We start from the raw sequence: 71,400 nt of genomic DNA, 5'->3' as shown, positions 1-71,400 counted from the left end.
GATAGGCTTTCATTGACATCACTTTCCCTCTTGTAGGAACTGTCAGAGCATCTGGGGATTCGTTTGCTGAATGAACGCCTGAATGATCCATTGATGCGGGACTCTTTTGAATCAATTTTCCCTAAAGACAATCCAAAGAACACAAGGTTCTCCATCAACTTCTTCACATCCATTGGACTTGGTGGCATAACTGAGAACTTGCGTGAGTATTTGAAGAACATGCCGCGGCTCATCATGCTGCTGCAGCAGCAGCAAGCATCATCAAGCTCAGATGATGACTTCGGAAGTTCGAGCTCTTCTTCTTCTGAATCATCTGGAAGTGATAGGGTTAGAAAACGCAGTAGATAGAATACATATTAGGGGAGACTTGTTTTGCCTGAGCTACTGGTGTAAATAGATTAATGTGATTTTGTCATTAATGAGCAAACGTATGGCGATTTTCTGAAAGTAAACAGTTTCTTCTCTTAAACGTTGGCAGTGAAGACATATGGTGGCAGAATTGAGGGATATGATATGATAAAAGCTGTGCCTAGTTCTGCTATCATATATAAAAGCTCTGTCTAGTGCTGTGCTTGATGAACTTGTGCATCTCACTTAGGTGGGCACTTGCCGAATTGCAAATTATCAGATTTCCTTGCTTTTGTTGGAGGATGACAATGTGTCCCCGATGACTTTGTTGAACATGATAATGTCACAAAAAGTGAAGACCTGCCTGCTTTTGCTGATGGTCCAACCTGTAGTTTTCCTTGTTGCGATTGGTATGGGAATGTATGCTCTTCATTCTTCTCCATTGTTCTTTTAACTATGATGCCAAATAACCGGCTATTTACCACTGTGAATTTTACAGAAGAAAGAAATATGAAGCTGAAAATGTTTATTTGGGCAACCCTGTTCTAGGGTCAATAAGAGCCCGACTTTCATCTGACGGCAGAACTGTACCCCTCCCAGGTTTTTGTAGATGAAGTAAACTTCAACTCTGTTCTTCTGGGCGGGTATCTTGTCCTTAACCCTTAATCTCTGGAGGAGGTGGCAGAGCTTCCTCATCGTCCATCCCTTGGATTCCGACATCTTTCGATATTGACTTCTCACCAAGAATGTAGCTGCACAGATAAAGAAAATCTACGTGATTAGTAATCGATTCCCAAACTTCTTCAGATCTCTTCTATGTGAATAATAGTCAATTCCCAGACTCCTCCAGATCTTATAGAGAGAATGACGACATGATGACTTTTTAGAAAACTAGAATGTACCTGTTCATGTCGCTATCTGCGCTGGGAGGGTAGTTTAGCAGTCGCTGAAGCATCAGTGAAGCTGCCTTTCTATCGCGTGCAATGAGAACCGCATTTGGCCACCATCGAAGGTGTGTGCAACCTGTCATATCTTCCAGTTTCAGCCCCCATTCTCACTAGTTAAAGGCATTTGAACCACTACGTCGAGGAACAAATTCAAAACGCTGCGTATACTTGTTTTCCTGACTTTTTCAGTACAATGAATCTTATCCTAAATCAACCCAATTAATGCTGAGGCTAGAACTCTTGCTTTCTTGGTAGCACCATTGCCATCTGTACTGGAGGCAACCGGATGAAATTGAAAAGAAGAAGAAGAAAACAGGAATTATCTGATAAAGGCGAACCGTTTGTCAAATCTAAAGAGGTGCCCTCTCCTCCTAGAAGTGTGCTATTTCAGAAACTAAGATGGCACTACACAACTCAAAATACAAAATGTCATTCTGTAATATATGAGGCACCATTCAACTAGTTTCAAAAGAAAAAAAAGATCTTGATGGAGAAATATGTTGGCTTCTGGAATACTTTATGAAATTAACAAACTTGTTGAACCTCATCAGTTTTGTGTACACTCCAGAAAATATTCCTTTGCCTTCAAGTGGATACCACGATCGGTACGAGGTGCTTCTTCTGAGCTATTCCATTTCCCAACACAGCTAATAATCCCAGAATGCAGCGCCAAATATTTTTAAATGGTAAACACTGATAATCATCACAGGGAAGCATAAGTACGGACAAACCAGTAAAATCCAGTAGTATAAACTTAAGTCGTCTAAAAATGGGTATAACTTGCCAAGGATGTGTCATTCACGTAGAAAATTGGAGGACATGTATCGAGGCACCCTGCATGGAGCTGATCACTGTCTGCACAGGTTAGTCCCGCAAAAGATGGAAAGTCACGATTTTGTATGGTTTTTTCCATCTTTACAATCCAATTGGGCACCACCTACTATTTCATTAGGGGAGAATGAGTTGGTGAGTGTTTACTTCTGAAGCGTTCAGAAACTTCAACTGAAAGCTTTAAGTCAAAGGAAATGACCATAGGATGCCCAAAAAAACACTAAATTCAATCCTGAAGAAGCTCCACAGGTGGAATGGCATGAGTGTATAGATTCTTGTTATGCAGCTTATGAGATTATCCCACTATCCAACTCATGTTAAAAGATTGAGGAATTGTCCAGACATGAAAAATTGACGACAACTTTATTGAAGGAGGAGAAGAAATACGTTTGCTCTATGTTGCAAAAGCAAAACTTGTTTCGACACTCTCACGCATTCCTGTAATGCTGCTTGTTTCCTTTTGCCGGGAACTTACCTGGCATCACCCATGCAGAGGCTGCATAAAATTGAGGACGCAAAGCAACAAAACTTTTAACCGTCGTATGTAAGTGTATTGGGTGCATGAAGGTTGTAGGATCATTTGAAGTTTGGACTAACCTAACAATAGGGCGTATGATAAAGATATGATCACTAATCAGATTTTCATGCGACACACAGGGATAAGACTGTATTGAGTACTCTAATAGAAAAATCTCATCGTTGGATTGGAAAAATTTAATCAAAAGTTGTCAAGAGAGCAATAAAAATCTCCTAATGACCTTTCCATTTAAGCCAGAAAAAACTAGCTAAGATAAAGAAAGACAGCCAAATGTAACGTACAGAAAAGGTCAATTCAAACTTAAGAACCCAACATATAAGACCATGCAGAGAGCAATTGAAACCTGAAACAACAGCAATATCAAGTTGTTGAAGATAAATAACAAGCAGAAATGACAGGTTCTCAAAAAATGCAAAACTGCATAAAAGAAAAATAGAAGCAAATTAACAAGGGAAATAATCCCACCAAGGAAGATTATTTTTTGCATATACAAGGCGCTAAAGAGTTAAGAAAACATTATGTAACGTCATAGAACTGCAAGAAAACTTATACAAAAATCAATTTAGACTTGAAGGAGGAATGAAACAACAATGTTAGCTTCAACTACATCAATGCAGTAGCAACAGAGAATTCTATCTTAAATAGATAATGCTGAATCTATCAACATGCCAAGGAAGAAGAAATCCAGACCTACAGTCAAATTATAGGTGTCAAAATGGAAGGGGACTGCAAGTTCTCAATTGAAAAAACAAGGAACGACTAATAGCCTCTTTGCTGCCTCTTTTTCCCCTTTAAGTCTAAAAGCTCATTCTCTGCATCTCAAAAAATCAACTAGTAGACGCAAAACGTCACTCTTATAAAAAAGAGGAACCTATCATATCAATGACGATAACAGATTCATCCCAGTGTTTTTCGTCTGCCAGCTGAACTACGAGGCTGTCACTTCCATTCTACTCCTTAAAATCGCCAGATATAAATATCGTAGAGAAAATGGTATGGCAAGCTTTTAGGTATGGTAAGCCACGACTTCAAATGAAACTGACTTCTCTCATTATTCACTTAATGAATCCACCATATATGTTGTGTCAGGCGCCATCTAAACCTTTCTAAAATGTAGAAAGAACAACATGTAAAGGAATACGCCAAGCTAACTCCGAACCAACTAATTGAAAGATTGGAACATGCAGAAGGACACACACTACCTAGCAATAGCAGAAACTTGGCTGGAATCTTTTTTAACATTCATTAATTTTGCAAGAGCAAACACTATAAAGAGAGACAAAATTACAAATTATAGAACTGTTTATTCTTTTCCTAATAAAAGAAAAATGTCATACCATAATCTCAAGGCAAAGAAACAATGTCACCTAAATGTCACCATCTAGTTTAAACAGAAATTTTCGCCTTCTTTGAACAATCAGAACCCTCAAAAACGATATTAAAAACCCTGAACACACAATTTGGGTACAAAAAACTGCACACCATTGTTCAGATAACCAGAAAACAATATCCATCCAGAGCGTAGTTCAAAGAGAGATGAGAAGGACAATGGACTCAGCAGACATTTGAAGCGTGTTTCGCTTCAATGTCCTTAAGCCTAAGGGTAACAGCTCTCTTGTGGGCTTCCAATCCCTCGACTTCAGCCATAACGGCCACATATGGGCCAAGGTTTCTCAACCCTTCCTCTGTCAGAGACTGAACTGTCATGTACTTCTGAAAGGAGTCGAGAGACACTCCACCATACATTCGTGCATACCCATAAGTCGGAAGGACGTGATTTGTACCACTGGCATAGTCTCCAACACTCTCTGGTGTCCACTGGCCTAAAAATACAGAGCCTGCATGATAAAGGAAAGAGCTGTTCATCACAAAAGAGCTAGCACATGCTGGCAGTGAAATATGAAGCTGTTGATTCAGCACTCATTCTCAAATTCAAATATCCTCTATCTCTAGCGCTAGCACAAGAGAGGATTGGAGATTTGATCCCCCAAACCCCCTTTCCAAATACCTGAACGACCTTAAACATTGGATGGCCAGTTAATAAGCAATTGCAAGACAAAAATAAAGAACAACCTTTCTCCAAAAACGAAATAATATAATCTTAAAAATTTCTTGGCAGTCGTAGCACTATGCTTGATAGTTTTTCTTTTCTAGCAATAGCTGCATACTGAAGTTATTGAGCTCCGTCCATAGTGCTGACTGCTCTCTCAATCAGTTTACTCTTAGTCTTCCTAGCTGCTTAGTCACAATTGGTTCCATAACTTGACAGATTAAAAAAAAAAAAAAAACTGCATATCTTATTTCATTCATATTGTCAAAACCAACTAGCAGTAAAAAAATTGTGTACAGTTTTCATGATATTATGCATAGAAATGTGTCGGTAAAGTTATATAGAAATTTCTGATCCCAGGAGTAAAGGCTAGCAAGTTCTTCATTACCCAAAATAGAATAGCAACTTAGACAATGAAACACATTATATTCATGAATAAGCACAAACTGTGTGAATCAATTATTAGGAACTTGCCATTAACATATCTGCTTCACAGAAATCTAAAGAAGCTTATAATGAATTTATAGAAAGTCATCATATGAGGAAAGCTCAAGGGACTCAAATGAGGTGAGACTAGACTTGGAAGGAACTTGCCACGTGGTAAATTTATATGTAACTTGGAAGGAAAAAAGTAGATCCCGAAGTGCAACCAACCCATTGACTTTAAAATCAGGGGCTCCAGCAAAACTTGGGTGAGCTTGAAGCCATATTGGAAATATCATTTAGTTTTTATGACAGAAAGATGACCTTTTACCAGCGATTCATAGAACACAATTAGGAGCAACACATTACAAGACATGTAATTAAGGAAACGAAAGATGGCGAAGGAACAAGCTACAAACACAGCGATGTTGCAATCCACAAGTTATACCTGCATTCTCAATAAAGCTCTCCCACTTCTCAGCATCTTTTACATTGATGATAAGATGCTCAGGGGCATACAAATTTGAGAAGTAAACTGCCTGCCGATATATGTAGTACCGTTAATATCAATAGCAAGTGAATGCACAAATTGTTGCATACAAAAACACATGAAAATAGAAGAAATGCACATTTGAGATTGAACAAGAAAACAGCAATGACTCCAACTAAACTTCCATAGGCAATGAAGTTGCGAAGCAACATATGAGAACTTTTGCAGAAAGGAAGTGAAAACTCCTTGAGATAAGCCAAATGCTATCTGTTTGGGACTTTAAAGAACTATAAATAGGTCTAGCCATCACACCAAATGTGTATGTTGCATGCAACCTTATGAAGTGCCTAAATATTCGTACTTTATTTCCTCAGGAATTAGGGGATACAAATAGACTTTTATCATACTGGGGAAAACCTCTGACTTAGAGCATGGACATCATAGGTCAAATCTCAAATTCTTCTGTGCAAAGATAAAACATAAGACTCCCATATCAACAGTGAGAAGTAAGTAGCACAACCTCAACCATATCACGAGCAAACACAACGAAGCTGTGGCTTAAAGCTTTTGAAGCAAACTCTCCCCTAGGAAGACTCCCACACTGCTTGTTTATTTCTTCCTCAGTAGCCTTTATATCCACTCCATCCCCAGCTATGACAAGAACAACTTGACTGTCAGGACCATGTTCAGCCTGACGATGAATAATGTGTCAACAAATTAGACAATATGACAGGGAACACAACAGATAAAACCACGTGCCTCATGTGTGGGCAATGATCTCAGGAGTTAATGTGACCAGATGATGACTGAGCAATTGACACAGCATGCAGTGATTTTGGAAAGATCAAGCATCAAGTCAATAAATTAATGCAAAAAAAAAAAAAAAAAAAGAATACTTCATCCACTGTTGATCGCAAAAACTTGAATTTACAGCACAAAGTTCCAAAAAATTGCACGACTCCCTAATAAAAGTACATCCAACTAATCAAGGAAAAAACAGACACTTTCAAGTTGATTTTTGAGTATGCCTTGCTTCCTTTCTGATGTAAAACAACCAGACTAGAAGTAAATCGAGAGTGGAAGTACTATTTCGGGACCGTGACAAATGCCATGAAGACTGAAATAGTATTGCAGGCTGGAATTTTGGTGGATCAATTCTGAAATTTGATGTAAGTTTATAAAAAAGGATCTAATTGAAGTATTTGAATAGAATAAAAGAGTTTTCGAAAGGAATGATAATAATTCTCAAGCATTATATCTAAGGCTTCTTAAGCATCACACTAATGGGCCTACCACATGTTAAATCTTGAACTATTGCTGCAAAGACCTAAATTTTACCATGTTGTAGCAATTCAGTCCAGTCTACAAGTTAGACAGCTGTATATACCTCAGGAAACGAGCAGAGACAAATACTTAAACCAAAGGAAAATAGCAGAGCCAGAATACTTATAAAAAATGCAGCTTGTACCGCAACTCTAAACATTTCTACACACATCAAAGAAAGCAACAAAACTCTCCGGTATCTTAAGACACCCAGCACTAGGAAGAGGACATACAAGCCATTAAAATACTAGGCACAGTGCTTCTCTGTTCTCCCATTATAAGGTTTGGGAGAGAATTATGGACTGAATGATAAGACTAAGAGAAAACAACCTCTACCCTAGCACTCCAGTAAGTCCAAACTTGTAATTGCCATAGAGGTGAAACAGGAAATGTAAGCACTTTAAAAGAAAAAAGTAGAAACATGACTGAACCATGCTTGATGCCATTACAAGATGTCCAATAGCCAAAGGGTGGTCCTTCCTTTTTCTTTTTTCTTTTTTTCCAGACGAAGGGCAGCATGGAACTAAAGAAAAACGATAGTATCACATTGTGTGAACATTGAGATAGACTCCCCACCATAAACAGGTTGTGGAGGCAACCTTTTCATACCCCGCACAATGCTCAAGGTTCCAAATTAACATGCTCACAGTGATAAAGAAAGCTGAAAGTAAACTTCAAAACTTTTAACCTATAAGTAACAACCACTAAGTCCCCCAAAGAATTTCATTGCACAAATCGTGGTGCCTGACATTGTGCTAAACATTGTATTTGAAACCCATTGCTCAGCCTACATCTAGAATAGAGCCATCACATTCTTCCCAGATTTTACATCTTAAAAATCCACACAGCAAAATTTTTTATTTAAACGATGCACCTCAATTCATAAAGGTCAAATGATCAAGATAATGCCTCATGAGAAAGCCACATGGAAGAAGCAGGAAACAAGCTGATCACATAAACACAATCATGCCGCAGGCATGACAGATGAGAATCAAGGAAGCACAGATGGCCATAGAAAGTGTCCGCCAAACAAAAAGCATGGGCAAGACATTTCCTCCCTCTGTCCTCTGTATTAGCATTTTGATCTTTTACCTCCTTTTCTGGATAGATCCTGCCAAGGCAAACCATTGGAACCACTTTGCTGAATCTGTCCAATACAAGCTGTGTTTTGAATTCCATGAGGATTTAACTCGTCCCATTGAGAACATATCCTAACTCTCCTCTTGAGGAAATTTTTTATAGAGGATCATTTTTTCCAAGATGCAATATGAAACTCACTTGCCTTATTAGTCACTACTTTCTAGTGAACGCCTTAAGCTAAGTGCAATTAGATCATCTACAATTTCTGTAACTTCTAAAAAAATGATCAAAAGTGAGACAACAATATACTCAATTCTTTTCTTTCTGTTTATTTGCTCTTCTATAGGTAGTAAATTTATAGAGAAATAAACACCTATTTGATTTCCAACTAATGATTAGAAGACTTTTTTTTCCCACCCATTTCTGAACAAGAAGGCAAGGCAAACTGATTGTACCAATGCAGATGTCTACATAGTTTATCCCAATAGATGTCTACATTATATATCCCAAGACAATGTTTTAGAATCTGTGGAATACGAATCAAATGCATCACCTTTTGAAGAAGTTGTTTTATTCATTAGACATCAAATCACTTCACAAAGTAAAAGCACCTGGGATAACAGATCAGCTGCTATGTGGACTGGACTGGCATACTTGTCTGCAATGACAAGAACTTCCGAAGGACCCGCAGGCATGTCAATGGAAACCATTGCTTCACTGTTCTGTTATGGAGATGAGATTACACAAGAGGTGTTAATTGGTGATAATAAATCAGCAAATGGTATCAGGCTCCAGCCATTTATTTATGGAAAGGACAGAGAATAGTGCTCATTTATACTTGGACAATCATTTTTGCAGCAGTGACATACTGATTTCCTGGACCAAATATCTTCTCAACCTGCCAAAAATAAAAGCACACCAGTATGATGATCATTAGATGACCAGATGACATTTATTTTCACAATGACTGAACAACAGGGAACAAGTTCTATCACTTTGTATGCAATCTAAGCACAGAGCATAATTTCAATTGATACTGTTCAACCCCCCTTTTTCCCCTTCTAGTCGTTTTTCCTTATCTGAATACTTAAGCGCACAGATTTCTTTAAAAAAATTATATCGAGACCATAAACTCATTGATAACAAAGGTCAAGAAGTCCATTTAAATGCATCCACATCTACGTGTAACAAAACATTTAACCAACTATTCAGATAGCTGTTATTAGATCCCTTAGGAGGCCTGGTTATACCTCTTCCAAGCAACCGAAGAAATAGCCAATCTAATAATATTCGCCTGGTTATACCTCTTCCAAGCAACCGAAGAAATAGCCAATCTAATAATATTCTCATATTCACATATATGAGAGAACACTTTGAACCAAAAACTTCTCTCTTCAATTTTGGCTGTTCAATAAATCTTGTCCCACACTCTTATTCATCTTTGACGGAAAAGTAGGGCAAGCAATGGGTGAACCATGTCACTGCCCATAGACCTCATAGGTACAACACTAATCAGGATTTTCACCGAATAACTATGTCGCTGCACTTTGCAATCCTAAGCATTTGTTGAAGAAAAGATTCAGGCGTTTCTCTAAAAAGTGCTGATGACAAAGGATTTCATTGATACCAATTAAAAGTACCTTCGGGCAGGATTCAGTTCCCCATGCCATGGCAGCTATGGCCTGTAGAGCAGAAAATTCCACAAATCATGAAAACCTAACCATGTGAAAGAAACAGATAAAAAAAAAAATCAGTAGTCCGTGTCATGTTTCAAACCTGTGCTCCTCCAGCTTTAAGGATGTGAGTCACACCAGCTTTCTTGGCACAGTATAGTACTTCCTTCAGGCAATAAAAAAATAAAAAGGTTTAATTAGCTCATATTGCTTATCATCTAGAAAAAAACATCTTTTTGGAGGGAAATTTACCTTGCAAATGCTGCCATCCTGACTTGGGGGGGTTGCAAGAACAACAGTCCTACACCCAGCAATCTGTGCAGGCTGAAGTGTGCAACAAACCAGATGTCAAGTAAATCCAATTTTTGATATATGAAAATCAAATTATTTGTTTTAGTGGGAAAAAATAACAGGAGGCAACTTTCATCCACTTACAACTGCAAGCATAAGTGCTGTTGATGGTAGAACTGCAGTACCTCCGGGAACATAAAGGCCTACGGAGCCAATGCTCCTGGCCACCCTTTTACATCTGACACCCTGAAGGATCACAATATCTAAGAGCCAAAATGAGATTACTCAATTGAAAAGGAGAAATCAGACAACATTTCTTCTCACTTTCATATTCTCGATGCTCTTTTCAGGGGATTTTTGAGCCGAATGGAAGGCATGTATATTATTATAGGCCACATCAAAAGCTTCCCTCACTGTTGCATCAAGCTGCAAAATTGACAAATAGGTCAGGATTTTATATCCCTAAAACTGATGACCTCATAGAGAGGCGCTGGCCAACAAAGATGAGTATTTGAAAAGCACATGTTATCTTATGGCACCTCTGGGTCTGGAAGGTCAGACACGTTCTCAACTATCTTCTCCAGCTCAACTTTGTCAAATCTTGCAGTGTACCTATGAAGCATACAGGCTGGACATTATCATCCAAGCAGCGTTGGCATCATCACAAAGTACTCCTAACTTCATAAATCCTGCATTGTTGAAAGAATGCCAAACGGAATTCAAAGAATATCGTTTTAAACAAGAACACAAACTCTTTGACTGCAGCATCGCCTCTACTGTGGATGCCATCGACAATCGGAGTGACCTAAAGGAGAAAATGCCGCAAAGCAATCAATGCAGCTGTCAAAAGTGAATGGATGAACATAATTAAAGCTAGCCAACAATTAGTGTCGTGTGAACTAAAACAGTCTCAAGACTCACCACACTAAAGATTTTCGAGAAATCAATACGCGGTCGGGCCTTCAGACTATTGAGCTCGCTATGTGTAAGCTCTGACAGCTTGTAAGACTTCATGGAACAACTTATTTTCGATCCTATTAAAACAGCAAAATGCATTGCAAGCATTTAAAGGCCAAAATTATGAGAATCCTGAATGAACTAACTGGAGCCCATTCAAACAGCAGAAAATGAACAAAATAACAAATTGCTGAATAATGGCGTGCAAAAGAACCAGGAATAGCCCGGATCGCTCAAAACCGGTCCGGTTCCCAGTTCTAAGTGTGGAACTGCCCATACACTCACTCAGACCACACTGATAATAAATAAATATATATTTAATTTCTACAAAAAATTTCCGACCAAAAAACTTTAAGAACAAAGCAAACCCTAAAATCCATAATCTGAAACTCAATACCCACTAATTGAGTGTTCGTCTTGTCTCACTCTCACCTGGTATGAGTTGTCTTTCTATCTCTCACTCATGGCCTCGACTCTCGACCTCAACGTCCATCAACTCACGACGTCAACTCTTAACTTTCAATATGAATCCAATCTTTGTACTGATCTTGCAACTAAGAATAGGAAAGTTATTTTTTTTTGCTTGATGGAACTGGTTCCATGGACCCGCCCGGAACCAGATCCATGAAACCAACGGGTGAAACCCAGTAGCAGTCCTAGTGAGCAATTTTTCGATTCCATTGGAACCGTCCACCCGGACTATGCTCGCTCCTATTGCTGAAGACAGCACCAATTAAGACAGAAGCATAAATAAAACTAGAATTACTGATAAAAGTACCGGTTATGGAGCAATTTCGCCTACTACCCTTGACGACTGGCGAAGAGAATGCTCGAAGTCGAGGAGTGGGCAGTAGCTCGGCTATGGAGCAATTTTTCCGACGACCCTCGATGACTGGCGAAGAGAATGCGCGAAATTGAGGAGCGGGCAACAGTTCGGCCAAAGCACCGCTCCGGTTACAGCAAAGAAACTGTCTGTCCATCACCACCTTCAATCAGGAGCGTGACTAAGAACGATGAATTTAGTTCACAGAGTAAATTGAGGGTTGAGGGTTGCTTCAAAGGCCGTACCTGACGAGGGAGGCGGCGGAGGAGATTGGGCGGCCGCTCGAGTCCAAAGGCGGCGGAGCTGAAGTCGCAGTGTGCGCTGGGGAAAGAGGGAAACGACCATAAATTTTCTTCAACGTTTTTACCTTTATAATTTAGCCCTAGTTTGAAATCAATTGCCATATATACCCTTGACGTCAATACCCTTCCAATTTTATTCGGAGTTAAACATATCGATACTGAAAGAAAATAATTGGTCTTATAATTATCAAATTAATTAATTAAAGAACCACAGCTTAGAGTGAAAATTGAGAATGAAAATAATTAATTTCAAATTGTCACCAAATATATATATATATATATATATATATATATATATATATCGATTTTCACTTTTGCTCTTTGTTTCTTCTCCTCCTTTCTGTTACTTTTCTTAATCAATTTTCTTCTACTTTATTCTTCCAGCTGTGTTTTATAATTCTCTCTCTTTCGTAAAATATTGGCAAGATCATGATGCACATAATATATTGTGTAGGTATGAATTAGGACGTTAACAATTTATAAGTGTCAAAATTTCTATTTAAGTTCCTAAGTGAAATAAGTTCACTCTATTAATATACAACTTCAAAATTTTAATGATAGTTGAACAAGAAACATGATTTATTAAATGACTTTTTTTATTAATTGAATCATTGAAATATTTACGGTTGACATGGATATCACTCAAAATATTATCTTTTTAATTTTATTGCGAAAAAACATGAATGGCCTAGAATTAATCATTTTAATAACTCTTATTATATCTAAATTTGACATGTACGAAGGTAACTCTTGAATTTAAATTTTCATCGATTTAGAAATTTCTTCAAGTATCTAAATTACGCATATAAAATTGTCTGAACATTCTTCAAAAATGTATTTACTTAAATTGAGATTTATCGAGAGTACCACGAATGTTGAAAATTACAAAATGATTGAACAAGTTATGATATCATATTTTTTACGAAAAATTGATAATTTTTTTATTGTTAAATCTTTTTAGTCCAGAGACCCCATTGGGGTTATTATTCTAGTAAGTTTATTATTCTTGGCTACCAGCCCACAAGGCATATGTGGACATATATTTCAAGTTTCGAATCATGTCAAAATTAAATTTTGGAGGGCATCAAAAGGCAAGAAAGTCCACCGCAAGTTCCAAATTAGACACCCTCCTAGGATACATTATGTAGCAGCAATTGGAGTGAGAATATTTTAGGTGATGTTGGTTAGGGGGTGTCGACGGAACCGAACCTAACTGTTAGAAAAATCTTTCAAACCGAACCGAATAAGACCTGAACCAATCAGTTCAGTTCAGTTCAGTTTTTCAGTTTTTGGTTTTTAGTTTTTGGTTTTCGGTTTTTTTTTTTTTCAAAATTGAGGGAGAACAGGCTCTAGAGAATAGAAGGGGGAAATCGGGGGCTTCTCTTCGTTCTTCTAAAAAAAAAAAAAAAAACGAAAGAGAAAAGAAAGCTTTAGAGGGAAAAGTCAAAAGGAAAAAGCTGTACAGGAGCAACTGCAGAGAAGAGACAGAGAGGTACCCCTGCAGCTCCCCCCTCCGAGCGACGGCACCACAGCAGCTTCCCCTCCGCCGCACCTGAGTGATCTGCAGCTGCTCGAACCTTCCTCGCCGGGCCCCCTACTGCCAGAGGAGGACTCAGAGCCAGAGGAGACGGGAGTCGGGAGAGATAAAAACAGTTTGTGGATTTTATCGGTTCGTGTTTCGGTTCGGTTAACCAATAAAAATCGAACCAATAAAAAAATATTGGTTTTTAATGGGAACCGAACCAAAAAATCCCTAATGTTGGTTAGAGAACAAAAATCAACATTTGAGTTCTCTTCCTATAAACTGCTTTTTGTTTAAATTGTAGACATGATTTTCTTATGGACTTAACAAAATTCTACATTAATGACAAAACAAGACAGGAAAATGGATAAGGCGCAAAGAAAAAGGCCGATCTATTAAACTTCAAGCTAAATTGTTGTTGGTGAGCCAACACAGAGGAGAGAGCAAAGCAACATCAGCTCATCCACAGGCAGAGGAAGTGATTTCCGTACCAAGAGAAATTGGATATAAGATCAAAATCTTGGCCACTCAATCTGGTGTAGAACTCCTTTGAAACCACCTCATCTTGTGAATCGACATCCCTTAGTCATATGGAATCTGGATATATGCGGCATCGCACACAAAGGGGATGTCGGCGTACATGCCCGCAAGGGCACATCTTATGGACTCCAACACGGTAAACAGGTACGCGAATGCCACAGCCGTCCAGAAATGCATCCCCACTTTTCCCCAGTAGACCGCGAGCGGCATCCAACGGCTCACCATCCCTACCACCTGCAGGGCTATCTCCAACAGCATGCCCATCACCACATGAAACCTGAAGAAGTGAGGCCACTCCTTCCGTCTCACTACCCCCAAGTAGGCGACAAAGAAGTAAGCCATTAGAAACCAACTCGGCAGCTTCCCGATGGCCCCGAGGAAGGGGTACGTCAAAAACTCAAAGTCTTCTAAGAAGGGGTGAAGATGATAAGCTGTCTCGGCATACATCCAGGTCTCGTGGAGAGGCATCAAGTAAGGGAGACACGCTAAGGTTCTCCACCACCACCTCGGCTTCTTGGTCATAGGAGGGAATCTAAAACTGTATGGTACGTCCTTGGATGCTCGTGGGGCCCTGCAAGGCCTCCGTCTGCTGGGGATAATTGGAAGTGAGAATGACAGGCCATCATTGTCTCCTCTTACAAGAGTGGTGGATGCTGAGGATATGTTCTGGTGCAGCAAACCTAAGCATAGGGAAAAAGGATCAAACTTCCATATCTTCAACATATTTCAGCATGATTCAAAAAGCAAGAAACTGCCATATGCATATTAAATGACAGCAGTATTCACATACATTTGTTGGACCATTGCTTAAACTCTATATGAGGTCTCCATGAACTCCGGATGCTCAACAAAGTGGCCTTGGTATGTACGGCATGACTACGAGCAATAACCGAGTTACTAGGCACTGTGGGCTTAGAAGCGGGATTTGTGACCCACACCCCAAGAATGAGGTGCATCCACTTAACAACATAGTTGGATACCTGTAAAGAAGCTGGTATTACTGAGAACAGTTTACAGAGAAAGTGCAGGCAGAATAAGGGTTACTATAAGAGAACAGAACATAGTTATCATGATAGAATTATAGAACAACTTCGTTGGTAAGTAATACAATCAATCAGGAAAAGTAATCTGTGTAGATGTCAGGAGATAAGTGCAAAACATCAGTATTCTACACAACATATCAGTACTCTATGTGCAACATGACATTAATCGGCAAAATGTAGCTACCCCAAGCGACTCCATCACAGTCGAAGCAGGGGACGAGAAATTTTCCAGGGGATTTATCGAAAGTTTCTAGACATGAAATCTTTTCCACACCATAAGATCGCACATCGAGAGCCAACTCCAAAGTATTTAACAATTCCAACGACTAGCTAGCCTTCGAAATGCAAATGAAAAGACAACTCCCCAACAAACGCCTAAAGCACTTCCACCCTCTCAACCATGATAATTACCAGTGTTGGGTACAACTAGCTGACAGCACGCTTGAGCTTGACTCAATTCACAAGCTCGTTGCTCGAAACTCGATAAGAGATGGATGAAAAGCATTGTCTTTTGAGCTCAAGCTGGAGCTGAAATACTAATCAAGATACTTGACCCGGTGCCCACATTTCCTGCCAATGACCCAAAAGCGAATCCTTTGCCGGAACTCCAAAACTGAAACTTCCCAAGTCGCCATAGATTCAAAGAAAACTCGACCCATAAAAACGCGAAGAACCAAAAGAACAACACAACGTACCACAAACAAATTGGCATCCACGCCTTTTCCGACGAATACCTCAGTTACCCAGAAATGGTCAGCCGACGAAGGCTCAATAAACTCAATCAGCGGTTCCACTTCGAAACCCAAGAACTAATTCGAAAAACGCTTTGAAGAAAGCCCATCTTCAAGAATCAAACGAAGATAAACCCACACGAACACGAACGGCACCGGTCGAAAGCGATTCTTCGGCGACATCGGAAGATACGGAAATCCGAAAAAGAGGGGAAATCACCTTCGAGATTGCGAGACGTCGAGCCCGCCACGATCAGGGAATTAGGGTTCTTCCAGCTTCCATCGCCCTCGTTCAAATAGCGCTGCGGACTCTGAACTGAAAAAGCTCATTATCATCATCCGTACTCCTCTGCGAAGTGCAGGCGCTGTCGGCCGTCGGATCATCGCGGCATCAACGGCCGAAAGCCCTCCTCCCCCTTCTCTTCCCCCGCGCCTGCGTTCGTTCTCTCTTACCGTTTCGTTTGATGAAATTACAGAAAACCCCCCTCGACGGCGTAGTTTCATCCTTAATTGTCGAGTGACGACAATGATTTGCAAGGGTAAAAGTTAGATTTTCGTCCGTTTTTCTACAAGAAATTATCGACTATACAAAATCCGTGAAAGTTCGAAAGTGGAATATATTGGTTCGTTTCTATTGATAAAATTACATAAAACCCTCTTAACATTATAATTCTACTCTTGATTTTTTGACTGTTACAACACCCCCTAAACTTATGTTGTGTCGCGATGGCTGACACTGTATCCATTTTCTGTCTGAATGTGCAATGAGGACATGGTTTAGGAAGGTGTAAAATGGCTGAACATAAACCTTTAAATCCTTTTTTTTTTTAATTTTTTTTAAGTAAGTATACATAATATGTTCTCAACTTTGATATGAGTTCGGGAGTAACCAGATTTGAATTTAAGAACAATATAAGAGCGTGTTTGGTGAGGCTCTTATTCCTCCCTAGAAACATGAATAGAACAAAAACAATTTGTATACTTTTTATTCTCATGAATAGATTTGGAATAAAATAAAAAGTATAAAAAATTGCTTCATTATTCCTAAGAATAAATCAAGAATTAAGTTTCTTCTTTTTTTTCTTTTATTTCTTTTTCTCTTTCTCCTCCTCTTCCCCTAGCTAGTTGCCAGCCTCGCAATGGCCAACAATCGGCGAGGCAAGGTTTGGCGACCTCACCGACCCCAGTGAGGTTGCCTTGGCACCATCGGCTAGAGGAAGAAGAAGAAAGGAAAAAAGAAAATAAAAATGTAATAAAAAATTATTTTAAAAAAACACTAAGTAAAAAAAAAAAAAATTGGGATTGTACCAAATACATTTTATTTTGAGAATATAAATTTTGTACGGTTATCAAATGCATTCTCCTACTGAGAAACTTGTCTAGAGAACAAAAATAGAAAAAATTGTTTCTAAATAGAAATTGTTCCTAGGAACGGAAACATTATCATATATGCCTTAAGTTATCTCAAATTAGTTCCAATGTCATCCTCCCTCTACCCATCCGCTAGCGTACTTCAACTAAACAGGTACTTGTTAGCTTCACATCTCTCTTTCTTTTTCTCTCCCTTTCTTCATATTACTCCATATAAAAGAATTGAACTATACAATTTGGTGGATTGATGTATTCCATTTTCTAAATTTCAAAGAAATTTTTCGTCAAATTATCTTTTTGTATTAAAAAAAAAGTAATTCTCTCCTTAGAAACTCATGCGCATTGCACATGTGAAGGGTAAACAACAATGAAAGTTCATCAAGGCGGTGTGCTATAACGATTGAAAATTCAAGATACACATGTACTACCACAAAGTTCATTGACATTAATCTAATCTCTCGATCATAAAAGTAACTATCTTATTCAACAATAAATAAATGCATTTCATTAGAAGTAAACGAAACATGCAAACTATTAATGTTTTAGTAAGGTGTAAAATGGGTTAAGAAACATATAAATTCCCTGTTATTGTTATTTAAGTAATATACTTAATATGCTCCCAACTTTGAGATGAGTTTGACTTCCGTTTAAGACAATGTTGGCTATCTCAAATTAGTTCCAATTTCATTCTTACTCCACCTTCCCACCAAAATCATCATCATGCCACTTAAAAAATCAACAATTCTTATGAAAGCAAAGTTTATACACTCGAAATCTTGGGACAAAAAAAAAAAAAAAGGTGAGAACTCTGATTGTTACTATCAAAAATTTTAAAATTCCCCCAATCTAATAATATTTTTTTTTTTTTTAATTTTATTTTTTATTTTAGTTTTCTTTCTTCTTTTCTTCCTCCTTTTGCTTTTTTTCTCCATAGCGGTGAGGCTTGTCAACCTTAAATAGGGGCCAAAGCCCTCGCCCATATTTGGATGAGACCTAGGGGCCGCAGGCAAGCCCACCCTCCTCGTAGCCCCCAAGGCCATGGCAAGGCTAGCCTTGCACAAATCTAGGCAAAGTCATCTCACCAGCAATTGTGGGGGAAAAAGCAAGGAGGGAAGAAAAAAAAAAAAAGAAAGGAAAAAAATTAATTAGTCAAAAAATTCCAAGAAAATATAAATTTATTGAAAATTGTCCACATTAGCGCTAGTTGGTCAAAATTTGCTGAATGAACATAATTGGCACAATTGCAAAAAGTTTAACACTAAATTAGTAAAAAATAAATGTTTAAGATTGATTGGCATAATTGTAATATATTTAGGATTTTATTCATAATTCTTCCGTGAAATATGTAATATGCCTTGATTGAATGTGGCGATGGACAAACAGCTTCTCTATGGTAAGTGGAGTAGCTTTTTGGCCAAATTACCATCGATTCGTCAACTTCAAGCATTTTCTTCGCCAATTATCAAGCACCGCTATCGAAATTGCTTCATAGCTGGTACTTTCTTTAGTAATTCAAGTTTTTTTTTTTTTTTTGTTTATCCTTATGTGTCAATTGGTTTGATTCTATGTGTTCTAGAGTTGGCTACTTTATTCATTTTCTGCTATTCGAAACATCAGTTAGTCCATTCACGTGTCTATGAACTTTAGCCTTTAGATGCATTGTATATTGAGGCATTTATTTTGTAACAGGATTGAGAATAAGTTGTTCCATAAAGTCTTACAACTTGTCAAGCTTTCTCATGTTGAGGTCAATAGTCTAAAAGCTCGACTGTGTATTGATTTCTTGAAGATGAGCACTCCTCATTTTGATGCGCCTTCACACTTGAGAACCAGCTCAAGTAAGGGAGATACTACTTGGTAGGGCAGTTGCTATCAATCCCAAATGACATATTGGAAGGCATGAATTGGTGACACAGGAGAACTTGGCCAAGCAAGGTTAACCCTTTGAAATAGTCTCTCCAATGAACCGATATGATATTTATCTAGAGAATATTCGTGCATTAAAAAACAATATAATGCAAGGTTGTTTATTACTATTAATGTGGATGCCTTTCTATGTATATTCTACAATCCTAGATATTTATTGTCACTGGCAATTTTCGCATTCATTATCTATAAGATTTTAAAAAACTCCCCCTAAGTCAGCGTTACTTGTAATAATACAAGAAATTCTAGAGAGAAATTTGTCAAGAGAGAAGTTCTAAATTTGGTTTGTATTGGTATTTATACTTTTGGAATCAAAAGGGACCATATTTATACAAGAACTCTTCTTATTACAACCATAGATCTACAACACTATCTAATGGTGGCCAACAAACACCAGCATCCCGTGTGCTATCTTTAAGGCCGATCCTCCCATATGGCTCTAGGAATACTCAGGAAGACATATTGTTCATATTTCCCTCAAGAATATTTTAAAGTAATAAAGAAGTTTCAAGACTTTTTGGTTATCTCAACCCACTTCCTCAGCTTATTGGGCCTTAAAACCACTGGTCCATGACGCTATTCTCTTGCTCGTAAAAGACTGGTGCCTTGAATAGATTCGGAAATTGACTTATTCAAACTTAGTTGAAGTAATATAGTACTCATATAATACAAGGCAAACGAAACTTTTGCGCAAATTCATACCAATTTTATATTAATCAACAATCAAAAAAAAATTATTATCAATATAAACAGTTGCAATACTATTTCATCTTAAGATTCGTGATATACTTGAATGTTCATATTATAAAACATTAATAAAATAATTAAATAAAAGTATTGAACTTTAATTCCACTAGACGAACAAAAGGATGGTTTTATTTTTAAGGGATCTCTTACCTGGATAATACCTTAATATTACTAAACTTTATCCCAATGAATGATTTTTTAAAATTTTTTTACTTTGTTCAATGTGACACTTGAACTATTTTAGTGCAATCTCTAAATTTTCCATTTGTTCAATTTAACTCTTCAACTTTCCAAGTATTCCTATTAAATTAATATTTTTGCTATTTTATGTCTAAGTCTTTTCATAAGGATATCTAGAAACGATATCCATTTATCTATAGATATACGTATATATATATATATTAATCTAAATCTTGTTCTTTATATTTTAGATTGATAAAATTTTAATAAGAGTCAATATTACGAAAAACCTCAAAATGATACATCTATGATAAATTTATCTCAAACTAATTTTTAACTATAAAAAATCATAAACCGGTACATTTATGAAAAATTTCTCTCCATTAGTTTTCGTCAAATTTCAATGTCAAATTGCTAGTTGGATAACATATGGCAGTTGAATTGAATGACACGTAACAGTTGATAGTGTACCAATTTAAGATTTTACCCTCTATTTGTCAAAGATGAACCAATTGGTGAAATTCCATGATAGTAATCCAATTTAACTTAGGGTTAATTAGTCATACATTTATCAGTTTGGAATTTTTTGTGGTTAAAAAACTAGTTTGGGATAAATTTGTCACAATTATACTAATTTAAGGTTTTTCGTGATCAAAAAATTAATTTAGATAAATTTGTTACGAACATACTGGTTTGAGATTCTTTGTGGGTCTACCCTATAGCTAAATCATGTTCCTAATTTATTAATTGATAAAATCTCAATCTTACACTTGACTTAAAATAGCAAGAAAATAAACCCAATATAACTCTAAATGAGTTTCTACTTTTACTATTCTAGTTTTACTTAAATGGAACTATCGTAATATCGCATGGCTATCAAGGATAGAGCCTTTACCTTTCGAAGGTCCCGAATACGACTCGTAGCGAAGACTACAACTCAGTTGGGGAATCCATCATTCGATCTTTGACTAAGGCGTTTCATTTTGAGTAATGAGGCGTCCAGTCTCTTCAGCTTTGGATGCATCCATGGTGTCCCTTCTTCGCTATCTTTCAATTTCCTGGTTGTATTCCTTCTCCCCCGCGGGTGCCTTCGTCTTTCCCCTTCTCTTCCTTTTTGGCTGTTGTTTAGCCTGCGCCTAGCTGCTATTTCTTTCGTTCCTCTCTATGAAGCTCCTTCCCCCACCCCCCTCCCCCTCCCCCTCCCCCTTCCCCCTTCCTCGGCACCCTTCCACTCGCTTGGCTGATTGTCTTTTGAGTGCAAGCCTTGGTGCCGGGTCTGTTGCTATATAGGTGTGTAGCTCATTGGTTCTTTAGGTGTGAATGGTAACGTTTCTGTTCTTTTTTGTTCCAGAAACAGAAACAAAAAAAAGTGTTTTTGTTCAGGGGAATAATTTTTGAACAAAAGAACGCGTTTGGTAACGTTTGTTTCAGGAATAAAAAATGAATAAAAACACGTTTGGTAAATTTTATTCTTTTTTATTTCTTTTAATTTTTTAAACATTTTTATTTTATTTTTCATTTTTTCCTTTCTTTTTATTTTTTTTTTTTCGGCTGTCCCCGGCCTCCGGCGACCGGCCGACGGGGCCGGCGGCCTCGCCCGGCCACGGCGAGGCTCGCCGGCCCCCGGCGATGCTCGGGCTCGCCCGGGGCCGGCGATGCTCCGGCGAGGTCGCCGACCCTCGAGGGCGTCGCCAACCCTCGACGGCCGGTCGCCGGCCATGGCCGAGGCCGGCGACCGGCAAAAGAAAAAAGAAGAAAAAAAGAAGAAGAAAAGAAGAAGAGAAGAAGAAGAGAGAGAAGAGAAAAACGTTTCTTCATTTTTGTTTCTGGAACAAGAAACAACAATTTGTTGTTTCTTTTTTTTGTTCTTATTTTGTTCCGGAAACAAAAAAAAAAAAGAGAAACGCAACCAAACGCGTTTATGTTCTTTTTTTTGTTCCCGGGAACAAAATCCGTACAGAAGTGTTCCGTAAACGTTTCTTTGGAACGTTTCCATGCACGCCCTTAGCTAATATATATTTACCCTTTACAAAAAAAAAAAAAAAAACTATCGTAATATCTATAAAGAAAAAAAAAAAAGGTAGAGATAAAAAAAATCCTATCTTTTGTTTATTTAGAAAAATGATTGAAATGAAAAGATATTAAAAAATCTAAGTATTAGTGTAACTGCAAAAACTTGTGAATCGTAAGGAAGGACTATAATTTGAGGATTCAATTGAATGAATTAAAAATTTAAGGATGATATTGTACATTAAGCCAAAACTTAAGGAAAATTAGCTTCGATGGGAAAACTTGAAGAACTTTCATTGTTGTTTGCACTATACATGTGCAATGCGCATGAGTTTTCAAGGAGAGAATTACTTTTTATTTTTATTTTTCTTTATTATAGAAAAAAGATAATTTAACAAAAAATTCCTTCGAAATTAAGAAATGGAATACATCAATCCACCAAATTGTATAGTTCAATTCTTTTATATGAAGTAATATGGAGGGAGAGAGAGAGAGAGAGAGAGAGAGAGAGAGAGAGAGAGAGAGAGAGAGGGAGCCATGGAACTAATGAGTGCCTATTTAGGCAAAGTACATTGGCCTATGGGTAGAGGGGAGATGACATTGGAACTGGTTTGAGATGACATTGTTCTTAATCACAAACCCAGTTACTCCAGAACTTGTCTCAAAGTTCAGAGCATATTACGAATACTCTCTTAAAATAAAATTAATAAAGGATTTATATACTTCTGTTCAGCCCTTTTTACACCTTCTTGAAGCATTATGAGTTTATACGTTTTGTTTACTCCTCATGACTACATACATTAATTTGTAGATGAATAGAGTTACTTCAATAATGTTGTAGGTTTTAGAAGAAAACATATCTGTTTTGGTGAATAAGTAGTTGGGTTTGTGTTTCGAGATATTCATCGATGAAATCCAAATGTATTTCAACCCCATTATACGATTCAACATCTCAATTATAATTAGATGGCCTGAGTTAGAAATCCAATGTAACATTACTCTTAACCATTTATGCGGTAGAGATGATCATGAAATCTCTCTTTCTCATATTGAAGTTTTTCCTTCTTATTTTATGAAAATGCAAAGAAAAAAGTGATCTAAAGGAAGATCTATAATATTGAAAAGATTAGGGATTAATGTGTACTTCCAAACTTTAGCAGATTCCTTTTGGTTTGGAGGTGGTGACGGGTGGGCCAGCGTAATTGAACGGGGTTCATGAGCCATTTCATTGCTTTCCTCTTTGAGATCGTATACCACTCCAAACAATGGTTTGACGGAAAATGCACAAAATTTTTAGCGATAAGAGCATTGGAAGTTCTAAAATTTGTTATGATAGTACAATTGACTCCTAAATTTTTTAAAAAGTACAATTAAGTCCTAAAACTTATTACAAATTACAATTGAATCCTAGAACTTTTAAAAATGTAATCAAGTTCTAAAACTTATCAAATTGGTTCGATCTAAATTCTTCCATTGATAGCACTTTTTAAAATTTAGGACTTATATGAACTTTTGTGATAAGTTTTAAAATTAATTGGACCTTTTAAAAGTTTTAGAATTTAATTGAACTTTCGTGACAACTTTTAGGACTTGATTATTTTTTTTTTGAAAATTTTAGAATTTAATTGTACTTTCGTGATAAGTTTTAAGATTTCAAATGGACTTATCCCAAATTTTTATATCCATGTGGTGCAAAATCCACTACCACCCCAAAATTTTTGCTTTTGTGGCAAATTGTCCCTATAACATGTCAATTTTACAATTAGCACCTTAACATTTCTATAAAAGCTAACAGCCACTTAAGGGAAACACATGAAATAAAATGGTAGATGATGAATAAGACAGCCGCTAATTCATGGAGAGTCTTTCAAGAATCAATAAAAAGAGGCCTTCCAAATAAGCTATTACATAATAAAAATAGGTAGATGAAGAAAATATTTTTAAATTTTAAATTGAAAAATGATTAAAATATGGTAATAAAAAATGATTGGGCATGGCAAAGTGGGGGTATGTTGTTGGTGAAATGATAGGGGTGATTAGTTCCTGGTTTGGTCATTTTTTTCCCTACTTGATGCTTTCTATTAAAAAAAAAAAAAAAAAGCCAATCACTTTTATTTTTTTTAAAGAAATTAAAAAAAGTATATGTAATCGGTCCAATCCCAGAAACCGGGCTGCCCTTACACCGGTTCCACTTCTAAGAACTAGGAACCAAACCAAATTGGTTGGTTTTGTTAGGTTCGTGCGATTCTTGATTTGAGTGCATTCACAACTCTTTTTTCATTGCCCACTTTTGACTCATTTTATCTGTTTTTAATTTTTTTTTTTGTTCTTTTTCTTTGCCTTTTCTATTACCATTTGACAAAAAAAAAAAAAAAAATACTAATACATCTTTTGGTGAAAAAAAAAAATCAGACATATGCATCTATTTACCTATTCTATAAATTAAAGTAGATTTTTCGAAGATGTCACTTATGTCACTTTTTCCCTTCTTTCTTCATTCCTGTTTTCCTATTAACTTTCATTTCACTAATTTTATATCAATCATACCAATACATATTTTGGTGAAAAAAATAAATTAGAAATATGCATCTATTTAACTATTCTGTAAACTAAAGTAGATTTTTAGAAGATATCACTTATGTCACTTTCTCCCTTCTTACTTCTTTCCTGTTTTCCTTTTAACTTTCACTTCACTAATTTTATATCAACTTTTATTTTGCATTGCATTCTCTGGATAAACATAGTAACTTTCCAGGGGTGATTCATCGGAGAGGTGATCCTAGAAAGAGTCCACTGAATTGGTAACAAAGTAAACCCTAACTTACAAACACGCATTGTATTATAACCATTAATCAGCACAAAGTAAATTGGAAACAAACAACGTAGGAATGCAGATTTGTAACCCCAAACAATTCTTAAAGACAACAGCTAGATCCACTGTTCCTCCAATGCACATGATGAGCATTAATCTTGATCCTAACTTGCCAGGATCACGGCAATAAAATAAAAAATAAAAAATAAAAAATGAAATTCCTAATAAAGCACTAAGAAAACTGAAGACCGTTGCATTCCTCCACCTAAATAGATGCGTAGAAGAGGTGCCTTGGTAGCATGGCTCCATTAGCTTTTCACCAGTTGAAAGAAGGCTTCTTTTCGGAGGAGAGGCCATGGCAATATCCAGTGAGTCTCCTCTACACGTTTTTGGATGGAGAACTTGGACTTCTAGACACAGGAGCGTAAGGCCTTCAAATGAAGAACATCGTGTTCTCCACATCAGCGTGTAGCTTGTAAAATCGCTCTTCATTTGAACCAACTGATGAGAGTGATGAGGACGCCGTTGAGGAGGATGAAGAGGCCACTGAATTAGGAGAGTGCTCCATCACTGCTTCATGATACAACCTTCCTCTATAGGCGACAAGATCAGCATAGTACACAGGCGTGACCAGAGATACTGATTTGGTGCATCGAGCAAAGGTAAAACATAAGCTGTAAATCAACTTCTGCAAGTGATCAGAGCTGAACTTGTGCTCGTCCCAGAGGACATTGTAATGGGTCGGCTTGCTTGTCCCGAGGCTGCCATAGTGGCTGCACAGATAGAAGTCGAATTCGAAAGGATGCACAACTATTGTGTCCACGACTGTCCCTGGTGGCACGTTGCCTCTGGGACCGCCATCAACATCTCTTTCCGGGAAAAGACGAGTTTGGTGGCGCTTCCGTGCCACAATGATCGTGATGGTTGGCCTGTAATCTTTCTCGGAGAAAGCCTTCTTCAGGTCTTGCAATTCTTCATTCAAAACCATATCAGATTGGCTTTCACTCACTCCATCGCGGAACAATATGAGTTTCCTGGGCTTAACCCATTCAGACAGGCATATGTCTCGACAAGCTCTAGACACATCTCCCCGATATTGGCAATTTTCTCTTGCCGGTGGAGCTGAGGTCGCATCCTTGCAGCATAGCGATTGGCAGCAGGCCAGTTGATGGTACCAACGACTGCAGCAAATGATGGACTGATTGTGTCCCGTGATGCGGGATGGTTGACATCAGCACCGAGGAACATCACATTGTTAAGTATAAAAGTAACGAAGATGCTCAAATGCAGAAGCAAAAACAGAGGACCAAAACAGAGGACCTGAATCCAGAAACGAAGATGACTGGATCAATGATCAATGAACGAGAATGCTCGAGGGCTTAATAACTCGGATAGCCAGATGATCAATGAACGAAGATGCTCGAGGGCTTAATGACTCGGATTGCCAAAGTCTTAAGGCTTAGTCAAATAGATTCTTTCTGTTAAAGTAGTTACTGTATTCTGTTTTCCTTTGTAACTAAGTGCTGTTACATATTCTGGTATAAGTACTCGCTTTGCTTTACATAAGAAGTAAGGAAGAACAGATAGAAAGATAGAGAGAGAGAGAGGTTGCAAGATTTGAGAGAACAATGTATCGAGATCATCAATAAGTGCAGAAGGAATCTTGATACAGAAGAGAAGAAACTTTCGGAGAATGAAGAACAGCTCAAATCCGAAACTCAAGCAAGTTAAGTACATTTGATCTAAGAAGAATAGAACAACAGAAGTTTCTTCACATTCTCGTTGTTTCAATTGTACTGAAATACAATGATATGATCATCATTTGGAAATACAAATTGTCTTCAGATTCGTGCACTTGATCTTGTTTGAAGTTCTTCATCTTTCTCATGGTATCAGAGCTGTAGGTTGTTTGTATAACTTGGTTTGATCTGAAAAGTTTGAAGAAATGGCAGTAAGATCACCAAAATATCCATTTCCAATACATGTAAACATCTCGAACTTTGTTACAATCAAGCTCGCCGAAGACAATTTTCTGTTGTGGCAAGCTCAAATTCAAAGGTTCCTGAAGAGTCAAGACCTCTTCGGTTTTGTTAATGGTGATGTTGTAGCTCCTTCACGAATGTTGCACAACAATGATGAAGGATGTGATTCAGAACTTGTTAATCCTGATTACATTGATTGGACAAGAACAGATCAGTTGATCTCATCATGGATTAGTGGGGCCGTCACTGAGAATATTCTAAGTCTAATCATCGGTTTAGAAACATCCTTTGATGTATGGCAATCTCTTCTAAAACGATTTACACAAAAATCAATAGCAAAGGAGTTCGAGCTTAGAGGAAAATTACAGTCTTGCCGAAACTTGATCAAAACCTCTCGACTTATCTCGAGAGAATACAAAAATATATGTGATCGTTGAATGCTATTGGTAAACCAAGTAGATGAAATAACCAAGATCTTTGGTATACTAGAAGGACTAGGTCCGAATATGAACAACTTCGAACCACCATATATTGTTTGAAGCCTCAACCCGACTATGATGAAGTTATAGCTCAACTAGAGAGATTTGAATCTAGAATGAAGACTTACTCTTAAGTCAGTTCAATCCTAATCTGGCTTATTTTGGCCAAAGGAAGATTCAAATGTATCCTAAAGAAAGTACTTGATGAAGAATATCTTTCACAATCTACTGGTTTTCTAGCTCAGAGAGGAAGTTATAGGGGTGGTCGTAGTTTTGGCCGAGGCAGAATGGCTGGTAATAGAGGAAGAATGATTGGTTACACTGAAAGAAATCAGAATTACAGAGAAAATGCAGCAGTTCAAAGACCAGGAGATCAATATCTGCGACCAAAGAATGTCTTTCCTTCAACAACACAGGGATTTCGACCTTATGCCACACAACCTCAAAGGTATCAAAACAACAAATCTTATCCTCCTCTGTTAAACTCAAAAGAAAGTTTGCGGGATGGGAAAACACAGAGGTCGCTAGACTAGAATGTCAAATATGTAAGCGACCAGGCATGATGCTCTCATTTGTTGGTACCGGTTTGACAATTCCTATCAAGTAGAAGAGATTCCAGCAGCTCTGACAGCAATTCATATTGAAGATCCTAAAGGAAGTGAATGGTACCCTGACACAGGAGCCACTGCTCATATCAGTTCGAATTCTGGTATTCTTCATACTTCTTCTAAATATCAAGGTCTCGATACAGTAATGGTTGGAAATGGATCTTGTTTACCTGTTACACACATTGGTAACACTTACCTGAAAACAGAAGTAAACACATTACCTCTTAATGATGTTCTTATAGTACCTGAAATAAAGAAGAATCTTCTTTCGTATCTAAGCTTACATCGATGACTACCCTTGCACTTTCATCTTTGATAAACTTGGTGTTTATGTAAAGGACAACAATACCAAGGCAACAATTCAGCTCGGAAAGAAGACTAAGGGCCTTTATCAAGTCAATACACAGACTGCAACAGCCTTTTTCACTCAAAGACAGAAAGCAGTCAATGCAGAAGTATGGCACCAAAGATTGGCCCATGCGAATACTCAAGTAGTGGATTATCTACATCATCAGAAACTAATTCATGTCACTTCAGTTACTTCAGTTTCTTCAAAAATTTGCAGCAGCTGTCAGATAGCTAAAAGTACAGCTCTATCATTTCCTCTGTCGAATTCCATATCAACTTCATCATTAGAAAAGGTCCACTGTGACATCTGGGGACCATCACCAGTAGACTCCTTACAAAAGTTTAGATACTATGTGATTTTTGTTGACGATTTCTCACGATACAGCTTGGTTATATCCAATGAAATTGAAATCTGAATTCTTTGATATCTTTAGTCGATTCCAGACATTAGTCGAAACACAATACAATCACAAGATTAAAATCTTTCAAAGTGATGGAGGGGGAGAGTTTGTAAGTAGAAGGTTTCAAGACCATCGCAAAGTTGTGGAATAAAACAACAGCTATCTTGTCCTCACACTCGAACAGAATGGAGTTTCGAAAGAAAACATAGACATATTGTTGAATTGGGATTGGCTATGCTATATCATTCCAAGATCCCACTGAAGTTTTGGGTCGATGCCTTTGTTACAGCAAACTACCTTATAAACAGGCTTCCAACACCAAAGCTAAACATGGATACACCATATAGAAAGATTCATAATACTCAGCCACAGTATGATCATTTACGGGTATTTGGTTGTGCATGTTATCCATGCTTAAGGTCTTATTCAAGACACAAGTTCGATCCTAGATCACTTCCTTGTATTTTTCTAGGATACAGTGATCTGCATAAAGGCTATAGATGCCTTGTACCTACCGATAATCGTATATATATCGTAGACATGTTGCTTTCGATGAAACATCATTTCCTTTCACAAAGATAGTGATCAATGAATATGGTCAATATACTTCTTTGTATAGACAGTGGATTGAAGGAGTCAAATTGCTCGAATCCTCAAACAAGGATATAGCAAAGCAAAGTATTTCCCATCAGCAGGAAAGGGAGAAGTCAATATCATCCTACTATGGATTATTATGAAAATCAGCAGATGCACCAACGAGACTTCCTCAAAGCATCAATACGGCTCCAAGATATTCCTCTAACATCAAGGCAAAATGATGTTATCACAGAAACTCAATCTGGTCAGAACTCTTCATCTTTCTCGGATATTCTGCATAGCAATATTAGTTCGACACGTAACAACACACTTGTGATCTATCTTCTTCTCAAAGAAATGTTAATAGTCATCCCATGCAGACCCGACTCAGATCAGGTATTATCAAGCCAAATCCAAGGTATGCTTGCTTGGCTGAGTATCATGTTCCTATGGAACCAAGATCCATTAAGTCTGCATTAGCTAATACAGGATGGTACAATGCTATGCAAGAAGAGATGAGTGCCCTCCATAATAATCATACTTGGACATTAGTTCCAAGAACAGACCAGATGAATGTTGTAAATTTGTAAGTGGGTGTTCAAGACTAAACTCACACCAGATGGTAGTCTAGAAAGACTCAAGGCTCGTCTGGTAGCCAAAGGATTCCATCAAGAAGCAGGACTGGATTTTACTGAAACATTCAGTCCAGTTGTGAAACATGCTACAATACGTATAGTACTTTCTATAGCTCTCACAAGAAAATGGACAATACACCAACTAGATGTAAAGAATGCATTTCTTCATGGAGATTTACATGAAACTGTTTACATGGAACAGCCACCTGGCTTCATTGATTCTCAAAAATCAAGCCATGTCTGTCTTCTTCACAAGTCATTATATGGACTTCGACAAGCACCAAGAGCATGGTTTGAAAAATTCAGCAACTTTCTTCTTGAAATTGGCTTTGTCTGCAGTACAGCTGACCCATCTCTGTTTGTGCTTCATACTTGAATCGATACAATCTTATTACTTCTCTATGTTGATGATATCATTCTTACAGAAGCTCCACTCAATTCTTAAATGCATTAATACAGAATCTCGGTCTTCACTTCCGGATGAAAGATCTTGGCGATATTCATTACTTCCTAGGTATTGAAGTGAAACATACAATACGAGACCTTGTTCTTATGTCAAACAAAATATGCGGTTGATCTACTCGTAAGAGCACGAATGATAGACTGCAAACCAATTTCGACACCTCTACCATTACGGCCAAATATTATGACAAATGCTGAAGTTCCTTTCTTTGGATCCTACCGAATATAGAAGCTTAGTAGGAGGTCTTCAATACTTAACTATCACTCGACCAGATCTAGCATTTGCAACAAATCTCCTTTGTCAGAAGATGCAACACCCCACAATGGCTGATCTTCATCAATTAAAACGAGTGTTAAGATATGTCAAAGGAACTATTCATCTTGGCTATTATCTTCACTCTAATAGTTTAGCAAACCTCTATGGTTTTTCGAGATGCCGATTGGGCAGGGTGTCCTATTACTCGCCGATCTACTACAGGATTTTGCACCTTCTTAGGTTCAAACTTGATCTCATGGTCAGCCAAGAAACAAGCTACTGTTTCAAAGTCCTCCACAGAAGCTGAATATCGAGCATTAGCATCTACAACAGCTGAGTTAACTTGGATTGGTTTTGTTCTACGCGATATTGGAATTCCTCTCACAAAAGCTACATCACTATTCTGTGACAATAAATCAGCTATTTCTCTCACAGCCAATCCTGTCTTACATGCTCGAACAAAGCACATAGAAGTTGATTTTCACTTTGTTCGAGAAAAGTATCATCTGGTTCCATTTCGTTCAACATGTTCCAAGTCATCTTCAAATAGCTGACATATTTACTAAGTCTCTTTCTCACTCAGCTCATCTGTCTCTTCGCACCAAATTAGGAATGGGATTCAATCCCCTTCCCAATTTGCGGGGGGATGTTAAGTATAAAAGTAACGAAGATGCTCAAATGCAGAAGCAAAAACAGAGGACCAAAACAGAGGACCTGAATCCAGAAACGAAGATGACTGGATCAATGATCAATGAACGAGAATGCTCGAGGGCTTAATAACTCGGATAGCCAGATGATCAATGAACGAAGATGCTCGAGGGCTTAATGACTCGGATTGCCAAAGTCTTAAGGCTTAGTCAAATAGATTCTTTCTGTTAAAGTAGTTACTGTATTCTGTTTTCCTTTGTAACTAAGTGCTGTTACATATTCTGGTATAAGTACTCTGCTTTGCTTTACATAAGAAGTAAGGAAGAACAGATAGAAAGATAGAGAGAGAGAGAGGTTGCAAGATTTGAGAGAACAATGTATCGAGATCATCAATAAGTGCAGAAGGAATCTTGATACAGAAGAGAAGAAACTTTCGGAGAATGAAGAACAGCTCAAATCCGAAACTCTGAAGCAAGTTAAGTACATTTGATCTAAGAAGAATAGAACAACAGAAGTTTCTTCACATTCTGTTGTTTCAATTGTACTGAAATACAATGATATGATCATCATTTGGAAATACAAATTGTCTTCAGATTCGTGCACTTGATCTTGTTTGAAGTTCTTCATCTTTCTCACACATGCCCCTCATCGTTGATGTGTGGGAATGGATTGAATAGCTCCACGTTGCTGCCTCCAAGCTTGGCATTGATCTTGAGGGCAAGATTTGTTAGATACTGATCGTTCTTATCCTCGTTCGCTTTATTGAAAAGACAACACTGAGTGATTAACCCAACTCGAGTTTCGCAAATCCATTTGAGGCGCCTGTAGCCGTCGTCTTTCCTAGACATGACACAAAGAAGGAATTGAGGACGGCAATTGTTGACATCCTCTAGCAGCTCAGTCAATCTAGTCATACTGGAGAAAACGCTCATTGTGGCATCTTGATAAAAGAGCGGTTCTTCCATCCAAATCCCCATGTTTCTGTATCGGCTGATAAGCTTTTGGATGAATTGCTTGTTGAGCCGATTCCGGTCTGACGCGCTAAAATCAACGATGACCCATCTTTCGATCGGCTTCCCATCCACGACCGATTTCCCCATTAGATTCCAATGGCATTTGTCTTTATCAACCTCCATCTTGATCACCTTGCCATTTGGAGTCGCCAGTTTCAACTCGGGAGGTTCAATGACACGTCCCATCACTTTCGTCATGTTTTTGTCGACTTCAATTCCGAAGTTCATGCTGACATCTCTGCAGCAATGAAAGAGACATTTCAAATAAAGAGAACAATATCGAAGACAAAAAAAATATAGTGCTAGTCCGGTGCTTACTGTGCTATAAATTTATACTTTCTTCATCGGTCGAATGCCATTTTTGTTCTATATAGTATATGCTGTTTTGCGCAACCATTTCACCCAAAGAATATAAAATCCAAGTATTTTGTCTATTTGAACATGAACATATTCATTTACATAGTATAATTGTTACCGATTATCACTTACCCAACAGAACGTGTGATATAAATAACTCAAAAGAAGAGCATATATAAAACAGATTATAAATTGACCACACTAAAACATGATGGCAAAGCTTCATGTAACAAACACATTGATTTTTTGATCCGCACATCAAGTTCCAGCAAAACCAATGATAATGATATACAATTTTAGCAAAGAACAAGTGTTGCATACCCGCAAGGCCCGGTGTTCGACCTCATCCTGTCGCAAATGGACTTCTTTCTGATATGTGGGGCAGGCAAGCAGAGTTTCTTCAGCAAGGTGGAGGCATGTCTCTCCAAATTCTCTTTTGGGTACCTTTGCCCCTCGACCAACATGCACAACTCCATCGGCACAAACTGCTTACTGTTGTTCTTGCTCAAATCTAAGCAAGGAATGTCCCTGTACCTTATCTCGATTTTGTACTTCTCTAAGAAATAGTTTGCTAGATTGATCGTATTCATCTTGCCCTCGGGGCTCTCGCAGCCGAAAGATATCGAACTTGTGGTCTTGTCGGTCAGTCCAACGATCGTATACTTTTGTTTGGCCTTTCGGTGGGTCACTGTGACCTTCACTCCCTTTAGGGCTTGCTCGACTTCCCTCCTATACCTTGCAAACTGACCAATGTTGAATCCACGTATGTTCTCTTCGAGGAAATCAATGACCGACATCCTCTTTCGGAAGGCCATGACCGAGCAATCGAGAGACAGCGCAAGGCCCTGGTAGGTCGGCTTCAAGCTGTGTTGGAACCCTCTAAATACCGCAACGCCGCACTTCAGGTCGTCCGTCTCCTGATACTCGTGGGGATAGAAATGCCGCCCGACTGAGATCATGTTCCTCGCAGGGTTCTCCTTCATCACCAGATCCATGCTCTGCAATATATCCCGGGGGATCGACAGCAAGTTTCCAGCCAAGTAGTCTTTCAACTTAAGGAGGTTGAACTCGTTCACAAGCTTTGATTGTGCATTGGAAAGAGGAGTCCTCACTGTCTTCGCCGCAAAATATCTTCAAATCGTGCGTCCCACAAGGCAACGGAGTCACACTAAAAATGTTCCTCTCGCCATCATAAGCAGTCATGGATAATGGAAACTGTGTGCGGTTGTCAGAGAATAGCTTCTCCTTGATCTGATAAAGAGTGGCTTTTGATAGTCTCACAGGATAGCGGTGCCTCATCGGTGCCATGGGCTTGATGTCAACATCATAGTGGCTTATAATGGTTTCGGGATTGAAGGTGACGGGAAAGTGGTTGACGAGAAGCCTGACATGCCGAGCAAACAATGAGCCACCTTTGTCGGGGCGTCTAATGGGACAAATCTTATCCCCATTTCCTGAGGAAACCTGATTAAACTCCGACGCGGAGTTAAACTCCGGCTGGACAGCAACAGTCTGGAGATCTGTCGAGAGAATATAAACCACATCAGTAAACATTCGCTTCAGTCAAGAAGATCTCTTGTGGCTCACTTTTCATTTGTTTGTGCTTTTTCTTTTCAGTAGTTATGGTTGTAAAACTAATGAAACGTGAAAATCAAATATCAGCAGCCATGCCACCAATGTGCATATTACTATCCAGAAAAATAACAATGAAAGCAGTGACTTCTTTTTTTATCGCAACAACGTCTGTCCATTTAACCAATATAGAACATGGCTGCAAATTAAATGCAGCAGTTATGCACTTGATCAGGAAAAAACAGTGAAATCAATATCGAATGTGTTGAAACGTTATATTTATTATATATGTGAATAGAATGGAAAATTGACGTGATTCACATGCAAAGATCCTACTGGTAGAGCCAAATTGAAAGAAAAATGCAAAATGAAGCCGTTGCTAATGTTACTCTACAAATGCAACCGAAAGAACGTGAGTTTCAGGCCATTTATACCACTTTCTTATTCCAAAGCAAGTCTAGCAATATCCAATCAGTACCCGACAGTAGGGCAAGGTCCAAGAGACCAGCTTATACGTACCAGCGATAGGCTCAGGCTCCGGACCCGGTGAGGCATCATGACCAAAATGACGAGCGTCGGTCTTGGCAAGCCACCGACTCCCATCTCTACGGTGAGAATCTCGGAAAGCATTTCTCTCCTTTCCATGACCGCCCCGTGCACGCCGGTGGCCTCGTTCATAGCCGCGGTGGTGACAATCCCTATTGTGGTATCTCTCATCATCCTTCTCACGATATGTATCGCGTTCACTCCGTTGGTTCCCACGTCTGTCCATGACGTCTCTCTTTTAAGAACGGAATTCTTTTACGACCGGAAAGCCGCACGACTGTATAAAGAGAGAGATGAAGAAAGGCAAGCAGATGCAGGACGAGAATGGTTAAACCAGAACGGAGGATAAAAGAGAGGTGGTCTGGGATGATATAAATATAATTAACAAAATATAACTTTCACTATTTAGTGCATACATAGCACACTCTGCTCAACACACTCTCAAGACCCCTACACACACACCCACACACCCCCTTGGACTTCTTGCTCACACTCTCTTAGTTTGGAGACTTTCTTAACTTTCTACACTATTCTAGAAGTATTATTTTATTATTGCCTAACAACTAGATTTCTATGGAGAAGTCTGAAAGTGGTGCAACTTATGGGAGGATAAGTTATTGGAGAACAAGGACTTGTGTGATATAGTAGCCGTGCTGAAATTGTTTTTATTCTTTAATTGTCTCCCTCCATTCAAAGGCTAGGATGGATGGCTTCATCTTCAATTGCTTCTCTTCTCGGGATCGTGATGGAACCTGTCGAATTATCCAACTCAACTATACAAACTGTTGCAAGCTCTTCTCGTTCCTTCATTGCAATAGGCACTTGAAAGTCCCATTCTTCTTTGCTTTCAATCTCCTTCTTACAAGTAGTGACGACATTTCCTTCTTCTCGCCTATACCAACAAAATCTGGCAATATGTCCTACCTTGCCACAAACGTAGCACCGTTTGCTACGCCTTTTGTTGCTCTTATCTTCGTCGTTGTCGTCATCACAATCTTGACGAGCTCCCACGGCTGATAACCCTTCTTTTCGGGTTGCCTCCACCAATCTCCATGATTTTTCCATGGTTTGCCATCTCTTGCACCTGCTCTATTTCTATTCGGCCCTTGAACCCTCTTTTATTACTGAAGAGGGCACTTTCATCCTCCTTAATTGAGACCTTAGGCATTTGTTTATCTAAGGCCTCTTGATTGGCCAATATATTTTCCAACTCAGTTAGAGTTGGCTCATTTGCCCATCCACGGGTGGCCGTAACAATACCATTATATTCTGGCCTTAACCCGTGAATTATTATTTTTCTCATTCTTGTCTCGAGAGATGGCATTCTCGGGATCTAATTTTGAAATTTCTTCGCAAATAGATTTAACTTTAGAAAAGTATTGACTTACCGTCATACTTTGTTGCGAGATTGAGAGGAGCTCGTTCTCTAGGTATTGTAACTTGGCATCGTTTGTCCTCGCAAATAGCGTCGCCAAGTTATCCCAGGCCTCCTTTGGGGTCTTCGCACTCTTTATGTGTTGCAATAATTCATCATCAACAGTCACAGCAAGAACGTAAAGAGCCTTACGACTTGACGTTCCACTTTCTTAAATCACTATCATTTGTGGGTGGTGTGGTGTTGTTGCCGCCAACAATATCCCATAAATCTTGTCCAAGCAAATAATACCGCATGCGGGTACTCCAATTATTATAATTAAAGTCATTGAGCTTCTCCATCCCGTTCTTGGACTCGAGAAATCCACCATGGTGACTTGAGTATAATGCCCCGCACTATACCAAGTAAGCCTGGTCCCGGACCAACCAACTTCACAATCCCAGATTGTGCACTGGCAGAACTTCGACGTCCTTCGCTCCTTCGCTCGACGATCCCTGATCACCTTGCTCACTTACAATGGTCCCCGACCACTGTCTTCGCACGGCCTCCGACGACCTGCTCTGATACCACTTGTTGAACCTTGCGGAAACGTGGTACAAATATAATTAACAAAATATAACTTTCACTATTAGAATATTTTCTCACACCACATACAATACTCAGACAACTCAACACAATTTCTCTCACTCCCGTGCATACATAGCACACTCTTCAAGTACACACACACCCACACACCCCTTGACTTCTTGTCTCGCTCTATTTATAGGAGAGTTCCCGACTTTCAACATCATTCGAAGAATTTTCCTAACAACTAGATTTCTATAGTCAATGATGGATTTTGCTAGAAGAATCTAGAGAAGGGAGAGTTCTAGGAAACGGAGGAGAGAGATTGACAAGTTCCAAGAACTCCTAGACAATTCCTTGGTTTGTCTCGCCTATTTATAGGAGAGCCGACGGAAGTTTTCACGCAGCTTCATCAATTCCTTTGTAAGACTTTAGGTAAGTGGGTGTCAATGGTTCGGTTGGATTTATAGGAAACCGAACCGAACCATTTTGATGTGTGTTTGCTCCGAACCAAAACACAACACGACCGGACCGAACCGAACCGAATTGAAAACGCAGCTATCGGTTTGGTTTTCGATTTTCCTCTTCTTTTTTTTTTTTTTTGCGCTTCTTCTTCCATTCGCACCGTCCCCTTCCCATTGGACAGAGGCATCGTCTTTCACCCTGCGGATTCACCATTTACAAGACCCCGAATCCTGTCAGCCTGATCGGACCTCTCCAGTTCCTCTCTCCCTCACTCATGGGGTAACCATAGTCCCGAAATCAAGCACTCGGCAAAACGCGATGCTCGAGCCGGTAGAGTAGAAAGATGACGCGCTCAATGTGCCGAAGATGGAGAAATCGAGGGCTGGATTGGGTGGATCGACGGAGGGAGAAGGGCAGATAGAGAAGAGAGGGATCGATTTCTAGGGCTTTACAGAGGGGAGGATGGAGTGAAGTTATAACTGGTAATAATGAGATTGCGAAAGAGATGAAAATGTATTGAAATTTATGTTGTCACTTTTTTTGAGATGAAAATGCTGTGAGGGTGGAGGAAGAGAGAGAATAAAGGAAAAAAGGAAAAGCGAGAGAGAGTGAGGTAGATGAGAGCAGGATAGTTATGGTGCGAAGACAGAGGGAGAGGGAGAATAAAGCCAAAAAGCTTGAAAAGAGAGAAGTGAGCGGGAGGAGAGCAGGAATGAATTAGTTCAGTGAGTGGAGGAGAAAAAAGAAAAAACCGAAATTTGATTTGAATCGAACGATCGACTAACCAAATTCTTTTACTTATTATCCGAACCAAAAATGCACAAATTTTTTCTTCGGTTTGTTTCGGTTTCGATTTTGGTTTGAACGCCTTTACGAACAAGTCTTTAACTTGAATGTGTTGATTCGGATTTGGTTCGGTTCTAAACGCCCTTACCAACAAGTCTCCAACTTGAATGTGTTGATGCTTTTCACTGCCTAAACTTTCTTTTTCTTCTTCGATAAGTTATCAACTCTTTTGCCTTACAGCAGGAGTATGATAAAGCAAAATGCTTGCGAACGAAGAAATCGTGTTTCCCACACGTTGACTTCCCTAGATTATTCTAAGATTTTACAAAGATCGATCAAAATTTAACAATAAAAAAATTTCAAGAAAAGACATGGGCAGTTTTTTGATAAAATCAGTTTCGGGTGTGACATTTTTGTTCCTCAGATTAATTCTATTCAAAAATAGTTTTTATATTTATGTTCCCTAGACGAGTTTCTAAATAGAAAAACACATTTTGTAACTATAAAAAATTTTTATATTCAAAATAAAAAAGAAAAAAATGTATTTAGTATGACCCTTAAAATTTTTATTTCCATTTTTTTTCATTTAATTATAAAAGTGTCAATGGAGACTTAACAATTAATGTTTGGATAACATTGGACTCTTGTAAATATTTAACTAATTGAGATATTCTATTATGGTTTAAGAAAATCCAACATAATAGTTGGTCAAAGATAAATGGTTGGAAATGATAGCAGAGGTTCCCACTAGTTTATAACTTAGAATATGAGGAGGTTGGCAGTAAATCTTTGGGCATTACAATAAATAGGTATATTAACCTTTTGAACTTTTCTAGTTGCAAGAAGAAGAGCAAACGACACTTTGTGGAATGGGGAAGGACAAAACAAGTAAGGATGGACACAATCTTAAAGTTGGTGTGCTTATTTGCACAAAGTCATAAAACCTTCAAACAAATGACATCGGAAATCCATGGTGCACAAGCTTATTTGAGTGCTATAAATACAAGATAAATGGTAATGCAAAAGACTTGTTTAAAGCCATCTAATATTCATTTAAACAAAATTGTAAAAGGAAGAAGATATCTTCTCTAATTGAAGTCGCCAAGCTGTCATGACCTAGCATTATCTTTAAAAGAAAACGATATTAAAAAATTCATATAATAAAGCAAACTTATTCAATTTTGATCCAATTTTTATCAAAAGCTTTTCACATTTTTTATGCTAAACTTATTCTAAACTAGAAATAAGATTAAAATTTAGTAAAACTACTCAAAATCTAATTTGTAAATTTTTTCCTAAATTTTCAATATTTTTATTTTTTATTTGGGAAAAATAGGGATTCGAATCGGGTTAGGAGATCCCATATTTGGGTCTCATTCCAACCTTGTGTCGAATATGTAAAGGCAAGCATTAGGTTACACTGAGTTTGTTTCTCTAAAATTGTCTCGTTTCTCCTTTTGTTCTTGTGAACAAAAATTAAATTTTCTTTTTTTACTTATTTTTTCTATTCTAAATCTATTCTCTGATCACTATTTATTTTAGGGAATAAAAAATCAACATACGTATACAAATAAATTTTATTATTTTTGTTTTGAAAATAAAAAGAATGAAAAAATAAAAAATAAAAACGCTACCAAATGCATCCTTTTGGACTTTCTTTTTCTTCTTCAATAAGTTTTTGAATCTTTTGCTTTACAGAGGGAGTTTGATGAAGCGAAATGCTTGCTAATGAAGGAATCGTGTTTACTTTCTTTTGAGAAAACCACCCACGTCTTCCCACTCTCTTCCACCACGCCTTTGTTCATTCTCTTTTTCCGTTCCTTTTGATTAATTTATACAAAATCCCCTAAATAAGAATTTACACCTTAACTTTTACCGATCGCTGTCCGTCCATTCCGTAAAATTGCAATGAACACGATTTTCAAGAGTAGAAAATGGATGTTTTATTCGTTTCTTCATGAGAAATAATTAATTACAAAGTCCCCTGAAATTTAAGTAGCACAAATTGGCTCCCTAATCTTTCCAATACGACATATCTTCCCAAACTTTTTTTTCCATTGTTTTTATAAAAGCAAGTTTAACAAGTTCAAACCCGGGGGCGGTAGTTATAGTTTGAAAAGTTCAAACCTAGGCATATGGTTTTCAAATTTCAAGATGGGTCTGAAATTGTTTTTTAGCAAATCAAATAGGTTTGATTTAGATTTCGTTGACAAATATCCTGGAATGCAATCCCAACTAGTTATATTACCGAAAAGAATCAATTTTCTTCTAAATCACACGATATCATTTAAGTAACTATCTTACTCATCTAGGAATTAATGTTTTCTGTCACTAAAAGTAAACAAAAACGTACAAAATTCATTATGTTTTAGGAAGGTGCACAACAGCTTAAAAAGAAACATATAAATTCCTTATTATTTTATTAAAGAAAGAGTATTTAATATGTTCTCAAGTTTGAGATGAGTTCGACTTTCATTCAAAAGTAATTAGAGTCGAGTTTAGACAGTGTAGGCTATCTCAAACTAATTCCAATGTCATCTCCACTCCACCCATCCACCAAAATCACCGTCATGTTGCCTGAAGAAGGGACTGTCCTATTGAAAACAAAATTTATATACTCGAAATCTGAAGAAAAAAAAAAAAAAATATATATATATATATATATATATATATATATATTCTATTTGGTTGTTACAATTGACAAATCTAAATATCCACTACTTTTTGAAGATGTTTCTTCTCAGAATTTAATCTCCATACTTCGACTCAATAGTCACTAGTTAGCTTTGCAGCTCTAATTTCCATCTCTCTTTTTACTTTTTCTTATATGACAAGAAATTGAAGAAACATGCATTTCTCTAAATTTGGTTGAATAATGAATACCACCTCTAAAGTTCAAAGGGATGTTGTGTCAATTTATCTTTTCCTAAAAAAAGACATCCAAAAAAAAGAGAGTAGTTTTCTCCTTGAAAAATCACATGCCAATAGTAAAATGGGATAAAGCTCCCTTAAAAAATCAAATGTCAATGGTAAAATTGGATAAAGGGTAAACAACTGTATAACAAAACAAAAGTTCAGTTTCGTTTCACCCCGTAACTCACAATCTCCTGAGGAACGGGCAAGGGCGGGGCGACGGATGGGGATCTTCGCCGAGCAAAGCAGGGTTAGTCACATTTTGAATTTTTAATTCTTTTGTTCCTCGACAAATTCGTTAATCATTTTTTTTAAATTTTCCGTCTTATTCTGTTAAAATTATTGAGATGCTTTTGCAAGAGAAAAATTGATTAGGGCTACTATGTCGCTCATAGTTATGAACCAAATAGACACTGTGAAAGAGAGATGCTCATACTCATTTAAAAAATACTAAATACCAAAAAAACCCCAAAATAGTGCATCTATAACAAATTTACTTCAAACTAATTTTTTTACCACAAAAAACCTTAATATGTTAAATTTATAATAAATTTACATCAAACTATTTTTTCCAAAAAAAAAATTCAAAATTGATATACATTTATAATCAATTTTTACCATATATTAGTTTTCATTAAATTGATCATCAAATTAGACACATGAATGATAGTTGTGGATATAATAATTTGGGGTTTTATCTTTTATCACAAGTTTACTATTTTATGATTTTTTGTGATATTAATCCAATTTAATAAAATTATAAAATGTAAATTTGTCACAAATATATTAATTTATGGTTTTTGGTATTTAAAAAATTAATTTGAGATAAATTTATCATAAAGTATCATTTTGGAATTTTTCATGAGTTAAAAAAATCTAAGTAAAATCATGAAATTTCTCTCCAATGGTGCCCATCCCCACCACAAAATGTGGGACTCATCATTGCGCCTCGCGACACTGTCACTACTACCATCGAACCGGAGCAAGCACGGAGGTCGCTGCCAATGAACTTCCTCTCTCTTACGACTCGGCGGAGGTTGGTCATGGAGGTTGTGGTCTTTCTTAATTCACTTGCACCGGAGGTCGCTGGACTCGCGTGACCAGAGATCTAGAGTTGTCGACAGACACTAACGACCTTCACGTGAGCAAATCGACATGGGCGGCGACCTCTTGGCTGGACGGACAAGAGAAGAAGGGGGGCGGGGGAGTGCACATGGGAGTCGAAGTCACATTATCGAGCATGGCAACAAGGATAGTAGGAGAGGTATGTAACTTTCTTTATAGGATTAATACCACCAAAAATCTTAAATTTGTACACTTATGATAATTTCCACCAAAAATCTTATTTGTGACAAATTGACCTTCTATTAGCTTCCCTTAAGTTGGATTAATACCTCGGGGAAACTACATTATCGGTGCCAAAAGTTGTTTACGGCGCTCACTTTGGTGTCAAAAGTTTTTGTCGGATTATTTAAGTGCCAAAAAATTTGAAAAATGATCATTTTAGTGCTAACTCCGATCAGATTGACCGGAAATCCGACGTGGTATTTTTTTTTATTAATTTTTGAAGCTGATGTGACTCGCCGAAGAGTACAGTCAGTATCTAAACCACAAAACGACGTTGTTCGGCTTCTTTCCCCGAATCGAAACCCTAAATCCCCAAATTGAGAGAGAGAGAGAGAGAGAGAGAGGGCGGGGGCATCTCGTCTTCTTCACAACACCAGCAGCGAATGGCACCAGCAACAGTAGTAGCAGCACTAGCAACAGCACTAGCAGCGGCGCACCAGTAATGGCACCTTTGACCCCTCTTCCTCCTCCTCCTCCTCCTCCACCCTCGCCTCCTATTCTTCCTGCCACTTCTTGCTTGAGCAACAATCTCATTCTCTCCTCGCTCACCTCGTCAAGCAGCTACAATGGTGGCTGAGCGACGGTGGCAAAGTGGTGAAGAAGAAACCCTAACCCTAATTTCAATCCACGTATGAGCTGTACAGTGTTTTTTTTTTTTTTTTTTTTTTTGCGAGGATGTCCACGTATAACGGCAAAATGACGTCGTTTCTTGAAGAGGATGGAAAATGACGTCGTTTAAAAGTTGAGCAATTTCTTTTTTAAATATAAAAGCCACGTAATTAATCTAACTGGAATCTCTTGTCGGTGGCACCAAAGTGATTGTTTTTTCTCCGATTTGGCACTTAAGTGACCCGACGGAAATTTTTGGCACCAAAGTGAGCGCCGTACATAACTTTTGGCACTGATAGTATGCTTATCCCCTCAAAAAAGTATAAAACAGTATCTATGATAAGTGAAAAGTAAAACCTCAAATTAATACACTCATCAACTACCACATGTCTTATAACTCCATAACTTGACGGTAAAATTTAATGAAAACTAATGAGAGTAAATTTATCACAGGTATACCAATTTGAAGTTTTTCGTAGTATTAACCATTCTTTATGAATGTAAGGACATGTCTGATAATTCTATTAAGTGCCGAAAACTGAAAATGCATCACCGCATGTCGACTCATCATTGCTCCATCCTCTGGAAAAACCTCCTGGAACCATATTTGTATTTGCCGTGCATGTATGATGTATCCGATCAGTGCCCCATCTTCCCATGCGAGCATATTTATTTATGAAATCTAAAAAGTTATCAACAGGCTAGATCTGCTCATGGTTTTACTTTGGTCTAGATGGAACTGATGACTCCTCTTTAGTCATTCACCATCTATTCATCAGTACACTCTTAGATGATCAACAACAGGACCTTTCAGGCATCGCATAAACTGGTGCTGGATGTTTTGCCTTTGGCTAAGTCTAAATGCTACATGAAGATATTATCTCTAGTATGCACAACCATGTCAAGAACATTTGAGGGACAGAACTCATTTGATTTTATGCAATGTGTAGCTCACAATTATCCATATCTCAACAACTATTTCATTGAGTGACAGATCTTATTCCATGTAGAAGATCTTAGTACTTTCCTCGAGTAACAAAAGCAGCAATGCTCACATAGCTTTATCTGGTCACATCAGCTTGCATTTTGCATCGTATGATAATGCTTCTGGTTGAAACTTTAATATAACATCTTACTTCCAAGTGTGCTTCATTTTCCTCTCCTCGTGAATCATCCTCCAAAGTGTACTCCTCGCTCTGCAACACAATCCATTCCAGAACAAGCGACCAATAATGAGTAGACAGGGGTTCTGATGTATCTTAATGCACTTTCTTCAACAAAAAAATCAATAACACGGTGAAGAAGGAAAATTTTATCTTCCATACCTCCTTTTTGTCCTATGTTTGACGTCATCATCTGCATCAGAGCATCGAGGTGAGAGATATCCCCATAGCATCCAGTTTTAGGTTACATAGTCCAGACTAATGTTTCCATTGCCAGGTTCTGTCTAACCAAGTGCAACCCCGTTATCAACTAAGAGGTACTCCATTCATATATGCTAATCTAAAATTTCTTCTCTCACTGGATTTTGGCACATGTACATGTCTTTAGCTTTTGATCTATTCGAGTTCCATATCGATCTTAATTTATGCACTTTTAGTGATTGAATCACTAGATCCTCTAAAAGCTATCCTAAGTTCTTGAAAGGCTGCCATTCTTCTGAAGAGTCTATCTAAGGAGCACGGAGCATAACACCAAAAGTAAACAAAAAACCAAGAAAAAGAAAAGCCCTAACCAAGATCAAGTAAAAACTGCAAAATGAGAAACTAGTGATCCAGCTGAAATGCACCAAAGGAAAATATGTAAGCATACAATACGAGAAGGATGCATGCACCGCTCTTCTAATGGATGATCGGTCATTGTTCGCGTTTGTTCTTCTCTTCTGGTTCAAGAGAAAAATCAAATTTGAACTGTGAGCAGCCGGACATTTCTTTAACTTGGCAAAGTTAAAAAATACTAGCAGGTCCTATCAATATGTTAGGCTCAAGTGGGTCTAGCACACGACACATTAAGATTATTGAGCAACCTCAACGGCATTCTAGTCACTGCATCAATTGAAACAAACAAGTGCAGGATTTGAATCAGGAGACACATTTCTCTGTCGGAACAATTCTTTGTCGGGAAAATACACTGAACTCTGCATTTCGAAGGGCTTGGCGTCAAGTATGTGGGAATCGTGGAGCATGAACTTTAGAGGCTTTTGAAATTTTCTATAAATTAATGCATTTAATGATTTAAACGAAACATATAAACTAGTAATATTTTAGGAAGGTGTAAAACAGGTTAAATAGAAACGTATAAATCACTTATTATTGTTATTCAAGTAAGTATACTTAATATGCTCTCAACTTTGAGAAGAGTTCCACTTTCATTTGGGAGTAATCGGGTTAGAATTTGTTTATGCCAAAAAATGACCAACCTTTGGTTATTATTGATTAGTGATAGACTTAGTCGATGAGAGTAGAGTTTGTTGAACAACAAAAGTAATCCATGAAAAGAACATTCGACAACCTGATGTAACTATTTATTAGCAATATTTTTGAATATGAAAGCTCTTTTAGATAAGTGTCCACAATTTGAAGAGCATTATCGATAACCAAAAAAGTTATTGATAGCAAATATCACTTATTGGGATGAAGTCATCGATTTCGACGTGTAACTGTTTGATAGCGATATTTTTAGATATTTAAGCTCTTTTAGATAATTAAGAAGTTTTTTTTTTCTTTTGAAGATATGATTGTGAAGTTATCTTTTTAAATTCAATGATTGTTTATACATGGATTGTATGCTTTATATAGACAATCTATGTAAAACGACCATGACCATCCAACAAAAAACCTCTTATCTTTCAATTCTTGTACCTTTTAATTATCTTTCAATTTTTGTACCTTACCTGTGGTTTTAAATATCTCATTGTTGATTAAATTCTGATGTGTATCTTAGTTGTAGTTTTCAAATTGTCATCGTCGAATAACTTTTGGCATTCTATCTTTATGTCATCACATTTTGCCGTCGATTAAATTTTGGCAAAACTTTTTATGTCATCAGCTTCAGCATTGATTAAATTTCATTAGAGCATACATGTTCCTTGTGTTCCATTGATACAGTGTCCGGTATCGCCACAAAACTCGTCTCCTCAAAATATAAACCTAAAAATCATTCGGTGAAAAGTATTTGGTTGCGGATCCCATTTCGGCGAAACAGAGTTTCAAGAACAATGTTCAAACGTGTTCCCATGTCATTTCACTCCACCCGTCCACCTATATCACTATGATGTCGCCAAAAGAAGCGATAATTTTTATAAAAGCAAAGTCTTATAAAAAAAAAAGCTCCGGTTGCTACAATCGACAAATTTAATGTCAACTGCTTTTGAAGATGCTTCTTTTTGGATATCTATCTTATACTTCGACAATGTAGGCAGCAATAATGTCCCTAGTACCCTAAATCTCTATCTCTCTCTTTTCATTTTATTCGATATAAAAGAATTGAAGAAACATACACTTCTATAGAATTTGGGGGATTGATATATTCCATTTCTAAAGTTTAAAGGAATTTTATATAATTTATCCTTTTCAATAAAATAATAAAAAAAAGTAGTCTCCTCCTTCAAAAATCACGTGCATTTCACTGTCAATGAAGAATGACAAAGGATAAACAACGGTAACAAAATGTAGGTTCATCAAGGCGGTGCCATAGCGATTGAAAATTTAATCATATACTACTACTAAAGTTTGAGGGGACTTTGTGCAATTCTTACCATTTTCTTTATTTTTTTTTGGAAGGCAAATTGACACTAATAGTACCTAAAATTTGATGCATTGTGCAATGTTGTTATTGGACTTGTAATTCATTCAATGTGGTCCTTAAATTATTTCTAAATGTTCAGTGTGGTTCCTAAATTTTCAATCTGTTCAATCTAATCCCATAACTTTTTATGACAAAGTCAAATTAGATTTTTAGTATTCTTCACAACTTTTCATAACTACACTAATGCCCAAATTTTAGAATATATTTTCATTTCAATTCTTTTCCTAAATAAAGAAAAAATAAGATATCTTTTTGTTACCTTTTTAACTTTTTGGTCTTTATAAATATTATAATAGTTCAATTTAAGTAAATTTTAGATCATAAAACTCATCTAGAGTTGTATGCGCCAACATTCCTACTATTTTAAGCCTAATTGTACAATTACAATTTTTATCAGTCTCAAATTTATTAATATGATTTAGATTATTGAACTTGAAAAATTAGGAACGTGAGTTAGATTAAAATATAGAACGAGATTTAAATTGATATGCATAAATATATCTAAAAGTATATTAATATTATTTGTAAATATCCTTATTAAATCACTTAGTTACAAAATAGTAGAAATATCAACTTAATAAGAGTAGTTGGAAATTTGAAGGATTAGATTGAACAAATTAAAAGGTTAGGGATGCAACTGAAAAATTAAAAATAGGTTAGGGAGTAATTGGACGAATTAAAAGTTTAAGGACGGCATTACACATTAAGCCAAATTTTAGGGATTATTACTATAGTTTCCTCACGAAGAGACCCTTAAGAACTCATTAATCCTTTAGAATAGTGTAGTCGAATGTGAATTTTAAAACTTTTAGTTGTTTATTCAATAAATATTTAATTAGTATTAACATTCAAATAAATACCAAAAATCTTAAGATCGATTTATATTACTAATAAAGCTTTTTGTTTGTTGATTTAGTAAACTTCTGAATCTAAGCAAAGCACCATCTTTAACTAGTAAGAGAATAGTCTCTTTGTAGGATTTAACAGATTTGGCATTTAGAAGAGTAGTTCAGAAAATACTAGAGTATAGAAAGGCATCCACATTAATAGCAGGAACACCTCTGCATCATAGCATTTCATATCAATTTTTTTGAAATGCATGAGTATTCACTAGATAACTATTCTAACTTTCCATGTTTAATTCATTGGAGAGATAATCCTTGAGTTAACTGAATTGTAAAAAAGTAATCTCTAGTTTATAAACACGCACTGTATTGTAACCATGAACTAGCACAAAGTAAATTGGAGACAAAGTAACCTAGGAACGCAGATTTGTAACCAACAAACAATTCATAAAGACAATAACTCGACCCACTGTTCCTCCAATGCACATGATGAGCATTAATCATTTCAGGATCACAAACATGAAAAAAAAAAAAACCAAAATTCCTAATAAAGCACGACAAATAATGAACGCCGTTTCATCTCCTCCACCTAAATAGATGCATAGAAGAGACGCCTGCATAACATGGCTTCATTAGCCTTTCACAGGCTTCTTTTCTGGAGGAGAGGCAATGGCAATATCCAGCATGTCTCCTCTACGTTTTTTGGAGGGAGAATTTGAACTTTTCTAAACACGGGAGCGTAACTTCAAATGAAGAACATCATGTTCTCCACATCAGCATGCAGCTTGTAGAATCTCTTTTCATTTGAACAAACCAATGAGGACGATGAGGACGCCATTGAGAAGAATGAAGAGACCATCGACTTGGGAGAACACTCCATTACTGACTCGTGATACAACCTTCCTCTATAGGCAGCAAGATCAGCATAGTACACAGGCGTGACCAGAGATACTGATTTGGTGCATCGAGCAAAGGTAAAACATAAGCTGTAAATCAACTTCTGCAAGTGATCAGAGCTAAACTTGTGCTCGTCCCAGAGCACATGGTAATGGGTCAGCTTGCTTGTCCCGAGGCCGCCATAGTGGCTGCACAGATAGAAGTCGAATTCAAAAGGATGCACAACTATTGTGTCCAGGATTGTCCCTGGTGGCACGTTGCTTGTGGGATCCCCATCGACATCTCCCTCCATGAAAAGACGAGTTTGGTTGCGCTTCTGTGCCACAACGATCGTGATGGTTGGCCTGTAATCTTTCTCGGAGAAAGCCTTCTTCAAGTCCCGCAATTCTTCATTCAAAACCATATCGAATTGGCTTTCGCTCACCCCATCGCGGAACAAAACAAGTTTCCCAGGCCTAACTCGATTCAGACGGGCATATGTCTCAACGAGCTCCAGACACATCTCCCCGATGTTGGCAATTTTCTCCTGCCGGTGGAGCTGAGGTCGCACCCTTGCAGCATAGCGATTGGCAGCAGGCCAGTTGATGGTACCGACGACTGCAGCAAATGATGGACTGATTGTGTTGCGGGAGGCAGGATGGTTGACGTCAGCACCAAGGAACATCACATGCCCCTTGTCGTTGATGTGTGGGAATGGATTGAATAGCTCCACGTTGCTGCCTCCAAGCTTGGCATTGATCTTGAGGGCAAGATATGCTAGATATTGATCGTTCTTATCCATGTTTGCTTTATTCGAAAGGCAACACTGAGTGATTAACCCAACTTTAATCTCGCAAATCCATTTGAGGTGCTTGTAGCCGATGTCTCTCCTAGACATGACGCAAAGAAGGAATTGAGGACGGCATCTCCCAACTTTACAAGCGCGATCATTGACATCCTCTAGCAGCTCTGTCAATCTAGCCACATTGGAGAAAACGCTCATTGTGGCATCTTGATAAAAAGTGGTTCTTCCATCCGAATACCCAAGTTTCTGCATCGGCTGATAAGCTTTTGGATGAACGGCTTACAGTTGAGCCAATTCTGGTCCGACGCGCTGAAATCGACGATGACCCATCTTTGGATCGTCTTCCCCTTCACGGCCGATTTTCCCCTTAGATTCCAATGACATTTGTCTTTATCAACCTTTATCCTGATCACCTTGCCATTTGGAATCGCCAGTTTCAACTCAGGAGGTCCAATGACACGTCCCACCACTTTCGTCATGTTCGAGTCGACTTCCATTCCAAAGTTCCGGCTGACGTCTCTGCAGCAACGAAAGTAGCATTTTAAAGAAAGTAACAACATCAAAAGACATTAAAAAAAAAACATAGTTATGTTAGTCTGGTTCTTACTATGATATATATTTATACTTTTTTTATCGGTCAAATGCCATTTTTGTTCTATAGCCTATGCCGTTTTGTGCAACCATTTCACCCAAAAGAATATAGAATCCAAGTAGTTTGTCTATCGAATGTCAAGTTTTAACAAAATCAATGATAGGGATATATAATTTTAGCAAAGAACAAGTATTGCATACCCGCACCGTCCAGAGTTCGACCTCATCGTGTCGCAAATGGAACTTTTCCTGATATTTGGGGGAGGCAAATAGAGGTTCTTCAGCAAGGTGGAGGCATATCTCTCCAAATTCTCTTTTGGGTACCTCTGCCCCTCGACCAACATGCACAACTCCATCGGTACAAACTGCTTGTTGTTGTTCTTGCTCAAATCTAGGCAAGGAATGTCCCTATACCTTATCTCTATTTTGTACTTCTCTAAGAAATAGTTTGCTAGATTGATCGTATTCATCTTGCCCTCAGGGCTCTCGTAGCTGAAAGATATCGAACTTGTGGTCTCGTCAGTCAGTCCCATGATCGTATACTTTTGTTTGGTCTTGCGGTGGGTCACTGTGACCGTCAACCCCTTTAGCGCCTGCTCGACTTCCCTCCTGTACCTCGCAAACTGACCAATGTTGAATCCACGTATATTCTCCTCGAGGAAATCGATGACCGGCATCCTCTTTCGAAAGGCCATGGCTGAGCAATCGAGAGACAGTGCAAGGCCTTGGTAGGTCGGCTTCAAGCTGTGTTGGAACCCTCTAAATGCCACGACACCGCACTTCAGGTCGTCTGTCTCTTGATACTCGAGGGGATACAAATGCCGTCCGACTGAGATCATGTGCCTAGTGGGGCTTTTCCTTCATCACTAGATTCACGCTCCGCAATATGTCCTGCGGGAACGACAAGAAGGTTCCAGCCAAGTAGTCTTTCAACTTAAGGAGGTTGAACTCGTGCACAAGCTTGATGGTGCATTGGAATGATGAGTCCTCCCTGTCTTCACCGGAAAATATCTTCACCTTGTACGTTCCGCAAGGCAGTGGAATTGCACTAAAAATGTTCCTCTCGCCATCATTAGCAATCACCGATAATGGAAACTGCATGTGGTTGTCAAAGAATAGCTTTTCCTTGATCTGATAAAGAGTGGCTTTTGATAGCCTCACAGGATGGCGGTGCCTCATCGGTGCCTCGGGCTTGATGTCGACATTGTAGCGGCTTATGATGGTTTCGGGATTAAAGGTAACAAGAAAGTGATTGACAAGAAGCCTGACATGCAGAGCAAGCAACGAGCCACTTTTGTCAAGGCATCTGATGGGACAAATCTTATCCCTATTTCCTGAGGAAACCTGATTATACTCCAGCACGGGGTTAAACTCCAGCCGGGCAGCAATAGTCTGGATATCTGTCAAGAAAACATAAACCACATCAATAAACATTGGCTTCAGTCAAGAAGTTCCCTGTGTGGCTCACTTAAAAGTTGTTTATACTTCTTTTTTTCAAGTACTTACGGTTGTGAAACTGATGAAACGTGAAAATGAAACATCAGTAGTCATGCCATCATTGTGCATATTAGTATCCAGAATAAAACAATGAAAACAATGACATCTTCTTTTTTTTTTTTTTTTTTAATTGCAAGATGTCCATCCATTTAACTTAAAAGTATGCAAAACGGATCGCCCGAACCTGGAACCGCTTGAACTAGATCGAACTGGCCACTTGGTTTGGTTCTCTAAAATGTCGGTCCAATTCTCAGTTCTTAAAAATGAAACTGATGTCTGGATGGGTCTAGTTCCTAATTCCAAGGAGGAACCAGACCGGATCAACTACATATACAATTTAATTATTTCTTCAAGAAAATTAGTAAAATGTAAACTAAAACACTATCTTGGTCCGATTCCAAGTAGTAAGAAAAAAAAAAAGACCGTGTTAGAGATATGATTTGTGCAATTGATTTATCAATTGGTGATTCAAAATGATTTCATATCTTTGTATTTTCCTTTTATTGTTTACATTTTGGAATATAAATGCATGTAAAGTATATATATTCAAATCAGAGTGAATACAAAGAAATTCTTCAAGCTCCTTTCTCTTTCACTTTGTGTTAGACCGTTCCATTGGACCAAGTTCCCATTTCTAGGACCAATCGATCCAGTTCACGGTTCCCAAAAAACTGGGAACCATGAACCGATCACTACTAATTTAACCAATAGAACACGGCTAAAAATTAAATGCAGCAGTCATGCACTTGATCAGGAGCAAACAATGAAATCAATATCGAATGTGTTGAAACATTATAATTATATCTGTGAATAGAATGGAAAATCGACATGATTCACATGCAAAGATCCTACTGGTAGAACGAAATTGAAAGCAAAATGCGAAAAGGAAGCGTTGCTAATGACTCTACAAAAGCAACCAAAAGAACCAGAGTTTCAGGCCATTTAAACCACTTTCTTATTCCAAAGCAAGCCCATCGATATCCAATCACGCATCCGACAGTAGGGCAACGTCGAAGAGACGAGCTTGAACGTACCAGGATGACGTGCGTCGGTCTCGGTACACGACCAGCTCCCATCTCTAAGGTGAGATTCTCGGAGAGTGTTTCTCTCCTCTCTGTGACCACACCTTCCATGCCGGTGGCCTCGTCCATAGCCGCGGTGGCGGTGATCTCTATTGCGGTATCTCTCATCATCCTTCTCGCGATTCGTATCGGGTTCACTCCATCGGTTCCCACGTCTGTCCATGCCTTCTCTCTTTAAGGACAGAATGCTTTCACGACCGGAGAGGCGCGCGACGGTATAAATAGAGAGATGGAGAAAGGCGAGCAGATGCAGGATGTGAATGGTTGAACCAGAACGAAAGGGAGAGGTCTCGGATAGTATTTTGGAAAAATTTCAAGGAAAGACGGGGGCGGTTTTTTGATAAAAGTTTTTTTTTCTTCCCACTCGCCCGCCACGCCTTTGTTCATTCTCTTTTCCCCTTTCTTTCAATTAAATTATATAAAATCCCCTAAATACAAATTTACACCTTAACTTTTACTGATCACTAGCCCTCCATTCTGTCAAAATGTGCAATGAACACGATTTTCAAGAGTAGAAAATGGATGTTTTATTCGTTTTTAAGAGAAATAAATGATCACAAAGTCCCCTGAAATTTGGAAGTAGCACAAATTGGCTCCCTAATCTTTCCAATATGACACACCTTCCTAAAGCTTTTGTTTTATTTTATTTTTTCATTTTTACAAAGGCAAGTAAAAATAAAACTTCAAATCAAGAAAGAGAGATTCCATTGATCATCTCTGCCATAGGAATTATAAAGATTGGGTTAAATTGGATTTCTAACCTGGGCATATAATTGTAATCTATATTTCAAATTGTATGATGGGTCTGAAATTCCTTTTGGAAGATCATATAGATTTGATTTAGATTTCATTCATAAATATCCCGAAACATGAACCCAATTAGTTGTATTACCAAAATGAATCAAATTTCTTCTAAAACACACAATATCATATAAGCAACTATTTGACTCATCTATTAATTAATGTATTTAGTCATTAAAAGTAAACAAAAACATATGAGCTCGTTATGTTTTAAGCAGTTCTAAAATGGGTTATAAACGGAAACATATAAATTCCTAATTGTTCTTGTTCAAGTAATTGTGTTTAATATGCTCACAACTTTGAGATGAGTTGACTTTCATTCGTAACTAATCGAGTTTGAGTTTAGGACTATATGTTAGCTATATCTCAAACTAGTTCCAATGCCATCCTTACTCCATCCATCCACCAATATCACCATTTTTAGGAGAAACCAAAAAAATCTTAAATCTATTGCAATTGTGTCAATTCAATCTTAAAACTTTTTTTTGGTCAATTCAATCCTAAACCTTTAGTATCCAACCAATTTTGGTCAACTGTTTGGTTGATGTTGATATGAATAATTTTTAATAATATTTATTCTTTTCGAATTTTTTTATTTTACTGGAGCCTTGGTATCCACTATAGGAAAAAAAAAAAGGAAAAGAAGAGAAAGAAAAGAGAAAAGAAAAAATAAAGAAAATAATACAAATAAAAAAATTGAAAAATATATTATTAAAAATTATCCATATCGGTTAACCAAAATTGGTCGAATAAAAATTGACACAAATATAAAATTTTTATGATTGAATTAACAAAAAAAAATATTTAAAATTGAATTGACATAGTAATAATAAGTTTAAGAGCTTTTTGGTAATTTTTCCTACCATTTTATTGAAAGTGAATCTTATGCACGGAAATTCATAAAAACACTCTTGTCAGTGTAAAACGGATAATTTGAAGATGCTTCATTTTATTTCTATCTCATACTTTAACTCAATAGTCACTACTCAGCTCCGCGGCTCTAGTTTCTATGTCTTTCTTTTCACTATTTCCACATAAAAGAATTGAAGAAACGTAAAATTGGGAGGATTAGTTTATACCATTTTAAAGTGCAAGAGGAGTTCGTGAAATTTATCCTTTTCCTATGAAAAAAATGAAAAAAAGTAGTTTTCCCTTTGACAAGTGGTGTGCATTTTCATTTTGGTTTCTCATTTGGGAACCATAAATCAGGCCTCCAGGAAATAGGAAAATGGTCGATTGTAGCAAAATGAAAATTCATCAAGAGTGTGTGATTTATATCTACATAAATTCCCGGTTATCGTCCTCGAGAAGGATAGCCTGTAATAGCCTCTAGCTTCAACTTCCTTTCAAGGGTCCTAAATGACACTTAAAATTAAGGATAGGCGCAAGCAGCTAATTCCCCGTGCCTCATGACACTCCGCTGTATTCGACGGAAGTTAGCCTTGGGGCGACGGATTGTGGATATTCACTAGCGAGGCGAGGTTTGTACTAGCCTTGTCCGTCATTCGAAGGATTTTGAAAGATGATGGCATGTGAAATACTTAAGCTCGGCCTGCTAGTCCCTTCCTCTTTGCCCCTTTATTATTTAATTAAAATTTCTAACAAAACATAAAGTTAAAAAAAAAAAAAGAACAGGTTGAAATCCGGACGAAATCCGATTTGATTTGATGTGTCGTACGGATGCTCGAAAGTGGAAAAAGGAAAAGAAAAGAGGGGCACATTTTAGGCCCCGTTTGTTTGCGTTTCTTTTTTTGTTTTTAAACAGTTTTTCTATTTTTTGTTCGGGAACAAAAAAGGAACAGAAAACGCGTTTGTGTGCGTTTCGTTCCTTTTGTTCTTTTGTTCCCGAAACAAAAAAACGAAACAACAAAACACAAATTTTGTGTTTCTTGTTTACGGAACACAAATCGGGAACACTTTTTTTTTTCTTTTTTTCTTTTATTTTCTTGTTCTTCTTTCATGGCCGAGGCCGGTCGCCGAGCCTCGGCCACGGCCCGGCGACCGCCGACGAGGGCCGGCGGCCTCGCCCGGCCACGCGAGGCTCATGGGCCCCGAGGCCGAGGCTCGCCGTAGCCGGGCGAGGGTCGGCTCGCCATGGCCGGGCGAGCTCGAGCTCGCCCGGCCATGGCGAGGCCGACTCCGCGCCGGCTGGGCGAGCCTCGGCCTCGCTCGGGCGGTGGCCCGGCGAGGCCGCGCCGCCCGCCCGGGCGAGCTCAGCCCTTCCGGCCGGTCAGCCAGAGCCAAGGCCTTGGCGGCGACCATCGGCCAAAAGAAGAAAAAAATGAAAAAGAAAAAAGAAAAAAAGGAAAAATAAGAAAAAAATAGAAAAAATAAAAGAAATAAAAAAATTATCCAAATTTACCAAACATGTTCTGTTTTTTTTATTCTGGAACAAGTTTACCAAACGCATTTTTTGTTCGAAATTGTTCCCAGGAATGTAAACACTTTTTCTATTTTGTTTCCTAGAACAATTTTTAAACGAAATGCAAACAAACGCACCCTTAGGCCCCGTTTGCTTTTCTTTTTTTTTTTTTTTTTTAAACAGTTTTTTCTATTTTTTTGTTCACGGGAACAAAAAGAATGTAAACGCGTTTGTGTGCGTTTCGTTCCTTTTTGTTCTTTTGTTCCAAGGGAACAAAAGAAACGAAACAAGAAACACAAAGAAACACAAATTTTGTGTTTCTTTTTGGAACACAAATCGAAAACACTTTTTTTTTTTTTTTTTTCTTTTATTTTCTTGTTCTTCTTTCATGGCCGAGGCCGGCCGCGGCCTCGGCCACGGCCGGCGACCGGCCGACGAGGGCCGGCGGCCTCGCCCGCCCACGGCGAGGCTCGCCGGCCCCGCGAGGCCGACGCCCGGCTCCCGGCGAGGCCGACGCTCGTCGTAGCCGGGCGAGGGTCGGCCTCGCCATGGCCGGGCGAGCTCGAGCTCGCCCGAATCCCGGCGAGGCCGACCTCGCCCGGCGGCCGGCGAGCCGGGCCCGCCGAGCCACCGCCAAGCGACGTCGACCGGGCGGTGGCTCGGCGAGGCCGAGGCTCGCCGGTCGGGCGAGGTCGGCTGCCGGGATCCGGGCGAGCTCGAGCTCGCCCAACCATGGCGAGGCCGACTCCAGCCGGCCGGGCGAGCCTCGGCCTCGCCCGGCGGTGGCTGGCCGCGAGGCCGCGGCTCGCCGGCCGGGCGAGCTCGCTCGCCGGATCAAGCGAGGCCGACCAAGGCCTCGGGCGAGCTCGATCCGCCAGATCCGACCTCGAGCTCGCCCGGCGGCGGCGAGCCTCGCCTCGCCCGCGGTGGCCGCGCAGGCCGCGCCCGCCGCCGGGCGAGCTCGCCCGCGCCGGTCGCCGGCCAAGGCCTTGGCCGCGACCGGCCAAAAGAAGAAAAAAAAAAATGAAAAAAAAAAGAAAAAAAGGAAAAAAAAGAAAAAATAGAAAAATAAAAGAAATAAAAAAATTATCCAAATTTACCAAACATGTTTCGTTTATTTTTTATTCCGGAACAAGTTTACCAAACGCGTTTTTGTTGTAATTGTTAAAAGTGAATGTAAAACACTTTTTCTATTTCATTTCTTAACAATTTTAAGCAAATGCAAACAAACGCACCCTTAGCCCCGTTTGTTTGCGTTTTTTTTTGTTTTTAAATGATTTTTCTGTTTTTTTGTTCCCAGGAACAAAAAGGAATGTAAACGCGTTTGTGTGCGTTTTGTTCCTTTTTTGTTCTTTTGTTCCAGGGAACAAAAAAGACAGAAACAGTTAAAACACAAATTTTGTGTTTCTTTTTCGGAACACAAATCGAAAAACACTTTTTTTTTTCTTTTATTTTCTTGTTCTTCTTTCATGGCCGAGGCCGGTCGCCACGGCCTCGGCCACGGCGGCGACCGCCGACGGGCCGCGGCGGCCTCGCCCGACCCTGCGAGGCTCGCCGGCCCGGCGAGGCCGACGCTCGCCGGGCCGGGCGAGGTCGCTCGCCATGGCCGGGCGAGCTCGAGCTCGCCTGCATCCGCGAGGCCGACCTCGCCTGGGGCGCGCGCGAGCCTCGGCCTCGCCGAGCCACCGTTGGCGACGCCGACACAGCGGTGGCTCGGCGAGGCCGAGGCTCGCCGGCTGGGCCGGGCGAGCCTCGGCCTCGGGCGGTGGCCGGCGAGGCCGCGGCTCGCCGGCCGGCCGGGCGAGCTCGGGCCTCGCCGGATCAAGGCGAGGCCGACCTCGCGCCCGGCCGGGCGAGCTCGATCTCGCCGCGATCCGCCTCGAGCTTCCAGGCGGCGAGGCCGAGCTCGCCAATGGCCGTCGAGCCTCGGCCTCGCGCCCAGCGGTGGCCGCGAGGCCGCGCCTCGCCCCGCATGGCGAAGCCAGACCTCGGCGCGGCCGTCGGCCAAGGCCTTGGCTTTTGGCGACCGCCAAAAGAAGAAAAAAATGAAAAGAAAAAGAAAAATGAAAATAAGAAAAAAATAGAAAAAATAAAAGAAATAAAAAAATTATCCAAATTTACCAAACATGTTTCGTTTATTTTTATTCCGGAACAAGTTTACTAAACGCGTTTTTTTTTTGTTGGTAAATTGTTCTGTGAACAGAAACACTTTTTTCTATTTTTTTCGGAACAATTTTTAAACAAATGCAAACAAACGTTAATCTTAAATGAAGATGGATAAATTTTCCGCACATGGATTTAGATGCATGTCTCCACGTCCATTTTTCTTCTGCCTCATTAATGCATGTACGGCAACGTGCATGCATCGTGCGCGCCTTAGGTCTCTTCTCTACTTTTGGTCATAGATATATTTGTAGGGGTGAGCGCGGTTCTGGGTAGAACAGAAGGAGAACCGAACCGGAGGTCCGGGTTCGCCCCGGTTCCCAGGGACAGGCCGGTTCCGGTTCCTTTTCTGGGAACCAAAGATTTCCGGTTCCTATTCCGGTTCCAAGCGGAACCGGAACCAGAACTGCCCCTCGGAACCGGTTATGGAACCTGTTATGGAACCGGTTAGAACTCAGACCTAGGGCTCCAAACCAAAAGCCCCAAATCTCTCGACGCTTTCAGCCTTTCTCAGTTTCACTCTCGATTTCACACTCACTGATGCCGCCGCCGGACGCCGCTCGCCCTCAACGCCGCGCCAGACGCCGCTCGCCCTCGACGCCGCCGCCGGACACCGCTCGCCCTCGCCAAACGCCGCTGGACGCTAGTCGCTGACGCTGCTCGCCCTAACCCTCAGGTCCCTCACCACTCGACGCCAGTCAAAGTCTCTCTCGTTCTCTGCCTGTGCCCGTCGGCGACGCCGCTTGCCCTCGACGCCACCGCCGGACGCCGCTCGCCCTCGCCGGACGCCGCTGAACACCAGTCGCCGACGCCGCTCGCCCTAACCCTCGCCACTCGACGCCAATCAGACTCTTATTAGTTCTCTGCCTCTACCCGTTGCCGACGCCGCTCGCCTTCGACGCCGCCGCCGCCGGACGCCGCTCGCCGGCCCAGTCTCGTTTGAATCTTCTCCGCTAGTCATATCTTCGCTTGTGAACAATTGTAAAAGCTTTCAATCACCAGCTCGTATGCTCGTTGCAGTCCCGGCGTAGCTTAAAAAATCTAGGTAACCTGTTCTCTTTGTGCTGCCCTGTTTCACTCGAAGTCTAAGCTGAAGCTCGATTTCTTCAGATCAGAGGACTATCAGGGAAGAGACGGCAACTGATAACCTGGTTCAGAGGACTATCAGGGAAGAGACGGCAACTGATAACCTGGTTCAGAGGACTATCAGGGAAGAGACGGTAATTGCACTGTCATAACCGTTGCTCACTGGATTCCCACTGTCATGAGTATTCATTTTTAGGTCCTTAAAAGTAGCACTACCAATTGTGTTCACAGAAAGCTGAAAATTATGAGTATTCATTTTTCCCCTCTAGTCTCTTATAAGATCTGTTTGAAGGACTCGCAATATGGGAAAAATAGGAATACTCTTTCTTGCATTTGAACAGCGTCATTATGAACAGTTTATTTTGAACAAGCTATGCATTCAACATCTGCTACTTTTATCCTACAAGTATTCTAATTTCATGGTTAGCTCAGCTTTGAGGTTTCTGTCCAGCAACTTTTAGTGGTGTTGGCTTTTCTTTGTCTTGTTTTCAATGCTAAATCTCATGAATGCTGGGTTTCCCCTTGCACTTCTTTTGACTTGGCTAGTGTTTTCAGTGTAGCCTGGAAAATTTACATGTCAGTCAAAACTGTTTGCTAAAGGCAGTTTCTTGCATGGTGCCAGCTAATCAACCATTTTATGGCCCTGGAGAACTTTAATCTGTTACCACAAATTGCAATTTCCTAGGTGTGCTGTGTGGACTGTTGGCTAGCAGTCATTGCTGAAAATTGATTTTAAATCGTTTGCTGTGAACTATTGTCGTTCAAACCATTTCATTTTCTATGGACTGTTTGCATTGACAGGTTCATTCATGATATTCCTTCAGGGAATTGTATCTGTATACAATGGTTTGGCTAGATATAGTTGTGACCTGTATCTCTTGCAGGTGTAAAAAGATTCGTATACATCTCTGCAGCTGACTTTGGTGTTGTGAATTGTTTACTCCAGGGATATTATGAGGGAAAGGTATTGTCTATAAAATTTACATCTTGTCAAGTGTACAGAATTTGGTAGTTAAAGCTTCGATTATTGGGCGGCCTTATTTATTATCCATAAATTGCTCTAATGCTTTTTGATGAAGCTTTTTTCAAGTGCAAGTTTAGTCAGATATGAGTAAATGCTTCCTGAGTGCAATGCCAAATCTATAAGTTGGATTCAACTGCTTAATATATAGATGACATATGCTTCACATCAGCTTGAAGAATAATGAGCACTATGTTAGATTTCGATCTTACTGATTTCTCTTTCATTTATTTTGGCTACAGAGAGCTGCTGAAACAGAGCTGCTGACAAAGTTCCCTTGTGGAGGTGATATAACTGTTTTTCCTTTACTTGTAAATAGGCCGTGTTAGGAATCTGCACACTAAAAAGGGCTAGTGATTTACTAAAGTGCCTTGCAACCTGTACCTGGATGAATTTGTATAGAATTGGGGTCAATAACTCTTGAGCGATTATCTTATTGTTGGATTAAGATTGATGTGCTTATGCAGGCCCTATGGTTTTTAAGTGCATGAACGGTATAAGTCTTGTAAGACCGACTGTTGATGATGGATGTTGTCACGCTGTTCTAATCCTATGAGCCTTGCGGGTATCAACCTAGAGTTTTCTGAACAGTGCTTGATGATGCATGTTGTCGCGATGTTCTAATCCTTTGAGCTTAACTGTCAATTGTTTGACTTTTCAAATCTGAAAATGAAAAAAAAAAAAAAAAAAAAAAAGAACCTGTTGGAACCAGGAACCGACCCCCGGAACCCGTGATGAGGGGTAGGTTCCAAGGTTCTTGCTCTAACGGAGTTCCAGTTCCAAAAAATGAAGAACTCCGTACCCGGGGTAGGTTCCAGTTCCGCACGGAACCGAACCGAACCTGAACCGCTCACCCTAATATTGTGGGCTTCGTTTGTCCTCTTTCACGGAAGCCTCATTAATTTTGCCGCAGAAGGAGTTTTTTTTTTTTTTTTTTTTTTTGGTAAAAGTAAGATAACCGCAGAAGGAGTTGATAGAGATAGAGAAGAAAAGAATGGTCCTAAGCAAAATCTTAAAAGGCTTCCTCCTGAATAGGACATTTCGGGAGGATTCCTCTCACAAGTCGTTTACAGGCAAGTGAAAAGGAATAGTATGGGATAAAGTCCCCATGAGAAACCCCCGGCCAACCCTTTAAGGGAAGGGGTTCCCTCCTGATCCCCATGAAGCCTTCCTTAGGTAACCAATTCTGGGCGTGGTTCAGGGATAAGACGGAGCTTCTCCACGAGCAATCATGGAGGAGGCGGCCGGAGAGGAAAGAAGGTCCTACGTCCATTTACTTCCATCCTTTAATGCATGCTAGGGCATGCATGCCCAAAAATTTTGGTGGGCCTCCTTCGTCTTTTCCTTCATCTGAAGAAGATTCCCTCGTGCTACAATAAATGCTGGAGACTCTCTTTTTTATTATAAGGGAGAACGGAGAAAACGGGCGTGCCAAGTCCTTGGTAGCCGAGAGAAGAGAGAACTCTAAGGCTGCATATAAGAGTGTGCAAAGAGCTCTTCTCGTGAGGGCTTGCTCGTTGTAATTACATCCGAATGATTTAGCTAATTAAATTCTTATTAGTAGAATTTATGTAATTTCTTGAGTGAGATTTCATTAGGAATTGGGAGGGCTAAATACTATGTGAGTTATTGAGTGTAATTGAGGACTCAAAAATATCAAGAGAGTTTCAGTGCTTGAGTAGTTATAATCTCCATCGTATAACTTATTTTTATAATGTAATTCCGTGCTACTCTCTCTATAAATATATGTTTCAATATTTGGACCAAATCACATAAATATGATGTCCAGCTCCCTTTCCTTCCTTCCGACTAATTTTATTGATTCGCTTGGACCTCCATATTCCATAACAAAACAAAATCTGGAAACGTAAGATTTGGCCAAATGCCATCTCGCTCTAGTGGAATTGGGAGTGCTCTACCTCTGCTCCACACACAGTCGGTGTAGAGGCATTGAATCCTAAAGTTCATGTTTAAGAAAGTTCTGGAGTGGAAAAATTATCCAATTTTTTTTCAAACTATTATATAATAGCCAATTCAATTCTAAACTCTTTAATAGTATTAAGTCAGTTTTAAAATTTTTGATGATTTTTCAATTTAATCTTGCACCTTTCAATTGTGTTGATTAACCAACATAGTCATTGCAAACAATTATTCAAATGATAGGTTTATGACTAAATTAACAAATTTTTAAAAGATTTATGATTAAATTGGTACAATTGAAAGGTTTGATAGTAAATTAGTAAATTGTTAAAATGTTTGATATTAAATTGGCATAATTGAAAAGTTTATAACTGAATTAGCCACTGTACGATAGGTTAAAACTTTTAAACAATTATCTCGGTTTGGAGAACTGTCTAGTCCATTGTGATTTTCCCTACTTTCGTTTCTCCAATTTTTAGTCACATTTTGAATTTGGGACTCTTTTTGTTAAGTGATAAATTCGTTTACTCTTTTGTTAAGTGATAAATTCGTTTACCCTTTTGTTACTGACCGTCTTATTCGGGAAAAGAGAAATGCTCCTACTCTGTGACAAATCTATATAACACCATGAGATCTCCATCTCTCCACCTTTCCGCCTCCAACTATGCACGTCCCTTCCATCGCACGTCGACTTGTCATCGCACCTCCTTGCTCATTGCTTCCTCCCCACCACAATTGAACCATAACAAGTGTTAAAATATATTTCGAGTTTGAATTTGTGAACGAAACTCGACTTGAAAAAGGAAAGTCAAAATTTTGGATATTTCGCGGATGTCCGAAATTGAATAAAGCAAGATGCCGTAACTTCCTTTGGCAAGTTGAAGTTGGCGAAGAAAAGAATGTACGTCCGAATTGGTTTCAAGATTGTCGCCCAAATAAAGAAAATAGAAGAGGAAATAACAGAAGTTGCCAACTTCTGTCAGGATTCGGCAAAGGACTTGAAGACGGTGCAAGAAAGAAATAAAAATGCAATCTTTTGATTCTGTTGAAGTCACGGCCAAAGAAAGGACAGAATAGGAAAGTCTAAAATCTTGGATTTTTTTACCGAAACTCACTGGAATTTTATTTCTTTCTCCAATACGTGGTGGCCGTTGTTAGAAATTGCATGAAGCGTCGCCTTTACCTGAATTGTGATAAGATTTATGTCTAATCCCTCGGTGAGATTGAGAGATTATTTAGCAATGAATTGTAGGGCTAAATACTGCATACAATATTGGGTGTTATTAAGGCTTGGGACTCTAATGTGGCTGTAATGAAATTTGTTGCTTCTCTTGCCGTGGATGTAGGTCACTACAATGGAACCACGTAAATCTTGTATCCAATTTATTTTCTTGTTTTGTCTATTTTATTGTCCGATCACTCACTTTCTGCAACAACGGGCATGGAGGTTGCTGCCAATGGGCTCTCTCTCTCTCTCTCTCTCTCTAGGAGTTGAAGTTGCGTTATCGAGGGTAGTGGCGGTTGTGCTAGGGAGATGGAGCCGCGTTGGTGAGGGCTAATGACAGTTATGGGTGGCGGTGAGGACAACAGCACGCGATCGTGCAAGGATGAAGAAGAGAGGAGAAAGAGGAAACATCTCACTCATTGAACATATGCTTATATGCCTCTCATTGCAAAAACAAGGGCCTGTTTGATATCTTTATTTAAGTGCTCATATATGAAAATTCAGCATTTGTTCGATAATCTTAAGATATTGACTTAATGGATTTAATTAAGTAAAAAATAAATATATCCACATGTAAGTAAGGAAGGTGTTTGCATGATTCATCAATAGCAAAAATTATCGATGACAAGTAGAATCTTGCCAAATGCATTGTTAGAACGTATTAATAATTGTCATTGCTATGTATTTAGTGATGAATTAACCAAATTTAGCTATTACTTTATCATCAAACAACTTTTTATTTCAGCACTTATGGTTTCTAATTTTCGACACTTAATTTTTAGCTTTGTCAGACAAGTCCTAGGTTTGAATAAAGAAATCTTCCTTATTAAGTCTAAGAAAAATACCGAAAAATCTCCTAATTATTCACTTCAATACCATCTAATGTCCTTTACTTTTCAATATAGCAATTTGAATTCTAAGATAAAACCTCATGGCCAACGAGAAAAAAATTAGTCTACCCTAAAAAAACGCCACTAAAATTTTCAAATCACCATTTACAAACCCTACCCTCTTACAACACGATTGATTATAGGAGTATAGGTATTACATTACAGGTCCATTCCAACTAAACTATTGCATAATCTCCTCTGTATAAAAGCTATTATAGCTATTAAAAATATGGGGGTATTACACTCATAATTTGCGGTTAAAGCGGTAATCACTATGGTATAATAGTTATTTGAGTATAATCACATGTTATACGCTTAAACTTATTGACGATAGATATAAAGTATTAAACCCATTAATCATGATTGACTATTAAAGTAATAACTAATATGCTCCTTCTAATTTTGATTTTAGGGATACTTTGAGAAATTTGATTCCTTTCCCCCCCGTTTATTACGCAGCATTATGAAACCAAAAAATGAAGTAGACATCACATCATTTATCCCAGATCACACAAAATAACACAATAGTATATAATTCTATTAAATTACATTGTAATTGATGTTATATTGCCGCCATCTATTATAGCAATTAAACGGGATGTTAATCTCCATGCTCTAGATGATACCCTCAAAGTTTAAAACTCCTCACCCACCACCATACGACACCGTGAGACGCCACCTGACCGCCTTCAGCTGCCACAACCTTCCTCCCTGCGCCCGGCGATCTCCACATCTAGAGGCTCGTTCTCCATGGCTTGTTGCCTCCAAATCTTGAATAACTCACACGGTAATTTGCTATTATGAAATTTTCTCTAGAATGGCACCAGGGGCGTGGGGTCCAAACATGTCTCATCACATAGTTGCTCCTAAATCTTGTCCAAGTGTTCAGGATATCATATTCGATGTGGAAAAAACATTGGTTCGTGATCCATTTGAATCACAAGTGACAGTCTGAAGAATTTGTTTTGTCAAAAATATGTAAATTATAACTTGCATTTTCGTCTAACAACTTAACACTTAGCACTAGTCACATAAAATTTCAGATAATATTAAAACATAATGTCGTGATTAAAACTTTTCATGCTGCTATTTGCCTATATGAGTTCATATGTGTGCTTCAATCTTTAGATCGGTGTCTAATCTACACATGAGATTCTCATGAACTGATGATAATTAACCTCAAAACGGCGACTCCAACTCTCTCTCTCTCTCTCTCTCTCTCTCTCTCTCTCTCTCTCTCTCTCTCTCTCATATAAGTCTAACCTCTAGTAGCATCGCAGCCACATTCACGCATATTCGGGCTTAGTACAGTTATACCAATGACTTACTAGCGTCAGCAGGTGGGCAATCCGGTTGTTTCGCAAGTCTGAGTGTTTTAGTACGAAGGCAAAACGGCAATCTGTAAGGCGTGAATTACGAATTATAGATATTATTTACACGCAAAATTAACTGATGACATTAGTGAAAAAAACATGGCCGTCGTTGCCCCCATTATTTCGAGCTTGGGTGATATGACATTTCACTTTCCCAAGAATTCCAGATGTCCTTACCTATGAATGCTATGCAAATGATGCCTTTTTAATCATTTGGCATGCTCATGGAACCACATCTGCGCGGTCAGTGTTTGTAATTAAAATAGCATTCCATCCAGTAGTCGACTTGTTCGTTCTCCACATTCTGCTGCCAACAGATCGACTTACTCCTACAGTAATCTAAAAGTCAAAATAAATCACCGGAATTCATTTCGTGACGTCTCGAGCCTAAAGCTGAAGGACCCGACACATCGTCACTCGAATTTTACCACGATGCATGAAATGTCATCGGCACTTTTTCGGGACAATGCTTCTTTGATCAACGCCTTTGACGCTTCCCGAGCATCATCTATGTCCATTATGCAATCCGCCGCCTCTTGATTCGACATAACCTGCAGAGACAAAAAGCTCCAAAAATGAGATGGGAAATTTCAATCCCAGAAAGCGAACAAGTATGTCTAGTACCTTCCAGAGGCCGTCGCTTGCCAAAAGAATGAATTCGGTCCCTTCGTTGATGTTCTCGATGAATATATCAGGTTCGGATGTGATATGATCCTTCACTTTCTCATCGCCGAAAGCCCTGGTCATCGCAAGTTGACCGTCCACCCGCGGAACGTTTCCTACAGCGCTCAGGAGCAATTAAAACCAAGAAAATTTGTTACACCGCACGTCGAGCATTAGACTTTGAATAGAACTTCGAGATACAGAGTGAGAAACACTAGTAAAACTCTGAATCTCTCAAGTTTGAAGCACACACCTGGTGTCTGAGATACAAATCCTCCTCTGCTTTCTACGAGCTCCCTTTCCTTTTGCGGTTCATGATCGACCATTATCTGTTTAGCTTTGCCGTTTTCACATATGATCGCACGAGAGTCACCTACATTAGCTACTACCAGCTTCTCCCTATTGATCAGTACAGCTGTGACTGCCGTCGAACCTCCTCTTGAGCTGACTACACCTTGTAAAACTTCGTTGTTCGTCTTTTTGTAGGCCCGCTTGATTGCGCGTGTCGGGTTTGTCCAGAAGTCTGGCTATTTTTATGGGAAAACAAAAGAAAAATTTCTCTCGGTTAGATTCACGACCATCCTTCTGTTCACTAAGCCACATATACACATACCTCGCTTAGTATATTGTCAAAAAGATGGTGCTGCAAGTACTCTGCAACTTTGCAGCCAGAGTGTCCATCAAAGATGGCATATAGACCTAATTCATCGCCGTCATGCTCTCTCTTTTCTGCGACGATGAAGTCTTCCATTCCGTGAGCCATCTTTCCCTCGACTAAACCAAAACCATGAGTAACTTTGCGACGTGATTCCTCCTGCTCATCCTCATCGTCCGCCTCATCTTCTTCATCCCCATCATCATCATCATCCTCGTCCTCGTCCTCGTCATCCTCCTCTTCTTCTCTATTGCTGTTACCGTGCACGTCTGATGTATGCAGTGTGTGCCTTTTCTTCCTCTGCGGGCACATTTATTTATGAAATCTAAAAGGTTATCAACAGGCTAGATCTGCTCATCGTTTTACTTTGGTCTAGATGGAACTGACAACCCCACTTTAGTCATTCACCATCTATTCATCAGCACAATGATCAAGAACAGGACTCTTCAGGCATCACGTAAACTTGTGCCCAATGTTTTGCCTTTGGTTAAGTCTAAATGCTACTATAAACTTTTCATGGACAGAACTTACTTGATCTTATGCAAAGTGTAGCTCACAATCATTCATAGCTCAACAACTATTTTACTGAGTAACGGATCTATTCCATTTAGAAGTTCAAGAGTAATTTCCTCGAGTGACAAAAGCAGCAATGATCACATAGCTTTATCTGGTTACATCAGCTTGCATTTTGCATCATATTATAATGCTTCTGGTTGAAGCTTTAGTTTAACATTTTACCTTCAAGTGGGCTTCATTTTCTTCTCCTTGGGAATCGTCCTCAAAAGTGTACTCTCTCTGCAACACAATTCAATCCAGAACAAGTGGACAATAATGAGTAGACAGGAGTTCTGACGTGTCTTAATGCACTTTCTTCAACCAGAGCATCGATAACACAGTGAAGAAGGTAAATTTTCTCTCTTCCATGTCTCTTTTTTGACATATGTTTTGAGGTCATCATCTGCATCAGAGCATTGAGGCGAGAGGCACCCTCATAGCATCCAGCTTTAGGTTACATATTCCTGGCTAATGTTTCCATTGCAAGGTTCAATCTAACCAAGTTTCTACACATAAAATATTGTACTATCAACTAAGGCTCCATTCGTTTCACGGATAATGACTTTCAGGAAAACGTTTTCCGAATTTTTCAGTGTTTGTTTTACGGAAGATGAATTAGTCAAGAAAAATGTTTTCCATCATTGGAAAAAAAACAACCTTTAAAAGTGAGGAAAATGTCTTATACTTTTCAAAAGTGGAAAACATTTTCCATAACTTATTCCACCTTACTTCTTTTCACCAATACATTTTTGTTTTATTTTTATGCTTTCTTTTTCTTTTTTTTTTTTATTTTTAAAAAGTTGAGTTTTTTTATTTTTTCCTTTTTTTTATTTTTTTCACCTTCTTCCTTAGCCTTGGCCGGTCACCGGCCACGGTGGCGGTCGACGATCGGCCACGAGCCAGCTCAAGCCTCGCCCTAGGCCGGCGAGGCTCCGCCTAGCCGATTTGGGGAAGCCGAGCTCGCCTGAGCCTGACGAGCTCGAGCTTGCCATCAAGCGAGGTGGAGCACGGGCTTGGGGCGGAGCTCGAGCCATGCTAGATTCGGCGAGCCGGGTGGGGCTCAAGCCTCACTTGAGCTCGCCGGAGGTTCGCCGGGCTCGTGAGCCGCAAGCTTGTCGGATATGGCGGTGCGTCTTGGTCGGCCACTAAGCAGCCGACCATCGTCGGGCTTGCGGTGGAGGAAAGAGGAGGAAGGAAAAGAAAAAGGAAAAGAAAAAAAAAATAAAAATAATAAAAATTTCGGTTTTTTAAAAATCAAATAATTAAAATTTCAATTTAATATATATAATAATAATAAAACTAATATTTTGGTCAATTAAAAATATTAAAATTCAATTTTTTGATAATTTTTCCCAAACAATTAAATTAGCTTAATGAACAGTGGAAAATATTTTCCACTCAAAGTTCATCATTTTCCAAAAAAAACTTCCTAGAAAATATTTTTTCGGAAAACGTGATATTTTCCGTGAAACGAATAGACCCTAAGAGGTACTCCATTCATATATGCTAATCTATATTTCTTCTCTTACTAGATTTTTGCACATCTACTTGTCTTTAGCATTTGATCCACTGGAGTTCCATATCATACTTAGAACATTAGGAACTTTTATCTAATTCTCTCACTAGATTCTCTAAAAGCAATTTTAAGTTCTTGAAAAGCTTCCACTCTTCTGAAGAGCCTAAGGATCACATACACCAAAATTTAAAAAAAGAACCCAGAAAAAGAAAAACCCTAACCAAGACCAAGTAAAATTGCAAAATGAGAAAATAGTGATCTAGCTAAAATGCACCAAAGGACAACATGTAAGCATACAATAGGAGAAGGGCGCACGCACCGCTCTTCCAATGGACGATTGGTCATTGGTCGCGTTTGCTCTTCTCTTCTGGTTCAAGGAGAAAAATAAAACTTGAACCGTGAGCAGCCGGGCATTTCTTTTGGTTGGCAAAGTTAAAAAATACTAGCAGGTCCTATCTATATGTTAGGCTCAAGCGGGTCTAGCTGCACGGCACGTTAAGATTATTGATTGATCTCAACAGGACTCTAGTCACTGCATCAATCGAAACAAACTAAGTGCAGGATTTGTATCAGGAGATACCTTGATCTGTCGGAACAATTTTCTGTCAGGAAAGTACACAGAACTCTGCAATTTGAAAGGCTTCGTGTCATGTATATGGATATCATGGAGCATGAAATCCAGAGGCTTTTGAAATTTTCTGAAGATCAAGCTTATCATCATCATAAGAAGTTGAAATCCCGGATGTAAGGGTGCTTTTGGTCTGATAATCGGGGCAATTTATCTACCAGCACCTTCATTCAAACCCCCACCTCAGCCGCCAGGAGCTCCCCCCTCCTTTATTTATTATTTACTTGGATTGGCTAAGTATATACAGAAAGTAAAAACAGAGAAAAACACTGATAACCAAGAATTCGAGAGGCTATGAGAAGGTGAAAAGACCATATACCAATGCACGCAAAGGCCGGTACAACTAAGACAGCCCGAGGTGGCGCATAATCCAAGGGATAATGTAAATAAGGCTTGTAAGGAAGGGTATTCATAGATAGGTGAAAGAGGGTGCAAGAAATCGAACTTGAAACCCTCTTACTCTGATATGGTGATATAGCTTTGATCATGTGAGCGTCTGTTCTAGAATTTTTAAGTATGATTGCATGAGTCATTAGAGAATGAGGCAGAGTACACAATATGCAGTTTGAATTTTGAGGTTCCAACATCATGCGAACTTGAAGTAATAGTGGGAATGTGAGAGAAGCGAGTTTATGGTATTACCTTCATTGTTTCCAGACAGCGAGAAGCTTGAGATTGGCCTTCACTTCACCGTTACAGTGCCAACACCACTGGGAAGGAACGGGGAAGTTGAAACAGTGGCTCTGGAACTTCTTGGCTGCTCGCGCAGCGACACAGGTCACCGAACACAGAGAGAGAGAGAGAGAGAGAGAGAGACGTGCTGATTGGTGGCACTTTGGAAGGGGTGCGAACGTCGCACCGCTCACTTGGGGAGGAGCAAGTGTCGACGGTTGCATGATGTAAGAGCCCAGAGAAGGAGCAAGGAGGTGAAGCAGCAACCGTAAACGCTGTCGTTTATGGACTAGGTAGGAGATTGTATCATATATAGATTATCAAGCTAGTAACATTGACGATGGCCAAAAAAAAAAAAAAAAAAAAGCTAGTAACATTGACCACCCCGCCAAAAAATGCAAAGAAGAAAAAAGATAGGAAACTTTTGGGCATGGAAGAGTGCGCTGGCGGAAGTGGAGTAGCTGAGGTGTAGAAAAGCTAGTCTTGACATCACCTAACCGCTTAAATTAAAAAAGAAAAAAAGAAAAAAAAAAGATCATTGACCGTTTGTCAATATTACTAGTAGAGATCAAAAAGTTCTCCTTATTACTTTGCTAGGTAAACCATATAAGAAAATCTTTTGTATAATGCTTACTTTAGTATTATAACTATTTTACGTGAGTGCTACTTTTAAAAATTGGTTCCTTAAAGAACATGTGATTTTCTTTATTGGAAAATTTAATATTGAATAATAGGATGTGGCTCATCGGAAATTAATGCTATGTTGAATTTTCTGGCAATAAAATTGCTGATTTGTCTTCTTCTTTTGAAAAAATTACTATCACCTACGTGAACATGTAAAGGATTATAGAGCACCGAAAGTTACGGCAGTGTTATGTCCTCATGCCAACAATTACTGAGCATACTGAGAGATTTGTCCTACTTAGATGGTCCAACTTGCATTATTTATGAAAAGCTAGTGTGAAGGCTAAGACTTAGCCTATACAAGAATTTCCAGTTATTAAAATAGTTACAAATCTTTTCTCTTCCAAATGAATACCCAAGAGTTTTTTCAAGGAAAAAAAATGAGAGTTGGGACAAAAATCTATCGACAATAAGTAGTAAAATTGTCTATTTGATTGAGAACACGCTTTAAAAAAAAAAAAAAAACACTAAGTCGTCAATTTAACTCTACGAGAGCATGAAAGTAATTTGATATAATTTCACATAAAATTGATTCTATTATGAATAATATGAGATGTGGCATATTACAGAAAAATCTACTCATCTATCTATAGAATAATATATAGAGAAAATTGACTTTGTCACTTGAAATATAAAACACTATTAGCGAGTAAAATAATTTTGACTAACTTTGACCTTATCTCATACAAACATGTACCGAAATACAGTTTTAGAGTCAAGGTTAATTGAAGGACAATAATCACTCAAAACGGAATTACCAAAAGATCGAGTCAAATAATATAT

At 38.8% G+C, this 71,400-nt stretch overlaps 6 protein-coding genes and 1 long non-coding RNA gene across 9 annotated transcripts in view; 2 read left to right on the top strand and 5 right to left on the bottom strand.

The window, feature by feature from the left end:
* The window catches only part of LOC104431231 (pre-mRNA-splicing factor CWC22 homolog), an 8,297-nt gene extending 7,793 nt beyond the window's left edge, over nt 1–504 (top strand). The window contains exon 7 of one of the 2 annotated variants that reach the window (XR_005550434.1): nt 37–222. Coding sequence is in view for 1 of the 2 variants with exons in the window: in XM_010053599.3 (XP_010051901.2) it covers nt 37–348 (312 nt within the window). In the remaining variant the exon portion in view is untranslated. Of the gene's footprint in view, nt 1–36 lie in introns of both variants that reach the window. The other variant, XM_010053599.3, reaches the window with a different exon arrangement.
* Nucleotides 505–3,883: 3,379 nt separating this feature from the next.
* Nucleotides 3,884–12,036, bottom strand: LOC104440666 (histidinol dehydrogenase, chloroplastic). Its single transcript, XM_010053588.3, has 15 exons — nt 12,020–12,036; nt 11,730–11,937; nt 10,916–11,028; nt 10,747–10,799; nt 10,534–10,606; nt 10,319–10,420; nt 10,139–10,240; nt 9,956–10,027; nt 9,807–9,869; nt 9,671–9,712; nt 8,869–8,928; nt 8,642–8,752; nt 6,148–6,318; nt 5,586–5,676; nt 3,884–4,502 (listed from the first exon to the last, which is right to left on the bottom strand). Exons 2-15 carry the CDS (start codon nt 11,929–11,931, stop codon nt 4,219–4,221), a joined length of 1,539 nt encoding a protein of 512 aa, XP_010051890.2. The 5' UTR covers nt 11,932–11,937; nt 12,020–12,036; the 3' UTR covers nt 3,884–4,218.
* Nucleotides 12,037–13,853: 1,817 nt separating this feature from the next.
* Nucleotides 13,854–16,283, bottom strand: LOC104440665 (protein TIC 20-I, chloroplastic). The gene is made up of 3 exons (XM_010053586.3): nt 16,133–16,283; nt 14,929–15,118; nt 13,854–14,818 (listed from the first exon to the last, which is right to left on the bottom strand). The coding sequence occupies exons 2-3, from the start codon at nt 15,092–15,094 to the stop codon at nt 14,181–14,183; spliced, it is 804 nt and encodes a 267-aa protein (XP_010051888.2). The 5' UTR covers nt 15,095–15,118; nt 16,133–16,283; the 3' UTR covers nt 13,854–14,180.
* Nucleotides 16,284–25,191: 8,908 nt separating this feature from the next.
* LOC104440664 (protein argonaute 2) lies at nt 25,192–35,161 on the bottom strand. Its single transcript, XM_039311268.1, is given in 6 exon segments — nt 25,192–26,005; nt 26,008–26,211; nt 31,994–32,604; nt 33,045–33,805; nt 33,807–34,243; nt 34,815–35,161. Coding segments are annotated over 6 exon segments (2,880 nt in total). The 5' UTR covers nt 35,068–35,161; the 3' UTR covers nt 25,192–25,391.
* Nucleotides 35,162–48,205: 13,044 nt separating this feature from the next.
* Nucleotides 48,206–52,689, bottom strand: LOC104442472 (protein argonaute 2). The gene is given in 4 exon segments (XM_018872765.2): nt 48,206–49,445; nt 49,448–49,752; nt 50,026–51,224; nt 52,356–52,689. Coding segments are annotated over 3 exon segments (2,091 nt in total). The 5' UTR covers nt 50,664–51,224; nt 52,356–52,689; the 3' UTR covers nt 48,206–48,297.
* Nucleotides 52,690–58,184: 5,495 nt separating this feature from the next.
* LOC108953985 lies at nt 58,185–60,384 on the top strand. Of its 2 annotated transcripts, none has more exons than XR_005550358.1 (4): nt 58,185–58,774; nt 58,840–58,949; nt 59,700–59,779; nt 60,079–60,384. It is a non-coding gene; the product is annotated as an uncharacterized LOC108953985 (long non-coding RNA). The 2 variants fall into 2 exon arrangements; XR_005550359.1 differs by having other exon boundaries at nt 58,186–58,774; nt 58,887–58,949.
* Nucleotides 60,385–65,657: 5,273 nt separating this feature from the next.
* On the bottom strand, nt 65,658–68,278 carry LOC104442471 (probable protein phosphatase 2C 28). The gene is made up of 6 exons (XM_039311480.1): nt 68,189–68,278; nt 67,301–67,357; nt 66,521–66,721; nt 66,161–66,434; nt 65,869–66,023; nt 65,658–65,795 (listed from the first exon to the last, which is right to left on the bottom strand). Exons 1-6 carry the CDS (start codon nt 68,276–68,278, stop codon nt 65,658–65,660), a joined length of 915 nt encoding a protein of 304 aa, XP_039167414.1.
* Nucleotides 68,279–71,400: the final 3,122 nt, after the last annotated feature.

This window comes from Eucalyptus grandis, chromosome 4 (genome assembly GCF_016545825.1).
Source record: "Eucalyptus grandis isolate ANBG69807.140 chromosome 4, ASM1654582v1, whole genome shotgun sequence".
Lineage (NCBI taxonomy): Eukaryota > Viridiplantae > Streptophyta > Magnoliopsida > Myrtales > Myrtaceae > Eucalyptus > Eucalyptus grandis.
Note: the sequence above shows the minus strand (reverse complement) of the source record. Positions and strands in the feature narration are given on the sequence as shown.

Excerpts from the sequence above, each read along its gene's own strand:
- LOC104440666 (XM_010053588.3), bottom strand. The coding sequence starts at position 11,931 with ATGGACAGACAGTTTCTTTGCTGTAACCGGAGCGGTGCTTTGGCCGAA. Across the intron at positions 10,241-10,318 it reads AGAGCATCGAGAATATGAAA|GGTGTCAGATGTAAAAGGGT; the intron begins GTGAGAAGAAAT and ends GTGATCCTTCAG. Across the intron at positions 10,028-10,138 it reads CAGCACTTATGCTTGCAGTT|CCTGCACAGATTGCTGGGTG; the intron begins GTAAGTGGATGA and ends TGCACACTTCAG.
- LOC104440665 (XM_010053586.3), bottom strand. The coding sequence starts at position 15,094 with ATGCACCTCATTCTTGGGGTGTGGGTCACAAATCCCGCTTCTAAGCCC. Across the intron at positions 14,819-14,928 it reads TAAGCAATGGTCCAACAAAT|GTTTGCTGCACCAGAACATA; the intron begins GTATGTGAATAC and ends CCCTATGCTTAG.
- LOC104442471 (XM_039311480.1), bottom strand. The coding sequence starts at position 68,278 with ATGGTCGGCTGCTTAGTGGCCGACCAAGACGCACCGCCATATCCGACA. Across the intron at positions 67,358-68,188 it reads CGAACCTCCGGCGAGCTCAA|AGAGAGTACACTTTTGAGGA; the intron begins GTGAGGCTTGAG and ends ATTGTGTTGCAG. Across the intron at positions 66,435-66,520 it reads TTGACAATATACTAAGCGAG|CCAGACTTCTGGACAAACCC; the intron begins GTATGTGTATAT and ends CCATAAAAATAG.